This window comes from Sphaerodactylus townsendi, linkage group LG14 (genome assembly GCF_021028975.2).
Source record: "Sphaerodactylus townsendi isolate TG3544 linkage group LG14, MPM_Stown_v2.3, whole genome shotgun sequence".
Taxonomy (NCBI): Eukaryota; Metazoa; Chordata; class Lepidosauria; order Squamata; family Sphaerodactylidae; genus Sphaerodactylus; species Sphaerodactylus townsendi.
Genome location: NC_059438.1, coordinates 37,809,561 through 37,870,508, shown reverse-complemented (window position 1 = coordinate 37,870,508; position 60,948 = coordinate 37,809,561). Strand labels below are relative to the sequence as shown.

The 60,948-nt window shown below is 47.3% G+C and overlaps 1 protein-coding gene across 1 annotated transcript; it reads right to left on the bottom strand.

Annotated features, from left to right (window-relative positions):
• Nucleotides 1-3,198: 3,198 nt before the first annotated feature.
• Nucleotides 3,199-56,163, bottom strand: PFDN1 (prefoldin subunit 1). Its single transcript, XM_048515192.1, has 4 exons — nt 56,011-56,163; nt 50,204-50,370; nt 31,967-32,051; nt 3,199-3,446 (listed from the first exon to the last, which is right to left on the bottom strand). The coding sequence occupies exons 1-4, from the start codon at nt 56,041-56,043 to the stop codon at nt 3,363-3,365; spliced, it is 369 nt and encodes a 122-aa protein (XP_048371149.1). The 5' UTR covers nt 56,044-56,163; the 3' UTR covers nt 3,199-3,362.
• Nucleotides 56,164-60,948: the final 4,785 nt, after the last annotated feature.

The window sequence follows — 60,948 nt, the reverse complement described above, 5'->3', positions numbered from 1 at the left end:
GACATCAGCTAGGAAAGAAGAGGCTATTAGTGAATCTCGCTCTACCCCCTCCCTGAGACCCTGATCCTCTGGGGGAATACGTGCCAGCAGGTGTTGAAGCCAGACAATGGCTGCTCTAGCCACCGTGGCGGCCGGGGCCAGAATCTTGGCCGACATAGCAGTGCCCTCATGAACCCTGCGGAGCAGGTGGTCTGCCTTTTTCTCCAAGGGGTCCTTAATGGATCCCTCCCCATCCCTATACACCAGACCCCCCAAATGCAGAGCTGAAACTGGGCCATCAACTAATGGAGTCTTGGTGAGAGAGGAGAGATGGTCAGGAGTAAGATAGAGCTTCTTAAATACAGGAGGGAACCCTGTATTCGGCCCACTCAAACCCTGTCTGGCTAGAAGAGGGCCCAGCAACCGCCTCCCCTTTGGAGTCTTGCCTGCGCACCAGCGCTGAAGACGCTGGCGCTCCGCTGGGTCGAAGGCCGCCGTGCGAGGCTGCCGCCTCTGAGGGGTGACTCAAGGCTTTCGCCGTCGCTCGCGCCTCGGGCCCTGTCGTCTCCCGGCCCTCTGACTGGCTGCAGCGTCGATGTAATGGCCCAGCTGAGGAGGAGTGCCTCAGACTGCCATGGCTGCAGGCGTCGTCTCTCGACGGGGACCATGGGCCAAGCCGCCGGCTGCACTGAGTCCCCAGAGCTTCTTCCTCTCTCCCAGCCCTCCGGCTGTGCAAGGAGGAACTGCCCGTCCTTGCCGCCGCCCTGGTTCCCTCAGCAATGGAGCGCACGAAGCGCTCCCGCGGCGGGGGAAATGGCGCCGACACCATCTCCTTGCGCAGATGGCGGGAAAACTTCTGTCCTCTCTCCGGCTCGCCTCACACCTCAACACAATCACTTCACACCACACACACAACAGGGGTGAGAGGGAAGGGTAGGAGAGGGTAAATGCAGCACAAAGGATCAATTTCACACACAAACAAACAGATTTTCTCTGAAGAGCCTACAAAGATCCTGCTCTCCCTGATCAAGGCAGGAAGATACTGGAGCTTAACTGACGCAACAAGGCAGTTGGGAGTGGCCAACTGAAATTGTTCCTGCCTCCTTGAGAGAAGGTGATGAACACCCAAGCAAGACGGTCTCCCACCATCCAGTAGAACAAGGAGCCTTGAAGAGATCCGTGCACTCCCTTAGCTAGGCAGGAAAAATACTACCTAAGATGGAGTCTCACAGGAAGTTGTTAAAAAGAAAAAAGAACTAGATCCTGCCTCCCAGAAGTGGGTTAGGAAATAACCCAGCAAGATGGATTCCTCCTCCAGGAGAAACTCAGTGGCAACATATGGGAACCACGATGGACTTGAAATGGCCTGATCAATTGTAGCAGAGCCCGAGAATGAAGTTTGCCCCACTGAAGAGCTTCTGTGACTGCTTCCAGCTGTCACATTTGGCTTGCTGACATGAGAAGAATGGTCGATCTGCTGCTGACCACAGATGATACGTTCCTGAATTTCTGAGCCTTTTGTTCCATCACAAAACTTCTCACGGCCACCATGTCCAGCAACACTCCAAGGTGCTCCAGACACTGTCTGAATATCAATGAACTTTTCCCTGTTCACCAGGAACCTGGGCGACTCCAGATACTCCAAAGTTATGAGTGTTTTTGTCAGTGATGACTGGTACGAGGGAAACTAGGAGCAGGTGCACTCTGTGTTCCCTCAGATGGACCACCACGTTGACCAAAAGACCCTTGGTGCCATACAAAGACCAAATGGTAGGGCCCTGAACTGAAAATATTATTTGCCGACGCAAAACCAGAGGAATCTTATGTGGCCTGGGAAGATGGGAATGTGCAAGTATGTTTTGGTCAAATCCACTGAAGTAAAAAACTCTCCTGACTGCAGAGCCTCCACAATGGACCAGACTGGTTCCATGCACAACTGTCTCAGTTTGATTAATTGGTTTAAAAACTTGAGACCTAGAGTTGCTCTCCAATCTCAGTTCCTTTTTGGAACAGTGAAAAAGATCAAATAAACCCTTGTTCCAGAAAAGGTACCTGTTCTATGGAGTTGTTCTCTAAGAAGAAGAAGAGTTTGGATTTATATCCCCCCTTTCTCTCCTATAAGGAGATTCAAATTGGCTTTTACAAGCTCCTCTCCCTTCCTCTCCCCACAACAAACACCTTGTGAGATAGGTGGAGCTGAGAGAGTTCCAAAGAACTGTGACTAGCCCAAGGTCACCCAGCAGGAATGTAGGACTGCGGGAACACATCTGGTTCACCAGATAAGCCTCTGCCACTCAGGTGGAGGAGTGGGGAATCAAACCAGGTTCTCCAGATTAGAATATGTAGAAATATGTAGCAAGACCATAATGAACAATTATGACAAATATCTTCCACAAGGTGTCACCAAAGTGACAGTATCCTGTTAGCCTTTGACAATTTTGCAGCCTCCAGCAGCTCGCTGATCCAATGCTTTCTCACTGTGCCATATTCTGAGCTGCTCCTGCACTCCAAATTCTCCCCCCAGCATGAAAGGCATCCCCACATCATCCTTCGTCATATCAAAATCCAACATACTTTTAAAAATGTGTGTCTAACTTGCCCAATTCTTTCTGGTTAAACTTACACATACTAACACATTGTTAATGACTGCTTTTCTAAATATCTCTGATCTGCTGGAGAGAACCGTACACTCTCCGCTCCAAAAAAACAACGAAACCTTGAAGCAAAAATTCTACTGGTCCAAGCTCAACTTCTGATTGAGAGTAGCTTGAACCATTCTATAACTTTTTGTAGTGTACACAGCTTGTATCCACCATCATTATCCACGACAGAGGCTCTTTGCTTATTCTTGATGCTGCAAAGAAAAAGAAAAAAGAAAAATCTCCCCCCACCCGACTACAGTAATTTTTTCAACAGAAAACTCTGAACCCCTAATGAGAGGAGGAAGAACAGCTGCTTTTTATATCCCATTTTTTCTCTACCTTTAAGGAGTCTCAAAGCAGCTTAAAATCCTCTCCCCTTCCCTACAACAGACCCCTTGTGGGGGCCGAGAGAGTTCTGAGAGAACTGTGACTGGCCCAAGGGCACCCAGCAGGCTTCGTGTGGAGGAGCGGGAAATCAAACCTGGTTCTCCAGATAAGAGTCCGCCACTCTTGGCCACGCCGGCTCTCGTGGAACATGGAAGTTGGGGGCTCAAAAAAAGAACAACAGAGAACCAGACCCGTTAGGTAGAATTTACTGGTACATCAAATGACAAGGTGGACGGGCACTGGTCCACTGCATCACCGAAGTCTATCAGGTCCTTTGCACTGAAAGATCTGGCTTCCCGGCTCCTCTGCTTTTCTCTGCTCAGCCCAAAGGCAAGAAGGCAGTCTGGAGCCTCCCTAGTGAGCTCTTCGGGCCATCAGCATCTCCCGGATGTTGTCTTCAGCCTCTTTGACGCTCCGCTCCAGATACGATTTTCTCTGCTGAAAGACACCAAAGCACAACGATAAAGGAGTGTGAGGGCCAGTATCAAAAATTTGAGGGAACACTGCAGAAGAGGAATTGCTGAGACTCTCGAGGGGCCAGGGGGAGCTGTAACCTTACTGCAAGATGCATCTCAAAGAACAAGGCCATTAAGTTTTAAGCAAAACTTTTTACACCACTGAGTGAAATCAAATTCATACAAGCCTTTCCCCCAACACCGTTATCTCCTTTACAAGAGGGAGAACGGACCATTGGTACTCACCCTGAAGGGATCTTCTCTTGTAGGCAGGAGACCTTCTCGATGGGTGATTTCCACCCCCTCTCAGGGAGGCAGGGATAAAAAACGTCACTTCCTGTTCAGGCTCGGATTCCTTAATTCCCCAGAAAACTCCTGACTGAGCAGTGAAACAAGAATATATGCATACCCATAGTAAAGAACAGGAAGGAATAACATGAACATAAGCAACAGTGCAACAGGAAAACGGAGTTCCTCCGCAGAGCGGAGGGGAAACCTTAACAGTATTTGACTAGGCATTTAACTGGAGATCATTCCGAACGCTAGCGGCGCCATGGGAGGGACGAGAAAGTCTCCTGCCTACAAGAGAAGGTCCCTTCAGGGTGAGTACCAATGGTCCGTTCTCTTGGAGGCGGAGACCTTCTCGATGGGACCTCCCCAAGCAGTGTCCCCCAAACAAGGGTGGGCTGCCGCTAAGCATCTAGTATGTTCTTTCGAAAGCACCCTGCTAATCGGGCTAAGACAGTCTCGGCCGCTACTTCCTAGGGCTTAAGCTTTTTGTGGGAAGTGTCTGACAAAGCGAGGGACGGGCTGGCCCATACATGGCTGCTCTTGCAGATTTGTCTCGACAGATGCTTTGTTGCGGAATGCTGCATTTGTAGCCGCTAGCTTTCTGGGTAGAGTGGGCGGTGATTCCTCCAGGAACTGGTACGCTGGAGGGCTTTGTGTGCTTCCACGCATGCAGGACCTAATAGCCGAAAGCATCGGGTCACTGCGTGGACATCTGATGCCCTAAGTTAGGAGAAGTCACGCTTGATAAAGAGGGATTGTGTCTTCGTCTGATGTCTGCCGTTCGCCGAGGAATAAAGGCCTTTGAGAGACCTCCTGACGCCTAGGAGTGTGCCAGGTGCGCTTCTCGGGATGGTGGCTGGTTTGGGACAGAAGTTAGGGGAGGATCACCGTGTTGGAAGGTGAAAGGTAGATGCCGCTTTAGGCTTGAAGGTGGGGTCTGGTGATAGGACTACTCTGTCCTGATGGAAAACGCAGAGGTTGGGATTCACAGAAAGGGCCCCTCAGCCCGGTGACTCCCCACGGGCAGAAGTGATGGCCACGAGAAAAATAGTCTTCATGCGTAGCCATCGCAGGTGAATGTCCTGCACCGGCTCGAAGGGGGAGTTGCTGTTAGGGCTCGACAGGTGGACGGGTGTGGAGTCTCCATGAGGGAAAACCTGTGGGCTGGACAGTGAGGCTGTTGCTGTTGGACCCCTTTAAGAAACCGGAGAATATCGGGATGTTGAGATAGACTTTTCCTCGAAATGAAGGACAATAAATCGTGAGATAGTGCTGCGGCCTGGATCGCCGGAGAGTGTTAAGCTTCTCAGACCTTTGGAGAATCCCTCCTGTAGGAACTCCAGGATACTGGGTACGGAGGGCTTAGAGGGGTCTCGCTGTCGAGCTCTGGACCAAAGAGCGAAGCGATTTCCAAGTGGGAATTGTAAAGTCTGACCGTGGAAGGTCAGCCTGGAGGCCAGAATGGTATTGATGACTTCCGTAGAGTAGCCCTTACGCACTAGAGATCGCCGCTCAACCGCCAGGCGGTCAGGCAGAGCCAGCCAGGATCTGGGTGGCGAAGGGGTCCCTGCAGTAGGAGGTCTGGAAGCATGGGGAGGTGAAACGGAGGGGAGACTGCCATCTCCGTTATCGCGGAGAACCAGGGCCTCCTTGGCCAGAATGGGGCTTTTACTAGGGATGACTTTGCTGCTCTTCTTCGGCTCTGATGCGCTCTCAGGAGCTTTGGGGATCACTGGGGTTGGGGAAGGCGTAGGAGGAGGCCCCCGTGGCCAAGCGGAGCACAATGCTAGCCCACCTCTTTGGGCGAGGTGGTGGGCGAACCGGGAGAAGAAGTCCGGCAGCTATGTGTTCTCCGCCGTGGGCATGAAGAGGTCCACGCCGGGACCTCCCAGACGGGATGAGATCTGGCCGGAACGCTCTTCTGTTGAGAGGGACCACTCGGCCGGGGAGACAGTTTGCCGGGCTTAGCCAACTCCGCTAAGCTCACGCTTGAGTTTCCCTTTGATATGCTCCGCCTGTAGGCTCATGACATTCTTCTCTGCCCAGGTGAGGATTTTGCTGGCTTCCTTGTGTAGGGCAGGATGAGCGACCTCCCTGGGATGGTTCAGTGTAGGTCTCTGGCTGCCACGCTGTCGGGTTCCTGGATCAGTACCATGGAGTCCGGCCAGCTTGGGGCTGAAGTGCTGTAGGCCAGGAGGCGGATGGCCCTGCGAGTTCTCGGAGCAGATTGATTGGGAGAGGCTGGCGATGTCTCTCAGGCCATTGACCCCGCGCTAATTCCTCGCCTCAGGGTGGCCTCCCCAGCGCCCCTGGAGGGCTTTGGCGCCTGGTGGAAGATCTGTATGGAGCCGGTTTCTTAAGGAGTTCCTGCATAAATTTTTCCTTGAGAGAGGTGGGTTCTGGAAGTCCACCATCGCAGGTCTGTCTTGAGAGACAGAGGGATGCTGAGTGTTCTGTCTCTCTTCTGGAGAATGTCCCATTGGAAGGGGCGTAGGAAGAACTGCAGTGCCCTGGAGTGGAACCTGCCCCATTGGATCATGTCGAAGGTGGCTGTCATCACCCCTAGGAGTTTGGAGAGGAACAGTAGGGAAAGTTTCTTGGATCTGATAGCGGTGCCTACCATGCTGATGATCTTCTGAATTTTGTCTTCCGGGACGAGGAGCGAGCTCTGCCTCGTATCGATTCGGGCCCCGAGATGGATCAATTGTTGCGTGGGATGAAGGTGGCTCTTTTCCCCCCAAGCTGGACTGGTGGGGAACCTCAGTGGGCTCTTTGCAACACCTGCATGGTGAAGTCCAGGTCTTGTAGGGCTGCCGACTCGGATTTGGACCTTATCAGTAAGTCGTCTAGGTAGGGGTGGATGTGCACCCCTTGTCGGCGAAGCAGAGTTATGGGCCCTAGGAGAAGCTTTGAGAAGACTCTCGGGGCGGTGGCCAGCCCGAACGGCAAGGCCCTGAATTGGAAGAGCTGGTCCCCTAGATTGAACCTGAGGAAGCTGCGATGGGCGGGACGGATGGGCACATGTAGGTAGGCTTCTGTGAGGTCCAGGGAGGTGAGGAAGTCCCCTGGATGAAGGGCTTCCGTGATGGATCGCAGGGATTCCATCTTGAATTTCCCCTTAGCACTCCATGTGTAAACTTGTTTACTGTGCGGAGATTGAGTATGGCTCGCCAGTCCCCATTCTTTTTGGGAACTGTAAAGAAGTGTGAGTAATGTCCGGAGCCTCTCTGAAAGGTTGGTACTGGCTCTATGGCTTTTATGGTTAGGAGGTGCTTGACTGCAGTGAGAGTTCTGTTCGCCTTCTCCGGTCTGGAGCTGATTGGAGATGGAAGAAAGCAAGGTGGAGGTAGGCATCGAAACTCTATGGTGTAACCTAGAGACACCACCTCTTGTGACCAGGCTGCCGCATGTGGTCCCCTCTCCACTGGGCTCCGAAGCTGAGAAGGCGGGCCCCCACCGGGATATCGAGTGAGTCAGGATCTGGGTGTGGGGTCCGGTCTAGGCGTTTTGTCGAACTTGTTCTGTGTTCTGAAACTTCCTCTCCGACGAAAGGAGCCCCTATTCTGCCAGGAGGAATTACGGTTGTCTCTGGGTGGGCGCTGAAAGTATTTTTGCGGCCGATAGGTACTTCTGGGCCAAGATGGGTTCCCTCCTGGGCGAACTGACTTGGGCATGGTCTTCTTGTGGTCCTTGGATTCGACTAAGATGGCGTCGAGTTCAGAACCGAAGAGTCTACCACCTTGGAAGGGGTAGGATGCCACGATTGACTTGGATTGGTTATCGGCCTGCCAGGATCTGAGCCATGCGTTACGTCTGGCTACCACGTTGGCCGCCATGGAGCTTAGGGATCTTTAGAGGATCAGAGCATCCAGGGTGGCGTCTGCAATGAAGGAAGCAGCAATTCTTACTCTCTCTAGACCATCTCTAACTCCCCGAGCTTCAGGGGGAAGGAGTTCCATGATGCGGCCAAGCCATACTAGGATGGCCCTGGAGACGGTGGATGCCGGGGCAATGGCCTTCATGGACAACGCTAAGGATTCGTGTGAACGCCTGAGAGCCGCCTCTGACCTCTTATCCATAGGGTCTTTGAGGTTGCCCTCCCCATCCTTGGATACCAATCCTGAAGATTGAATAGCTGTAATGGGAGCATCTACTAGTGGGACCTTGAGGAGGTCCTCGACAAACTCCGGCACTGCATATAGCTTGCGTGCGTTGGAAAGGAGGTGCTTGTTAGAAGCTGGAGTCTCCCATTCCTTCTTGATTCTTTTAATAAAGTATTCTGGGAGGGGGAGGATGGACTTGGATGGCTCATCCTGGGGGACGAATTTTTTGCTGCCCTTGGGACAACCTTTAAAGGTGGGGGGGGGCGTCGGAGGTGGAAGGTTGATTGGTTTCCTTCTCATGGAGTTCCAGGGCAGCCACTGTTTTGGCAATCAGGAACTCCAAGTCCTCAGGATTAAAGCATTTAATGGACTGATCTGAGGGAGCCTCAATGGTTTCCCTTCACTGGTCCCAAAGCCCATGGACCCCTGGTCAGGTAAGTTTCAACTGGGGGGGGTCCGCCTTCTCAAGCTGGCTGAGGAGGATCGGGAGCGCCAAGGCACTGGGAACCTGGCAGGATAGCCCCCCCTAGTATGCCCATGGCCCAAGCTAGAGGGTTGGGCTGGGCCGGGTGCTGCTAGGGAGGGAGGTGGAGTACCAGTAGCCCTGGATCCCCTACTCCTGCAGGCAAGGACTCCCCTATATGTTCCTCAAGAGCCCTTTGAAAGGCTGAGGGAACTCGCTGGGAGGCCAGGTCTGCCCCTCTCTATTAGAGTCAGTGCGAAGCAATGCTATTGGGGAAACCCTCCCTCCCGACGGAATGCTCTTTGCCTGGGCGCGGAAGGGAATCTGGTGGCTGAGCGGGCGTCCGCGCTGCCGCTGTGGTGAGTCTCCGTCTGCTGAGGTCTGCTGGATCCACAAGAAGAGGCGTGGGAGGGCGCTTCCTCCGGGCCAAGGCCGGGCTGGCTTCGGCTGGCTGGCGCTTCGGAGGTGGGATTGCACGCAAGCAGGTTCTTCTTGCATGCGCCAGAAGATGGCTGCCGATTTCCCCTTTCTTGGAGGGCTCCGGCTAGGGTCGCTGTTACAATGCCAAGCGTTTCTCGCTAAGAGCGGGCGCACTGCGCCTGGTCACCTCAGCCTCGGCCTCCGAGTAGCTGTTACTGCCGCGAAAGAGGCGGCAGTGGGAGGGGGCATGGTTGCTGTCAGTGGTCTGGAGGGACCTTTTTGAAGCCCTGGTGGCTTCTGCCGCTCCTCCGTGGAAGTTCTCCCTAGGGGGAGAAAAGTCCTGATCCGCCATTTGGGCGGGAAGGAGGATTGGAAAAGGCGGGAAGGGGGGGGGGAGGAACGAGGGAATCAAAGGAGATCCCCAAGCCTCCCTTGAAGAGGGTAAGGATTGGATAGAGGGGAGACGCGAAGGGTCTCTCAGAAAAGGACAGGGAAGATAGAGAAAGAAAAAAAGGCTAAGCTAAGTTAAGGAGCCCCTAGGATCCGCTGCACTCCCTGTTCAGGCAGGAAATAGAACTGGGGAATTAAGGAATCCGAGCCTGAACAGGAAGTGACGTTTTTTATCCCTGCCTCCCTGAGAGGGGGTGGAAATCACCCATCGAGAAGGTCTCCGCCTCCAAGAGAACTGGAGGAAAAACAGTCTCCAAGGAAATTCTTTAAACCTCAGATATATCAATTCCAGAGGGGTGCTTGGGTTTATCATTTTTGTTACAATAGAATGAAAGCCCCGAGGACACCTTCAACACCCACAACATGTATTCCTTCTCCCGATGAGAACCTACTTCATCAGATACACGTAACGGTCACCTAAATAAGAAAGGCATGCACACACACACCCCAGGACAGACAGCCCAGGGAAAAAAGGACTGGCCAAAAGGGAAAGAGATAACAGTGGGTGTGTCACATCACACAGGGAGCAGAAACAGCACAGAAGATCCAATAAGCATGGGTGTGCACCTCGGCTGGCGAGCGGCCACTGGTGATGAATTATAGCCCAGCAACATCAATGCTGTAAACAAACACCTAATGAGAGCTGTGAGCTGGCCACTCCCAGCATTTGTTGAGACTCAGTTCCGCAAGGATCAAACACAGCATTAACCTCACTAGAATCTCCAAATCTTCCTTTGAAATGTCCCTGTCCAGACAATGGTGACTTTTAAGGTTTGCTGTGGAATGTGATAGAGGTCAGCGCTCTCTCTCTCTCTCTCTCTCTCTCTCTGTGTGTGTGTGTGTGAGAGAGAGAGTGTGTGTGCGTGTGTGCGCTCTCTCTCTCTCTCTCTCTCTCTCTGTGTGTGTACACACGTTTGTGTTTGGAGAAGTATCATGAAGTCACCACCAACTTATGGAAATCCCGCATGGGGTTTTCAAGGTAAGAGATGATTAGAGTTGGTACGATTGTCCTCCTCCACAAAGCAACCCTGGATTTCTGGGTGGTGCTAACCACAGCAGACCCTGCTTAGCTTCTGAGCTCTGGCAAGATCAGGCTACCCTGGACAACAGAGGCTGACTTGTTCTTTCATGTAGAGACTCACCCATTTAACCCCATCTAAACCCAAGAAAGGTGTTTTCATTGTGCTTTCGTCACACTGACAGGATCTGGGGTTGATTTTTTATTAAAATTGGTTATCATATGCCTTCAAACATACACCCGGACTCCAAAATCCCTCTTCATATGGGTAGACCTTAGACTTTTTGAAGAATGACAAGCCAAGATCAATGCGAGGGAATGGGGAATGGCTTACCAGACTGGCTTTCAGTAGATTTGGCTGCAGCAGCTGAACATGCCACACCTTAAAGAGCTGGCAGATTTCATCTCAAACAGACATCGTAAGTGTGCATTTCTCTGTGTTAATGACATTCTCACTCAATGAAAACCCTTCACACAAAAGCCTGGGCATCAGACCCCGTTACAATTCCCTGCAGCTCACAGGTCATCTGTGTTACAACATGCCCACAATCCCCAGGAATGACTGTTGACATCCAGCAACTTCAGAGGGAAGTCTCCACTTGGCACCTACCCAGGGGGACCCCTCTTCAGCCTCTGCTCTCAGGAATTGGCCAAGAAGAGCCACCACTTCCCACCAGCTGCAGAAGAAGTTTCCAGAGGCCTTCAACTTCCTCGGCCATCAGTTCCTGGCTGCTGCTGGGGAGGAGGGTCTCTGCCGGAAGCACAGAACAGGCGGATGGAGAGGGCAGACTCTGAGGACCCCAGTCAGAAGGGCACCAGGATCTGGATGGCCCAGGCTGGCCCAATCTCATTCGATCTCAGAAGCTAAGCAGGGTTGGGCCTGGTTAGTATTTGGATGGGAGACCACTGAGGAAGCCCAGGGTCGCTACACAGAGGCAAGCGACGGCGAATCACCTCTGTTAGTCTCTTTGCTTTGAAAACCCCATAAGGACCCCATAAGTTGGCCCAGCACTTTACACCACCAATCAGGCTGGCTTTGAAAACCACACCTATTTCACCCAACCACAGAAACCTCCTGGGGTTGTCATGCCCTTATATAAAGCAGTGGTACGACCGCACTTGGAGTACTGTGTCCAGTTCTGGTCGCCGCATCTCAAAAAGGATATTGAGGAGATAGAAAAAGTGCAGAGAAGGGCAACAAGGATGATTGAGGGACTGGAGCACCTTCCCTATGAGGAGAGGCTGCAGCGTTTGGGACTCTTTAGTTTGGAGAGGAGGCGGCTGAGGGGGGATATGATTGAAGTCTACAAAATTATGCATGGGGTAGAAAATGTTGACAGAGAGAAATTTTTCTCGCTTTCTCACAATACTAGAACCAGGGGGCATTCATTGAAAATGCTGGGAGGAAGAATTAGGATTAATAAAAGGAAACACTTCTTCACGCAACGTGTGATTGGTGTTTGGAATATGCTGCCACAGGAGGTGGTGATGGCCACTAACCTGGATAGCTTTAAAATGGGCTTGGACAGATTTATGGAGGAGAAATCGATTTATGGCTACCAATCTTGATCCTCTTTGATCTGAGACTGCAAATGCCTTAACAGACCCGGTGATCGGGAACAACAGCCGCAGAAGGCCATTGCGTTCACATCCTACATGTGAGCTCCCAAAGGCACCTGGTGGGCCACTGCGAGTAGCAGAGAGCTGGACTAGATGGACTTTGGTCTGATCCAGCTGGCTTGTTCTTATGTTCTTATGGGTTCCTTCTACGAGTTCCAGTGACAAACATCATGCTCGAGTATATAGAGGTGGTGCTGGTGGGGGGTAGCTTTAAGAAGAGTTCTCAGTTCTGAAAACGGTTCCGAGGCCACGGAAGAACAACTAGACACACTGCCGACTGCTGTAGAAAGGACACACACACACGTTCAAAAGTGAGCGCCCAGGAGGAGGAAAGGGCTGGCTGGGCAAATCAAATGAGGACATATTTGCCAAGCATTTCTGAATCTCCCTCCTCCCTTCCCTTTGTTTTATGCCCCTCCCTTCTTAGGAAACACAGGCAGGCAGGGAAGATGCCACCGCTACCTGGTATCTGTCTAGCACTTTCAGTGTCTTAAGCACTTCGTATATAGCATTCCAACAGCCTGAAATATTATTCCCACATTGCAGACAGGGGCAGAGGTAGGAGACCGAATGAGCTTGTTATGAGATCTGATCAGCCTCCTACATCACAGCTCATTCTCTTAGCCAGAGCTATATCTGGTATGGATACTGTGCTCAAAGCTTAGGAGTGAACATCAAGTGTGAGCAGAGGCAAAGATCTCACTTCTCCTGGTGTTGCCAAACACTGACTCAGGACACTTCCTGTCATTTCCTAACATACAGAAAGAGCGTTCAGCAGCTCTCTTCCTTAGATGCCAACCCTCTCCATCCAAAAGAGGCACACGTGGACGGGCAGATACCCCAAGAGGCACACGCGGACGGGCAGATACCCCAAAAGAGGCACACGTGGACGGGCAGATACCCCAAAAGAGGCACACGTGGACGGGCAGATACCCCAAAAGAGGCACACGTGGAAGGGCAGATACCCCAAAAGAGGCACACGTGGACTCTTTTTACAACGCCAGTTCCAAGTGCGGACCCCAAAAGATAGGCCATCTTCATGGAGCTGGAAACAGATTCTACCTTTATGCTATCCATCTCCCAACATAGGCTATAGAGAGGGCCAGTGCCATAGGGGGGAAACTTGTGCCCGGGGCAAAATGGTGCCCATGCCCCCCCCCCACGTGTGCCCCACAACACACCTTGCTTACCTTTAAAAGTTAAGAGAGCAGCCTGCTCTGGCCCATGGGGGCTGCTCTCTGCCCCCCCACACACACACCTTCACCCAGGACGTTTGTCCTCCCCCTGGTGCCCTGTGTTAGCTCGGCCTATGGAGAGAGCTTAGAAATAGTGTACAGAGACGTTCAGTGTATTGTCAAAGGCTTTCATGGCCACAATCTGGCTGCTGCGGTTTTTCTGCAGGAGATGTGCTGAATGTCCAGCAACTGATGGGACACAAAACGCAGCTTGCCTGGTTAGTTGTTCAGTGATTCTGCTACATTCTCTACCAGGGTCTGTCTGGCTTCCTGCTGAGTCAGCGCCACAAAACTTGCAGGCCAGGCCGTATAAGCATTTGAACAGGCATGTCTTTTGCCAGAAGACACGCAGACAACTCGCACTTCAGCTTGGGCAGGGAGAGGAATCACCCTCTCCCTCTGGGACCCACAGCATTGCACAAAGCCGCTCTGTGGTAAAACCTTTCACTTTTTGCAAAAAAAATAAAAATAAAATCCCTGGCAGCGGCAGCAGCATCAGCAATAACTCGCTGCGACTCAGACAAGCACCCAGAAGAAAGATGCCAGCATCAGTCACTCTGCAAGAATTCCACACCCACATGGAACAGCCATGAGTCAGAGCCCACGATGACCAACCTCCCCAAGCTAAGAATACCCCCTCCCTGCCTGGACCAAGCAAAAGGCCAGTTAGCTGACCTGGATTTTGGCAATGGTTTTGGACCTATTATTATTATTATTATTATTATTATTATTATTATTATTATTATTATTATTATTATTATTATTATTATTATTATACACATAACAACACAGCACAAGTGTCTGGAATTCATCTCTGAATATCGAGTCCTTCCCAAGGACCTAGGATATTAGAGGTATTTGCGTAGAATATGTGCAGTTCCTAGAAGTGCTGCTTTCTGCAGCATGTGGACTGATGTTCTGTCCAAGTTTAGGCTTTCCAGATGTTTTTCAAGATTTCTTGGGATTCCTCCTAGAGCACCGACTACTAGTGGGATTACTGTTGTTCTTTTTTGCCACAATCGTTCAACTTCACTCCTGTAGGTCCCTTGTATTTTGTGATCTTTTCCAGCTCTTTTGTCCCTCTACTCCCAGTTCTGTCAACTGGCACAGCAACATCTATGATCCAAACATGTTTTTTTCTCTACCACTGTTATGTCTGGGGTGTTGTGTGCCAGGTGTCTGTCTGTCTGTGGCCCCAAAGTCCCAGAGAGTATTTTTTTGCTTCTTCATTTTCTGTGGTCTCTCTCTGGCTTGTGCTCGTACCATTGTGGTCTTGCTACAGGGCAGGCGTCAGACTTTTGCAAAGGTTCCAGTGCACCATTGCTGCTAGCCTATTGTGACGTTCGAGATAGTCAGTTTGGGCTATTTTCTTACAACAGCAGATGATGTGCTCCACGGTTTCATCACCCTCTTTGCAGAGACGGCACTTTGGGTCATTGTAGGATATTATTATTATTATTATTATTATTATTATTATTATTATTATTATTATTATTATTATTATTATTATTATTATTAGAAGAAGAAGAAGAAGAAGAAGAAGAAGAAGAAGAGGAGGAGGAGGAGGAGGAGGAGGAGGAGGAGGAGGAGGAGGAGGAGGAGGAGGAGTTTGGATTTATATCTCCCCTTTCTCTCCTGCAGGAGACTCAAAGGGGCTTACAATCTCCTTGCCCTTCCCCCCTCACAACAAACACCCTGTGAGGTAGGTGGGGCTGAGAGAGCTCCATAGAGCTGTGACTAGCCCAAGGTCACCCAGCTGGCGTGTGTGGGAGTGCACAGGTTAATCTGAATTCCCCAGGCGGCAGAGCTGGGAATCAAACCCGGTTCCTCCAGATTAGATACACGAGCTCTTAACCTCCTACGCCACCGCTGCTCCTTATTAAGACCTTCTATCTCCTCTTAAGACCTTCTCTCCAAAGACTTCTGTTCTGCAAAGTGTTCTGCACACCTAACCAAATGGAATGAAGTTCCCGTCTGGATCTCTTGCTGAAGATTAGAGATTAAGCTACTTTTTTCTTCCTGGGCTTCTTATTTATTTAAATATCTCCACCCTGCTCCTCTCCCGACAGGGGTCAAAGTCACTTGCAATATTCTCCCCTGCAGAGGCTGCCAGACAAACCGACTAGCCAATTTCAGTCACTGGGTATCCAGCATGAGAAAAATGCTGCCGTCTCTGGATCCCGGAGGCCAGGTCAGCATCCCTGGAGCGACGGAGCGAAGTCACAAGGTCAGCTTCCCTGGCACAGGACTCCATTCCTGGACCTCTGGCACCACATACAGAAGCCTCGGCCTGGGAGATGCTGGCCTCTCACTCCCAGCATCCGATGCCTTCATCCACGAAGGCTTGGAAGCCTTCAGCATGATATAAACACCTCAAATAAAAAACGGTGATGTCAAGTGCCTTGTGACATCGCGACGAAAAAATGTCTGGCCCTGGCGATTCTATATTTCTCATTTTCGGCATTCCTCCGACACTGTGTGTGACCACTCTTCGGGAAAGCGATAACGTTTCCTGAGACACATTTGGGGACACTAATTTATCTGAAGAATGCTGTTCAACCCCCCCCCCCCCAATCCGCTGGGCACCCAAGCCACAAAAGGGAAGAAAATATCCTGCCGTAAGATGCCAGACAGGAGCAGTGTGAGGTTACGATGAAACTAACCGGGCTGTGCTGAAGCAGCCACCGCTATTAGAACGCTTAAAATTGCTCACATCGTTCGTTCGGGCTGCGAAGGAGACTTTGATAGATGCTTTGAGGTCAACAAAGTCAATTTTTTTAAAACTTATCCTGTGAAATGAATTTTCATTTATTAAAAAACGTGTTGGGCCTGGATCATTGCAGCTAAAGGATTGTCAGTGCAGGGAATGATAAGAGCATGAGAACGGCAGAACCACAGTTCAAACAGCTGGGGCTAATATGACTGCGTGCAAGAAAAGCCAGCAACTCTCTCAAGACACAGAAAATAAAACACACCACTCCTACAAAGCAAAAAAAAATCATTATTCCTGCAGCAGCAGCTTTTCATTCATTGTGCCAGTTCCTTTACTAACAAGATGACTGATGCTAGGATGTTGCAGTTGTTCCGAATGCCTCTCTATACAGGGGGATCTAGGACAGGGCTTTTTACCAGCATTGGATCCAAATGCAAGGATGAGGAATTCTGCTAGATCAGAGGTCTGCAACCTGCGGTTCTCCAGATGTTCAGGGGCAGATGGGAATTGTAGTCCATGAACATCTGGAGAGCTGCAGGCTGCAGATCCCTGATCTAGATTTCCTTTTGTTCTAGACTCTGGCCAAGTTGTCTGTGTTGTGAAGCATATAAATATGCAACTTAAGTTGGGCAGATATTATCAGGTTACTCCAATGGTGAAGATGCTGTTGGATGGCAGAAAAGGCAGCAACAACTATTCTAAAAGAATGCATGTTTGGCAAGTTTCACCAGAGCTCCTCAAAAGGGTATCTGCAGCAAGATTGAACCAGGAGAGGAGACAGGCAAGCTCTTTTATCCAAGCCCCATCAGCCTTCAATATAAAAGTGTATTTACAACCAAGGCAGCCATATCCTAAATCAAAACCAGGACTGATCCACAAGATGCACTCTCAAGAGTTCACCTCTCTTGATTTAACATGGCACAGTATTGCGCTCTGACATTTATCACTCTTCCCAAAATCTGTCCTCCTGTTATTCTTCCTCCTGTTGTGAAGCAATGCACCAGCAGAACATGACCAAAAAATGGTCCTGAGGGAAGGATCTCCAGAGGAAATGTACAGAACATACAACAGCTCTTAACCTGCTCCCCTCCTGGTGTGCATAAAGTGCAGTCAAATCACAGCGGATTTATGAGAACCCAGTAGGATTTTCAAGACAAGGAACGGACAGAGGTGGTTTGCCATTGCCTTCCTCTGCACAGTGTCCTTGGAATTCTTGGTGGTCTCCCATCCATGCATTAGCAGACCCTGTTTAGCTTCTGAGATTGAGACAGCTGACTCACTTGGGCCAGTCCCTGACCAGTACAAAATTTACAACACAGTTTTAACAAGCTAAACTTCAAATAATTTCCTCATAATAATATTCTGTCGTCAATAAAATAATCTCAATCACAACATAATTTGTTTCTAGTCGTTCCCCTTGTAAAGGTTTAACCAAGTTCTTCTGCACTTGATAGCCCACCCTGCCTATTTAGCCACTGTACATGACAGATCGTCATTCCTATCCAAAAGAATTGTCCTCAGTTTATTAGCTCTTTGGATGTCTATAAAATCTAACACTATGGGTAGTAACAATTCTTGGTGGATTTGATTGTACATGCCACAATCAAATATTACATGTTCAGACATCTCTATATTTCTGTCCTGATAAATACACACATGTCTTGTATTTTCCCTCTATCCATGCTAAGGGGAAAGCATTATATTGAATTAATGAAAATGCTCTCCTACATTCTGAATTACTTCTATTAAAGAGGCAAGGCTTCGGTGATAGCCTATTTAAAAGAGAGACTTCAATCAGCGGATTTTCAATTCTGTCTAGATCAGTGGTTCTCAACCTGTGGGTCGCGACCCCTTTGGGAGTTGAACGACCCTTTCAGCTTTTCATCAGTGTTCTCCATCTGTAAAATGGATAAATGTTAGGGTTGGGGGTCACCACAACATGAGGAACTGTATTAAAGGGTCGTGGCATTGGGAAGGTTGAGAACCACTGGTCTAGATCAGTGGTGGTGAACCTTTGGCACTCCAGATGTTATGGACTACAATTCCCATCAGCTCCTGCCAGCATGGCCAATTGGCATGGGCTGATGGGAATTGTAGTCCATGACATCTGGAGTGCCAAAGGTTCGCCACCACAGGTCTAGATCATGTTGTCTTTCTACCTCCTAAACCTTTGTTTTGTCCAACTCAGCCTGTTCATAACCCAGGGGGAGAACTAGGGGCTCATCCTTCTTACTATCTATTTATTATTCAGTTTAGACAGCAGATAATTGTTCCAAGTGCAGTACTTTACTTTCCTCCAGAGTGGTAAATGGCAGCAGCTCACACAGGAAAACGTAAATAGGGGGTGTCACAGGGGGTAAAGACTAAGTCTGCTTCTTGCACCCTGGTGACCCAAACCACTGAGAAGTAAACCCAGACCACCATCTGCACACTCCCATCCTGGGCTGGGTTCCTTAGAGCAGTGCATGGCAAGATCTTGGCACAGTGGTCTTAAGACAGAAGTCAAAGCGGAGCGCCTTTAACAACCGTGTCTCATTGCATCTCCAACTTGATCTAATACAGCCATATTCTGTGGGGCACTCCTTTGCAAAAGTATTTCACAATGTCAGGTTCAAGCTTCGGCCTGTATTCCTGGAGCAAAGTCCGCCCAGCATCACCAGTGTGTTCAAAATCAGCAGGCACTGCTTGTCCCAAGCCTGGGAAATTGGCCCTGGAGCCCAGCCAAGAGCCAGAAGTCAAGCAGGGCTCAGCAAGGCTTTCTGCCAGTCGACACTTCTGGGTGATGTAACAAAGGAAGGAAGCGAGTGGCAGAATTAGCACGGAGCTGGCAAGCAGAGCAAAAGGTGTGTAAAAGGAAGGGGGAGGACCACGCCGGAAGTGGCGAGACCACATCCACATACCTGAGCGCAAAGGCATGCTTAGCAAGTGTGACTCAGTGCTGTTTCCAAGAGGATGCCGGAAGGCTCTTCTCTCTTTGTTCAAGTGTGTCCAGCACTGGCTTAGAAATGGGTGTGTGTGTGTGTGTCTGTGTGTGTGTGCGCGCGCGCGCGCAGAATTTACAAGATGATCCCAGTTCCAAGCAGTAAACTGAAGGGGGATGGAGAGAGGAGAAACAGGCAGGAGGGCATGTGGCAAACATAGATGACAACACTCCTATGAGTAGAGATGACCTGCAAAGCTCCAAACAGAGCCAGTTTTAATCAGGACACCAGATCTCTCCCTTTGACACCAATACTGAAGAAGAGTGGGATTTATATCCCCCCTTTCTCTCCTGTAAGGCGACTCAAAGGGGCTTACAAACTCGTTTCCCTCCCCCCCCCCCCCACAACAAACACCCCGTGAGGTGGGTGGGGGCTGAGAGAGCGCCAAAGAACTGTGACTAGCCCAAGGTCACACAGCTGGCATATTCTGGAGTGCACAAGCTAATCTAGTTCACCAGATAAGCTTCCACAGCGAAAGGGGCAGAGCGGGGAATCAAACCCAGTTCTCCAGATTAGAGTGCCCCTGCTCTTAACCGCCACGCCACGCTGGTATACTTTTGTATTGTATTTGTATTGTAAAATATTGGCATACTTTAACAGGAAATAACATATTTGTAAGGCAGGAAGAGGATTTTTTTTAGTCCTATGCACGGCCGGCACTGCAACACTGCTAGTGTACTCTACAGAGGGCTGTCTGGGCCGCCTTTCTTCTGCAGGCTCCACGACTCAGCCAAAAACCAGCAGTGCTCTTTAGTCGGATGAATACTTGAATTTTAAACCTAATACCCCAAGGGGTGTATGCGCACACATATGCACACACCCTGATCGCACAAGGCTGTGGTGAACCAACCCATGTGCTTCACTCCCTCCAGACCACAACTCTTTGTTACAGAGGAGGCAAACCCACCTTGCATTGGACGTTCTTTTACCTAGTGGACGTTCTTTTACCTAGTCCAGTCATAGGGGAAGGATTGGGGGGGGGGGGCTCTCAACCTTTTCCTGCTCTCCCACCTGCTTTTACCTCTGCTTGGAAAGAGTACAGGTGGTACAATTTATCCACTGAGAGTAAAAACGGAGATATTAATTTTCATCCAGAAACAGGTGTAATCTTCTTAGGGTTTTTTTCGGGGGGGAGGGGGCTCTTGGAAAGAGGAGTTGCCAAAGACCAACAGCCACAATGTTTAACAATAAGTTATGTAATATACAACAAGTTATATCATTAATTAAAAATAAATGCAAGCATTACTTAGAACAAATGCAGTCTATACGTGTATTGCTAGAACCGTGGTGGCGAACCTATGGCACTCCAGATGTCCGTGGACTACAATTCCCATCAGCCCCTGCCGGCATGGCCAATTGACCATGCTGGCAGGGGCTGATGGGAATCGTAGTCCATGAACATCTGGAGTGCCATAGGTTCGCCACCACTGTGCTAGAATTATTCAACTCTGAATGGATTTCTTCGAATTTTTGCTCTCTTGATGAACTCATTTGCTATAACGTCAAGACTCATTTCCTGAAATATGTTTACATCCACGCAGAACGAGCCAAAGTTAACCCAGTGGCCCCAGCAGTCCAATAACTTTTGGATTTATACCCCACTTTTTTTCACCGTAATAACCTCAAAGGGGCTTCCAAACTGCTTCCATTCCTCTCCCCACTACAGACACCCAATGAGATAAGATAGGCGGGGCAGAGAGAGTTCTGAGAAAACTGAGACTAGCCCAAGGTCATCCAGGAGCCTTCAAGGGTAGGAGTGCGATCATTCTAAACAGTTAAGTGTAGGAGTGCGATCATTCTAAACAGATCATTCTAAACAGGGCCTGTAAGACCGAGTTATTCCACCGGGCCTTTGGGGATGCCAGCCGCAGACTGCCTGCCCCCTCTGCAGCCCCCACGACAGTTTTGCCATCTTCAGCATTGCCTGATTCCATCCATTTTGGGGAAATGCTGGCCCTCCTGGTCTTTGGGTTGGGCGCCATCTGTGCATGCATCTGTGCGTGTATTTTTATCTGTAATTTCTGGAATTGCTGCTATAATGTATTTTGATGAATTTTAATGTTTTATCGTTATATTGTATTTATGAGACCTTATATTGTATTTGTTTTATGTCTCATTGTACACTGCCCAGAGCCCTACGGGGGTTGGGCGGTCTATTAAGCCGAATTAATAATAATAATAATAATAACAACAACAACAACAACAACAACAACAACGGCCGCGGCGGCGGCGGCGGTTAATGAAAGAAGCCATCAACACAAATGAAAAACGAGGCCCATGGCCTGCTGCCCGGCAGCCAGACAAGGGTGGACTGGGACAGACCTTCCCTCAGGAGTCCCTCGAGTCTAAGGACCCTTGCTCGTGACCAAGGAGGCCCTTTCCCAGAAGCCCAGGCTGCCTGATCCCTGTGGCGTGATGACAGTGATCAAGAATACCTGTAAATGAACAACATGTGCCTGTCTTTTTAGCAGTGTCAGGGTTATGTGCTTGATATTATTATGTTTCGAGTTCTCCATCACATGCAAAAATAACATGGGCAAATGACACTCCACGTTCATCATCTTTAAGTGGCTCCTCCCAGGGGTGGACAGTTTAGGTCAGTGATGGCGAACCTTTTCGAGACCGAGCGCACAAACTGCAACCCAAAACCCACTTATTTATCGCAAAGTGCCAACCCGGCAATTTAACCTGAATGCTGAGGTTTTAGTATAGAAAAACGGTTGGCTCCAAGGCACGCATTACTCGGGAGTAAGCTTGGTGGTAGTCGGTGGCTTTGCTTTGAAGCAACTGTGCAATGCTTCCAACGGGTGAATCACGACCCTAGGAGGATTTACTCAGAAGCAAACCCCATTGCCAACAACCAAGCTTACTCCCAGGTAAAGGATCATGCTTTCGTTCTTCCCATGAAAATCAGTAGGGTTTAACAGCGCTTAACAGGGTTACCTACACTGCACCCCCAAAACTAGGTCTTAGATTTAATGCTAATGATCTCCCTGAAATAATTACACTATTACCACATGACAAACTCTGTGCACGCGTGCCCACAAAGAGGGCTCTGAGTGCCACCTCTGGCACCCGTGCCATAGGTTCACCACCACTGGTTTAGGTAAATAAATAGTAGAAGTGAGCTCTTCCCCACTTGTTTCACAAGAAAACAGTGTCGGGTTTTTGGGGAGACACAAAGATGAATAGCTCTAATGCTACTAACATTAACATTACTTGCATTTTAATGCTGCCCCTGAAGAGGTCATACTGGCACCTGACTAATGTGCGCGGGGAGAGTGTTCCATAAATGGAGTCCACCACTAAAGAGGCTCTCCTCCTGGTTACACCCTGCCTACTTACTGAAAAACAGGAACTGGGCAAGTTCGCATGAGGGACAGTGGTTCTTCCGACATCCTCTTTCCAAGACGTTCAGGCTTCACGCGTATGTCAGGAGCTTCAATTGCAGGAGAAAATGAACAGAAAGCTAGTACAGCCCTTTCCCCACTGGCAAAGTGGGAAAGGCCTATCACCTCCCAGTCAGTAGGCTAGTTTCTGCATTCTGGATCAACTGAACATTCTGAACCATCTCCAGGGGCAGCTCCTGACTTCACGTTATGGTAGTTTAAGCCTGAATGTTACACAACAGCATGGATACGTATGCCTTGGCTCTCTCTAGTGGGCTGCACTTGATGTACCCATCTTACAGCCACATCCAATGGCCAGGGGCCAAAAGGGCATTAAGGAGCGGCGTGGCCTTGCTCCAGCGCATTTGCCCTCCCCGGGGCACTTAGCTCAGCAGTGGTGGTAGATGCGCCGCCAGCTGCCCATCCCTCAGCTCCACACCACAAAACACAGAAGCCCAGGCTGCGGCAGTGCTGTGTTGGCATCCCAATCAGTCGCCGGCATGGAGGGGCCGGCCAGGGAGTTCTCAGGGGCGAAGCCGAAGTTAGTTGACTCCCTCCCAGAATTGAGGGCTGCGAACACAGCGCCCTGGCCCTCGGATTTACACCACCTTTTTGGTGGCATAAAACCTGTTAGTCCTATGGGGCTTTCCGGAGGCAAGAGGGTTTCAGAGCTGTTTCTTGCTGCCCCTGCTGCCAGAAAGTCCTCTTGCCGGTGGTGGGGCGCCACCGCATTGGCACCGTGTCCCTCCGCCTCCAGGTTCAGATGGGGCTGTAAGCTGCCAAAAGGTGCCTTGTGCCACGGACGCTACTTGAGCAATTCCAGAGATAGATCCTACGCCACTTGGGCTGTAAAACTGTTCTCCCTGAGTACAACCCTGAGCAGATGGGCGTCTGGCAGCAGAAGAAAAGGAGGTGGCTGGGAAGGATCTATGCATCACCAAACCCATGCTTTCTAAAACATGACTTGGGCCCAAAAGGAGGGAAGGCCACAGACAGAGGGAATAAGCAGATCTTCCACTCCCTGAGCTAGTCGAATCCATTAGTCATCACGGCGAAGAACAGATGGAAAATTGAAGACCTCAAGCTAATGTACAGCAGCAGCCCCCTCTGCATGAGAAGTTTCACCGAAACAATACGCTGTTCGAAAAACGAATGCTTGAGTTCAACCCATGAATATGGACTGCACAACAAAATTACCAGATTTCTTTTAAAAAAACTTGGGAAAAGCCACTTTAGATTATAAGACCTTTCCAATATATATATCAAGAGAAGAAAAGAAGAAGAGTTTGGATTTATATTCCCCCTTTCTCTCCTGCAGGAGACTCAAAGGGGCTTGCAATCTCCTTGCCCATCCCCCCCTCACAACAAACACCCTGTGAGGTAGGTGGGGCTGAGAGAGCTCCGAGAAGCTGTGACTAGCCCAAGGTCACCCAGCTGGCGTGTGTGGGAATGCACAGGCTAATCTGAATTCCCCAGATGAGCCTCCACAGCTCAGGCAGCAGAGCTGGGAATCAAACCCGGTTCCTCCAGATTAGATACATGAGCTCTTAACCTCCTACGCCACAGCATCGTGGCAATTCCTACCACAAGCTGTCAAGCCATGTGGAAAGGATCGACATCTCTGTATTCCTTTTCTGTTTAGAGGAGGTGAATACTGGTTGAAGATGGGCAGATACCAACTTGGGGCTTTGCCTGTCCAATATGTTGTGACAGAAGTTTGAGAATCAGGAAACGCACCAGCAGATTAAAACAAATCCCACTCCTCCACACTGCCAGCAGGCACTTTCTGTCCCTCTCTTAGGGCAACAACAAACGCATCAAACGGCAGCGAGGGAGAAGGCCCTCTCATGGCAGCCTCCCCATATTTGCTATTTTTAGCCTCCCCATCTGACAACGCCCAACAACTAAGCAGGCTGAGAATAGTCAAGAGGAGGGATTATCAAGTCGGACCAGGGAACACACATCACTCGAACCACTTCCTCCAGTAAGGAAGAGTGCGGGTTTTCCACATCCTTTTGAGCTTCACAAAGTTTGAGTGCTCTGAAATGCCACATTTAAAAAGGGAATGCAGCTAGTGCCATAATGGAAACAGATAACGCTTTCTGGAAACAAAGGGCTGTCACGTGACTTGTGCGTCACGTTCCCTGAAAAACAAGGGAAGAAAAACATTATTTTTTCCTCCCAGACACTGTTGAACTAACACAGGAGCTGCACGCAATCTATTACGATGCCCCTGAAATTATTTGGTCTCTTTCTTTCTCCCCTTTTCCTCTCTTACTCTTGTACGTTCACCTCTCGATATATCAAGGATATACAAAATTGTCATGCCCTTATATAAAGCCGTGGTGCAACCGCACTTGTAGTACTGTGTTCAGTTCTGGTCGCCACATCTCAAAAAGGATATCGAAGAGATAGAAAAAGTGCAGAGAAGGGCAACGAGGATGATTGAGGGATTGGAGCACCTTCCTTATGAGGGGAGGCTGCAGCGTTTTGGGCTCTTTAGTTTGGAGAGGAGACGTCTGAGGGGGGATATGATTGAAGTCTATAAAATTACGCATGGGGTAGAAAATGTTGACAGAGAGAAATTTTTCTCTCTTTCTCACCATACTAGAACCAGGGGGCATCCATTGAAAATGCTGGGGGGGGGAAGAATTAGGACTAATAAAAGGAAACACTTCTTCACGCAACGTGTGATTGGTGTTTGGAATATGCTGCCACAGGAGGTGGTGATGGCCACTAACCTGGATAGCTTTAAAAGGGCAGATTGATGGAGGAGAAGTCGATCTATGGCTACCAATCTTGATCCTCCTTGATCTGAGATTGCAAATGCCTTAACAGTCCAGGTGCTCGGGAGTAACAGCCGCAGAAGGCCATTGCTTTCACATCCTGCATGTGAGCTCCCAAAGGCACCTGGTGGGCCACTGTGAGTAGCAGAGAGCTGGACTAGATGGACTCTGGTCTGATCCAGCTGGCTTGTTCTTATGTTCTTATGGTTGGGAATACCGGCAACCAAAGATGATAGTGAGAGACCTATTTTCAGCAAGCAGGTGGTTCCCCTGACTACAAACAGTCCTGACAAGAGGCACAGCTCAGTGGCACAGTCTGTGCTTGGCATGTAGAAGGCATTCAGTTCGAACCCTGACATCTCCAACAGCGAAGGATGCCAGTTAGCAGGATATCAGCACGACAATACAGTACCCTGGGTTGGATGGACCAATGATCTGACCAGTGTAAGGGAGATTTATAGCTTTTTACTTTCCCAAACCCTGATCCTATTGCCTAGAAGTGTGTGTCACAAGCCCAGTAAGACCAATATCAGCAACAGGACTGCAAAATTTCCTAGTCTCTTGGGATTACACAAGGAGTTGCCGGATGGTCATGAAACAAAACCAGAGCAGCACAGCCCGGCAATTTGCACCCAGACACTTCTCACAGCTGCTACTGCTGCTGCCGCCCAAACTAGCCAAACACATCCGGGTTTTGGGCTACACCTCCAGGAAGTAACAACAGCCAGCTGTCCATGTGGTCAAAGGAAGCAGATGACTCAAAAAAATAAGCTCTAGAACGGGTCTGCAACCTGCGGCTCTCCAGATGTTCATGGACTGCAAATCCCATCAGCCAACTGGCCATGCTGGCAGGGGCTGATGGGATTGTAGTCCATGAACATCTGGAGAGCTGCAGGTTGCAGACCCCTGCTCTAGAAGAAGCAAAAGAAAGGTCAATCCTCCTCCCCAATCCTTTGACAGGCGTCCCTGGAAATGGGCAAAGCAGCAGAGGGTGCCCCTGGCAGAAGTCATCCGGTTTTGGCCAGCTCGGAGAATCCTGCCTGCACAACTAGAGACAAATATAAATCAATGTGTAAGAAGAAACATTCATCAAGTGAATGAAATAAATGCACTGTAAGAGGACACAAAGCAAAGACCTGCGGAAAGTGTTAGACAGCTCTGCTGCGAAGAGAATGAATACCACCCAAAAGTTAGGACAAATTCCTTCTGAAAGTATAAAGTGTTAATTCTAAGATAAAGATTTCGTGCAAACATAATGGCACTTTCTCAAGTTAGAACACAGCTCCCCACTCAAATAAGGCCTGCATGTACTATGAGATTTATGAACAACAGCCCAGCCTGAGAGGAGGAGGAGGGAGGGAGGGAGGAGGGAGGAAGGGAGGGAGGGAGGGAGGGAGGGAGGAAGGGGAGGGAGGGAGGAGAGAGGGAGGTGAGGAGTTTGGATTTATATCCCTCTTTCTCTCCTGCAGGAGACTCAAAGGGGCTTACAATCTCCTTGCCCTTCCCCCCCTCACAACAAACACCCTGTGAGGTAGGTGGGGCTGAGAGAGCTCCGAGAAGCTGTGACTAGCCCAAGGTCACCCAGCTGGCGTGTGTGGGAGTGTACAGGCTAATCTGAATTCCCCAGATAAGCCTCCACAGCTCAGGCGGCAGCTGGGAATCAAACCCGGTTCCTCCAGATAAGAGCTCTTAACCTCCTACGCCACTGCTGCTCCTACAGCATGCTGCCAGGTATGCAAGGAAACTGAGGCACAGGCCACAAGGAGCTCCGACTCTCAGGCCTCTGAGGGATGCAGGAGGTTCTGCTGTATGACCGACAGAAGAAAAGACCTCGGATTCTGTCACAGCATGTGACAGCAGCCTAGAATTCTGGACCAGTATAAATGAACTACTGTTTAATCCAGATAGGCCAAACTCTTCATGGCCAAAGGCACAGGATTCATCTTGTTCCAAATACAGCTGCGTTCTCCCCAAGGGATCAGACAAGCAGCTTTGGGGCATTATTTGATTCAGTCTCACAGGTGGACGTTCAGGATTATTGGTGGCATAAACAGCTTTAGTCAAGTTGAGGCTACCATCTCCTGTCACCATTCCTGGAAAAACATGACCCTGCTCTGTTCAGTGCACCAGGATTCTGGTCTGATCACGTCCACTGAACTAGTACAATACGCTTTATTGGGAATGGCCTTGAAAGACCACTCAGAAACCACAATGAATTCAGAATGCAATCGCAAGGATAGGAGGGCACACATTTTACCAGTCCTGAAAGAACTTATTTCTGGGCTAAATGGGCTTACATAGTGGCCCAAAGGGCAGCCCAGTCCCATTCAAATCTGCCTGTTAAGGTAGGCCTTTGAAAGTCCTGCTTGGCGTTCTTCCATCTTTGTGCAGGAGTTGGTTAGCTGAGACAGAAAGGGCATTCTCGTACGAGGCCACGTATCCAGCGTCTGGTGAAAGAGGTCTCTGGAACTAGGCAGCTCAGAGTTTCAATGCTTGCTCCTGGTGATCTTGTAGACTTCGTCATTGCTTTTGGTCAGCAAACATTTGCCACTGTTTAGAAGATATTTCTGCTATTTATATTGGCGGGAAACGATTAACACGGGGGGGAGGGTGAGGAGGGTCGACACAAGACTCACACAAACGAAGACTTCGACGATAGGATGGGTAACAATGAGGAAAAAAGGAACAAAAGGCTGACTTGGAGCTAGCTCCAAGACCTGCTCTTTCTAATGAGGCAGGAAGAATACTGGACCAAGATGGGTGACCAAGCCTTCTACAGGAAGTGACAACGAATTAAGTCCTGCCTCCCTGAGAATGAGTTGGGAATCACCCAATCAGGATGCCTGAGGTCGCCTCCAGGAGAAGCATGCACAGACCTTGGGCAATCATTAACCGCCCCGCAGCTAGGTGCATGGACCAGGACCCCACCTCCTCACTCAAGTATCAACTTAGCTACACTCGCAAAAGGGTCACAAGTAAGTCTCCCTCTCTCTCTGTCTGCCTCTCACCCTTGGGCAAATTTATGATAGGAGGCAGAAGATGGTACACTGCAGCAATGGAGTACTTGGAAGAGGATAAGTGTGAGGAGAAAAGAAGGAGGAGGAGGAGTAATTGTTGTAATCACAGAAAATAATAAGGCCAAGATCTTGTGGAATTTTGGAATCCAAACAGACAAAATGTTGGCACATAATACACTGGACATCACAATGATCAAGGACAAGAAAGCGACCATCGTCGACACAGTGATACGTGGTGACAACGGGGTCACTGAAAAAGAACATGAGAAGGTCACTAAATACCATGATTTGAAAATCAAGATTCAGCTATTATGGCACAAACCAGCTGAAGTCGTCCCAGTGATAATCAGCACCCTGAAAACCATTCCAAAAATACTTGGGCAGCACTCGAAACATCTTCAAATCGACAAAATCAACATTTGTCAGGTTCAGAAGACAGCCCTGCTGGGAACCACATGAATACTACACCAATACAACATAGGTGTCAAACTCGCACCCCTCCAGATGTTATGGACTACAGTTCCCATCATCCCCTGCCAGCATGATGCTGGCAGGGGATGATGGAAACTGTAGTCCATAACATCTGGAGGGCCACAAGTTTGACACCTGTGCATTACAATGTCCTGGGCCTCTGGGTAAGTCAACAACCAGCCAACAACCAGCTAAAGAACTGGCAGCTGTGACATTAAACCTAATAATACCAGGAAAATGAGAACAGCTAAAAAGTATGTGATTAGGCCAGTAGTAAAAGGGGTACCCAAGGATTCTAACTGATTGCAGCCCTGAACAACTCCCTGCAAAACCTGTTCTGTTTCTGGCAAAATTCACCTGTTTCAAAGGCCACCCCAGTGTGCCTCAGAGCAGAGACACTTTCCTGCCTAAAAGGCCATCAAGGTTGTATGTAAGTATAAGGAAGCTCCATCCACTCTGCTCAGGACAGCAAGCTCCCTGGAAGGGCAGGAAACCAAGTAGTGTTTCCTCCCAGACCAGGTGCTCAGAAGCAGCAGCAGCTTTCACATCCTGCATGTGAGCTCCCAAAGGCACCTGGTGGGCCACTGCGAGCAGCAGAGTGCTGGACTAGATGGACTCTGGTCTGATCCAGCAGGCTAGTTCTTATGTTCTTATGTTCTCCCACAAGCAGAAGTTCAGCACAAGTTGATGGAGCATATAATTACAACGAGCTGCTGCATTACAAAGAACGAGCCCTTGGAAATCGTTTTCTTTTCTTAGCTGGAGTTGAGGTTTGAACCTTGAAAGACATTTTTATTGCTGCAAAACTGCCTCGAGGGCTCACAATACCACCGAGGGCAAGCTACATACAAAATAAAAATAACCCTAAGGACAGCTTTGTGATCATTTTTCACATCTGACAGATACTTCTTGCATTTTGACTCCTGCTTAGCATCTCTGAAGAACGACCAGTGCTGACACAGCCGGCTCCAGCACACAGTATAAACAACTGACACTTTGAAGTGCCAGCCCCACGTCTGAAGCACGACTCGGCTGTGCCTTCTATGAACTTCCTATCGTGAAATATCAATTCGGACTCTATCTCCGTGCATTTACCCACCCCACCCCATACCCACACGCATGCACCCAGCTTAACAGAATGGCTGAAGAAATCCCTCAACAGTGAACAGCACGGGAAAGGGTGGTTTTTTTAAAGTAACTGTAAAGCCTGTGCAAGAAAAGAATGGAAACTGTCCAGAGGGCTATTTCAATGCCAACTGTCTGAGCAATGCAGGTACCGTGATCATCGCCACTCCGAACTGACAGCTGTTATTCTTAAACGCATTTTCAAAAGAGGAACAAATATAGCCGTCTGCCATTTTCCCTCAAAGACATCTGACCTACACTGGCCGCCAAGGCTGTCCTTAGCTGCCGAGTCAAAGAGACTCAGTCTCCATCTGATCGGACCTGACATTCAGCCCCAAACGTAATTAAAACATTAGCCTGCTTCATATCATTAGCACAGTTGTCCGTAAGCATATTTATCCCTCCCTTCCATTCAAAATAAATAGTTAAAAATAGACATTCAAAGACTAGGAAAGTGCTGGAGATCTTCAGTACGCATCCATATACAGACAGATAATGCCCATCACAGCAAGAACATATTTGCCAGGCCTACAGCTTTGTGAAAGATGTTAACCGTTGGGTGGCAGGGCTCCTTTGGCAGCTGCATGGAAAGGAAAAGGGTGGCACATTGACTCGTTGGCATCCCAGTACAACGTGGTGGGCACGCTAGCCCATGACAATGCTCACTGACAGACTACCATGGCCAGAAGACTGGGAAGGAACTGCCAGCTTGTCCCTTGGCTGCAAGAGGCTCGGAGTGTTCATGTAATACATTGCGCACTGCATAAATATCACAGATTTTATGGAAAAAACGGATGCAACTTAGAATGATTCTTCATGGCCTTTTGCATGTGACTAAGATGGAGCCCTGAACAAGCTACTCCGATATTACTTCCCTTGAAAGATTAATAGGCCTTCTGCCCTATCAGCTGATGCTGGGAGAGTCTTTGCAATACCTCAAAGCTACCATTTTGTTAAATTTTCTACCCAAATCTCATGTGAACACTTGCACAAAATGAAACAACCATCAACGTATGTCCGACCCCAAGAGGGGAATGTTAAGCTGCTTGCCTGCTGCTAAAACGCTGTCTGGAAGCTCAAGGCAACCACAGGCCATTTTGAATTAGGTTCGAGAAGGTGACAAAGTCACATCAAATTCTTCTGGCTAAGTGGCCTGCTAACAAGATCCTGGGGAGGATCCAACCATGTTAACAAAACTTGTGCCCTTAAGTGGTCTTTAGAAGAAAGGGATGACTTTTTTTGCCAGTTCCCCTTTTCCACAGCATACCTTCCGCTATGCAGCTTCTGAAGATCTGCTAACCCCCGGGACAAGCTTTCATGGGGCTCAAGGAATGGAGAAGAAGGGAAGAAGCAGTGAAATTATCACACCTTGCCTGGGGAGGGGAGGGGAAGATTTCAGGAGGGGAGCGATCTCAATAGAGCATAGTACCACCCTCCAAAGTAGCCATTTCCCCAGGGAAACTGATCAGTGTAGTCTGGAAATCAACTGTAATTACGGGAGATATTCAAACTTCACTTAGAGGTTGGCAGCTTCCAGACTCTACCATGACAATTTTGAGCTGGTACATCCTCCCTGTCTAACCTGTTTCAATGAGTTGTTTGGAGGTGTAGAAATAGCTCACATGGCACATTGACCTCTTTGCGGGATAGGTACAATCAAATCTAATAAATAAAAATTGTGTTTCGATTCCAGGCTCAGAACTATTAGCTGGGGAAATACCATCATGGAGAATTTCTACAGTCACTCAGAAAAGTTTCTCTTTTTTTCTTGCTAAAACACTTTCAATGTTAAGCCTCAGACAAGAAACATGCAATACAAAAAGTGCTTCCTTCCCGCTGGGAAAAAGAGAGAGAGAGGCATTTTCTTTGCCTTTCATAAAAAGGTTTACATACCATGCACTTCAAAGCAAACACTTTTTCACAACATCTGTGCAATGGCCACAAAAACCTGGAGGCAAACTAGATGCATGTCATACCCAAAACATACCCCGATTACCTCATTATACACTCTTTCAGAATATCATAGAACACTTCTCTGCTTTGCACTCATAGATCTGCTCTCATTACCAAGAGTATCCTAATTCAAATTTACACTGACAAGACTATGTTCGTCAACCAGAGACCAACTAGGGTTAGCCAAAGTGGAGGTCCGCCAGCTGAAATATGCCAAGACAGCAACTCAGTAAGTTTTTTTCTCTTTCCGGTGACCCTGAGTTTCACAAGAAATCTGAGCTGAGTCTACAGGTCAGGAAGTATACTGCTATTTGCAACACTGAAGACCTGCTGCCCATCCAAGAGTTCAGTGATTAAAACGGGCCTTGATTTCAAAATCTCTCAGTTCTGATAAAAGAGAGGATAAAAATACCCTCCCACACACACACACACACAAAAGTGTTATCTTCTTAAGATGCCTAAACTTACCTCCAATTCTTTAATTTTCTCTTCTGCAATTTTTTGCTTTTCTAAAAGCTGGCTGTGAATTACTTTTTTGGACTGAAGAATGAACCTACAAGTATAAGAGAAGATGGTTAAAACAAGAAAATATGCTCATTTACTAAGTAACCGAGCATTCGTTTCTGAAAATAAGCAATCAAAATCTGAACAAAGACAATGCTGGGTTCAGCACCAAGAGGTTATGGTCACTGCACAAGGTCGCCATGGAGGTGTTGCATTAAACGTGCACCTGAACTTCCTGTTTACATTACATTACAGCATCAGTAAAAGGGTTAGCCACTGTTAGGGCCAGGGAGTGGGGTACTGAAGCTTCTTCTGCACATTTCATCGAGCTGTTTGTCCAAATTCTGCTTGACGTTGATACCAGGTAAAAGTGTGTGTCGTGTGTAAGTGTCATGAAGTCGCTTCAGACTCAGGGCCACTCTATGAATCAATGTCCTCCACAACTTCCTCTCGAAGGCCACAGCTTCCTTCACAGAGTCATGTTGGGTCTTCCCCTTTATTGGAAGAGAGCTCTGTAACGAGGGTGCCACCACAGATAGGGTCCTTTGTCTAGTGTCAACCTACAGCAGTGCTGATAGCACAGACACCCAGAACAAAGTCTCCCCAACACGTGTAAAAATCAGTTATGTTCAAGATGCCATCCTAAGCAGGGTTACATCTTTCCAAGCCCACTGACTTCAAGAGATTTAGAAAGGTGTAACTCTGCTTAGGACCTGAGGCAGAGCAAAGGGGAACTACATGTGCATGCCCTGCGCCCCTGCCATGCCACCGTTTGCCCCTGGAATAATCCCTTCACGCCCCGGCTACACCCACACCCAGGGCGTCGTATCCCCTTTACCCCGTTGGCGCTACGCCACTGCTTAGGACACTCTTGGCACCCAGAGTCCTAAACTTGCACCGTGGCTACCAGAAATAATTTCTAATCTTGCTGTCAATACCTCAAAGCAGAGACAAAGATCAGAAAATGGTGTGTTCTTCACTGTGGTACACCTGCTTTTAACAATACCACCTCTTCTCTTCCCCAGTGCTTTAGCAGGCAAGTATGTTTATAGTCTAGAGGTAAGCAGTAGTCAAAGCGATATGGAAGGGGCAGTAAAAGGCAACACCTCACAGGCGCCTTAGATAGAACACAACTTTGGTATTATACCTGGAATTACAGTAACTTTAGTTACACCGGGGAGAGGGGGAGGCTGATCTACAGTTCTAACATATTACATTACTTAAGCAAACAGAAATAGCCACGCAGCTTCCAAATGGGGCTTTTTGCATTGCTAGACACTTAACTAGATGGTAGATTTATACCATTGTTCATACTTCAAGCCCTTAAAAATAAGGCAGAACTGCTCTAAAATAACCCTTTGGGATACCACAGCATTGGCAAAAGGAGGGCACTGCTTGCTTTTAAATGACATTATGCCATGATCTTTGTAAGGCAAAGTTTTAAAAGTCTAACTTGTACTTCATGTGCAATGCAAAATTATCTGAAAAATGCAAGAATAAACTTTCCTAATTAAAAGCTCTTATGCAACCTTGCAGTCTTCATCACGATGCCCTTTTAAAAACGTAAATTCTTGACACAGCTTCTTTTTAATGTCCTGTTCCACCACAAGGAGAGGAACAGCAGCATGGTATAGCCCAGTGATGGTGAACCTTTTTGAGACCGAGTGCCCAAACTGCAACCCAAACCCCACTTATTTATCGCAAAGTGCCAACCCGGCAATTTACCCTGAATGCTGAGGTTTTAGTTTAGGGAAAAAAAGGTTGGCTCCCTCTTCCTCTGCCCCACCCACTCTAGCAGGGGCCAGCCTGCTCTAGCCTCCAGCAAGTCCCGTGCACACCGCTCGGTGCCTCTCTAGCATCTCTGCCTCCTCTGCCCCCCCCCCCCTCGGGCAGCAGCCACCCGGAGCACAGGCACCAGGCCTGCCAGCCGAGTCCTCCCTGCTCACCGTGATGCACACACATTATGCTCAGTGGCCCAGGCCAGCCTAGATGTCTGTGTATGGTAGGTGATTTTCCACCCCCACATGACAAACTCTGTGTGCGCGTGCCCACAGAGAGGGCTCCGAGTGCCACCTCTGGCACCCGTGCCGTAGGTTCGCCATCACTGGTATAGCCCACTCTCGTCAGATCTCAGAATCTACGCAGGGTCAGTACTTGGAAGGGAGACCACCAAGAAAGACTCTGCAGAGGAAGGAAACGGCAAACCACCACCTCACACATACACACTCTACAACAAACACTCAAGGAAACACAAGAGCCTAGGATTACACCTTGATTTTTTTGTACCAGGGCAGAGGGAGGCGGAAGGGTTCTCATCTCCCAGCCACGGCTGAAATAAGCACGAGAGCTACCAGATCCTGGCCTCCCTTCGCCCAATTCCTTCCTATCTTCTCATGCAGGAATTCCATACCCATTCCCATGCTAATTTTAACCACATCTAAGCATTTATTAATTCCGACATGGACCATGTCGGTAAAATGAATCCCATCTTAACCAGCATTTGAAGCTGACTGAAAAATCAAGGGAAGAGGGAACTGGCTTAGCATGAAACACTGTTGATGACAAATGTAATCAACGTTAAGGTCAACAAGGAGAAAGGCCAACAAAGGGAAACAGTTCATGGAAAACGGGGAGGCCGTTTCACTTGCTACAAATGCAAAGGTTTAAATAGCCGGAGCTCTTATCAAAAAGTCTACAAATGAAGTTGTAAGGTTATTATTGATAGCGGCACAGCTTAAGTGCAAAATTACCCAGTTTATAAATAAGTTTTGCTGACTCACTTATTACAGGAAGCAACCCTCCCTCCAGGCTCCTCTGGAATGCCAATCTACGTTCCTCACATGTTTGTTTAATTTTTAAATATTAATTACAATCCCCAAATAGAAAAGAAAGAAACAATAAAAACCTTTATAACCAATGGTGGCAAGGACATAACCAATGGTAGCAAGGATTTTTCTCTCTTTCTCACAATACTAGAACCAGGGGGCATACATTGAAAATGCTGGGGGGAAGAATTAGGACTAATAAAAAGAAACACTTCTTCAAGCAACGTGTGATTGGTGTTTGGAAGATGCTGCCACAGGAGATGGTCATGGCCACTAACCTGGATAGCTTTAAAAGGGGCTTGGGCAGATTGATGGAGAAGAAGTCGATTTATGGCTACCAATCTTGATCCTCTTTGATCTGAGATTGCAAATGCCTTAACAGTCCAGGTGCTCGGGAGCAACAGCCACAGAAGGCCATTGCTTTCACATCCTGCATGTGAGCTCCCAAAGGCACCTGGTGGGCCACTGCGAGTAGCAGAGAGCTGGACTAGATGGACTCTGGTCTGATCCAACTGGCTTGTTCTTATGGATAGACAAGCAACTATAAAATGTTCCCATATACAAAAATGTGTGCAATTGTCATCTATATGCTGATAAGCTTACAACATACAAGGTCACTTCTGTGCATCTACTTTCAGCAGACCAGGGCTGGATGCTTCTCCACAGTCCCTAAGCAGAGAGGACCCCGTTTCAGGTGCTTCTGAACACATCCACTGAACCAGGAAGCATTGGGACCTCCCTTTTCTAGACATCTCAGAATTCAATGCATGCTCCACTGAGTATGCTCAAGAGAATCCGCTGCTGTTGGGATGACTGGAAAAGGAGAGACTTGCTGCCTTTCCAGGCTTTATGGATCAGTCTAGAAAGGGTTTAGAAGTACATATCCCAAGCCTGGAGGAATACCAGGGTCAGGGGAGGAAGGTATCAGGAAGCCTCCAAGACATTCCACACTTTCAGTTTTTGAAAGGATAGAAACAAGATGGGGCACTAGAATGAATGGAAAGAAATGAGGAACAATTAAGTATGATTCCAAATCCGGGAGAAACGGAGAACACCATTAACATTACTTAGGTTCAATGGGAAAGTGTTCCCATTCAACAACCGATTCAAAAGGAGCCCACCAGGTTATTTACAGAGAAGTGTCATCATTCAAGCCTAGTTCTTAAACAACTGCTTTGGGTTCAGTTGGTTTCTGGGGCCTTGCTCCATTTCAGGGGGCATTTGGGGAAAACGGGCTGGGGTTCACATTAACTGGGCTGGTTATCCCTGGTCTCCTGCTTTCCTCTCGTTTGAGTTCACCCGTCCCGCTGATCCATTTTAATCACACAGTGCTTCGCAGTATCAATTGGGTTTTACTGCGAGGATTTGCTGATGCTTTGAAGTGTCATTGTGGATCCTGAGAAACCAAAAAGAGGGATAAAAATATTTTGCATACATAAATGCTCAACTAAACTGTAAGCCTGGAAGGGTCTGTTTTATTTTTAACTTTTGCACAGTGCCTAGAGGTTTTATATAAATAAATAAAAACGAGCAGCATGAAAATGAGGGAAGATGGAAAATGATAATGAGCCCAACAGAGTGTTGCAGCATCCAAGACGAAGAGACAGAAAGACTATCATGAGCTATCATGAGAGGGGACTCTCCCCTTTAGCTGGACGGCTTTTTCTATGACGAGGGTCTTCAAAGGGTTATGGTACACCTGTCCAAGCACGGTACACCTTTCATGTCAGTATTTACAGGAGAAAACACTCAATTTTATTTACTATTTGGAAACCTTTTTTAAAACCGGGGGGGAGGGGGACATTTCAGGCAGGACTGGGCAACAGCACCCGCTTTCTCAGAAATTAACAGCAAACCCCCAAACATAATTATACCCTTCTAAATACACTGAAACCTGCTGTCCCTTATTTAAACCATTTCTACACCACCTCCCAATTCCTATGACAACTCACTGTGAGATCAAATATAAATATGAAACCACTCTGTAACAATCCCATGAAAAATAAATATAAATAACTTATACTAAAGAAATACTAACAGGAGCCATTAAAATGAAATGTAGAAGTCCCCCAAAAACATTAATTAACCATAAAATGTTTATTATTATTGCCAAATGCCCAAGACAACAAAATGCCTTTGTCTGACACGTGAAACTTATGAGTACTAGTGGAAGGGAATTCTGAAAGCACAACTACAGGAAAGGTCCTGTCTCTTGTGGTCAGTACACTTTTAAACAATATGAGCATTCTGAAGAAGATCTCAAGTAAAGATGCTCATGAGAGCCAGCACAGTGTAGAGCAGTGGTTCTCAACCTTCCTAATGCCGCGACCCTTTAATACAACTACTCATGTTGTGGTGAGCCCCAATCAAAACATTATTTGTGTCTCGGTTCCTAAGACCAGAGGTGGGATCCAACCAGTTCTCACCACTTCTCTAGAAGTGGTTACTAATTTTTTCTGAGTGCCGAGAAGGGGATACTAAAGCAACCTCCCTGCCCAATAGGGACTGGAGGGGCATGTGTGCGGCGCCGCCACTGTTTGAATCCCACCACCATCGGAACCTGTTATTAAAATTTTTGGATTCCACCACTGCCTAAGACCATCGGAAATATGGGTTTTCCGATGGCCTTAGGCGACCCCTGTGAAAGGGTCGTTCAGCCCCCAAAGGGGTCGCGACCCACAGGTTGAGAACCGCTAGTGTAGAGGTTAGAATGTTAGAACAGGATCTGGGAGACCTGGATTTTACCACCACCACCCCCATCCCACGGGAGCTTGCTTGGGGCAGCCACACATTGTCAGCCTAGCCTACCTCACAGAGTTGTTCTGAAGATACAATGGTGGACAGGAAAACAATTTAAGCTGCTTTTGGAAACCACTGAAGAGAAAGGTGCAGCTCAAATGAAGTAAATAGGTCCATGTAAGTCCATATAGGAAAAGGCGAGCCCTCAAATATTGTGGCTCCGGGCCATCCAAGGCATTAAAGAGCACCCTGAATTGTGCATAAACCTGCATACAGCAAAGTTCTTGTAAAATAGCATGGTCTGCTCCCATGATATTCTACCAATTGGCAGTCTTGTGGCAGCATTCCATGCCAACCGGTATCCAAACAGTTGTTTTAATGCATGAAATATACTCTCTTCCTCCTGCTGCCTGCGTCACATATCCCTTTCCTTCCTCAGAAGCATATTAAGCTTTCTTCTTCCAGGCTTTCCCATCCTGTTTTTTATGTATTCCTTCATTTGAAACCATTTAGAAACAAAAAAAAATATGTTCATGAGCAATTTCCATCTGCTGTTGGGTTCCTCTCTTTAGCATATTTTGCCACAAAATGACATTCTGGTTTTAATATACTCACCTCCTCGGTCCTTGCATGCTTTCCTGTTTTTTCTTTCCATACACTATATCAACTTAAGAACGTACTTTCAACACTGGTAGAAGGAGCTGGGAGAGGCTATGTTGAAAGACTAGCAAGAAGGGCTCAGATGAATGAGTGGAGCAGGGCTTAGGAGAGGTTCTCCTTAGACTGCACAGCATCCATTATATACTAAGGAGAGGTGAGGGGTCCCTTTGCTACTCTCTCTTGGATGTTAACAGTATCGGTTCATTGTTGTCCATTTATCATCCACTAAGACTAAACTGACAGCCATAAGAACATAAGAACAAGCCAACTGGATCAGACCAGAGCCCATCTAGTCCAGCTCTCTGCTACTCGCAGTGGCCCACCAGGTGCCTTTGGGAGCTCACCTGCAGGAGGTGAAAGCAATGGCCTTCTGTGGCTGTTGCTCCCGAGCACCTGGTCTGCTAAGGCATTTGCAATCTCAGATCAAAGAGGATCAAGATGGGTAGCCATAAATCGACTTCTCCTCCATAAATCTGTCCAAGCCCCTTTTAAAGCTATCCAGGTTAGTGGCCATCACCAGTGTGGTATAGCATCAGAGATAGATCTGGAGAACTAGGTTTGATTCCCTGCTTGTCCACATCAAGCCTTCTGGGTGACCTTGGGCCAACCACAGTTCTCTCAGAACTCTCAGTCCACCTGGAAGCATACAATGGCAAACCATCTCCCAACATCTCTTGACTTGAAAACCTTATGGGGTCACCACAAGTCAGCTGCACCTTGACGGCATGTTCTACCACCAATAGGGCTGGAATAAAACTGGCTAAGTTTTTAGACTGCAGGTGTTAAACTGCTTAACACACGCATCATATTTTGACCCCATCATGACAAAAGACAGCCAGAAAAAGCTGAAGGCAGTAAGAAAAGAAGAAGACCTAGTATGAGATGAACTGGCTCAATAAAGGACGCCACACTTCCAGTTTGCAAGACCTCCGCAAGTCTGACAATAATAGGATGTTTTGTTGCTCATTAATTGGGTCACCATCAGTTGGAAACAACTTGACAGGATGTAACACACGCACAGGAACCTCAAGAGTCTGGTTTTCTATTGTGCCTGTTCACATACGGATCACCTGATTATAACCCATGTTTTGCGCATATGTGCAGTGCAGCCTTCAGGCTTTGCGATCCCTTTTTCTACTCGTGTGCAATCGCATATTCATTCTTACTATCTGTGCATGCACAATAAGTGTAAGAAGCCTCTGGCTGACCAGAGGAAGTCCGGAAGGGAGGATCAGGCAGTGCCTGAAATGAGGCTGGCCCAACCCTGTAGGAGGAAAGGCCTTGCCCAGTCCCAGGCACCATGCACCATGCACCGGGCCCAGGCTCACGAGTCTCAGGAGCAAGCCAAGGGCGACCAGGGGCCCCTCAAGAGTAAAGGGAAAGAAAGGCTGGAAGGGGAGGGAACTCCTAAAGGCTCTGAAGGAAGAACCAGGGAATTGGGCCAAAGGAGGAGCCTCGATTGAGGAAGGGGTATAAAGGGAGTGATGGCTTGGATAGCCAGGGAGGATTTTCCCACATAGTCTAAGCCCACTGCAGGGCCCAACTATTAAGGCAGTGATGGCGAACCTATGGCACGGGTGCCAGAGGTGGCACTCGGAGCCCTATCTGTGGGCACCTGCACACAGAGTTCATCATGTGGGGGGTGGAAAATCACACACACACACACCCCATACACACACACATCCAGGCTGGCCTGGGCCACTGAGCATGACGTGAGCACTGCGGTGAGCAGGGAGGACTCGACTGGCGGGCCAGGTGCCTGTGCTCCAGGTGGCTGCTGCCCAGGGGGGCAGGGGAGGGTGCAGAGGAGGCAGAGATGCTAGAAAGGCACAGAGCAGTGCGCGCAGGATTTGCTGGAGGCTAGAGCAGGCTGGCCCCTGCTCAAGTGGGTGGGGCGGAGGAAGAGGGAGCCAACCCTCTAAACTAAACTGAACTAAAACTAGTTTTCTAAACTAAAACCTCAGTATTCAGGTTAAATTGCAGGGTTGGCACTTTGCGATAAATAAGTGGGGTTTGGGTTGCAGTTTGGGCACTCAGTCTCGAAAAGGTTGGCCATCACTGTATTAAGGGAAGTGGCTCAGGATCTTAACAGTCCCCAAGATCCCTGTCTGAGGCTAAATGAGGGGTGCCTCAGCCCCCAGGGCGTGGGGTGGTGAGCAGAGCGGGGACTCCGGCACTTCTGCAGCCAGAAGAAGGGCCATGTGATTTCTTTGCCTCTTCATATAATTAGCGAAGGCAGAACAAAGCAAAACAGACAAATATGTGTAACTTTGCTTCCTTCACGTAATTTATACAAGTCACAAAATTTAGCACGAGACGTGCATAACCTTTTCACAGAACCCAAGATCTAAAACATACCCAACAAAATTAACACTCAACAAGCTTTAAAAGGCACGGAAATGGTTTTCCATAGGGAACAGATGCTCATTTCCTAGTTGAAATCTTGTTCCTGTTAGCTATGCTGGCCGCAGTAGGAAGAGGGTCTGCTCCGACGTCTCGTTCGTCGTCGCCTCTTCACGTGCTCCCAGATTAATCCAAAAGGCCAGGCCTAAGTGACAGCCAGGCACAAGAACGCCCTGTCCCTCCTGAAGAACTTCCAAAACATGAAGCCAGTTCAGAGAGCTGGCTAGCACAGACCGATTTGTTCCAAGCCAAGACAGCTATTCATTGTTCAGGCATCCTTCTTGAGTCTCCTGTTCTCTCTAGAGGAGTACAGAAGGCGTGCAACTTTCCTAGGTAACGGATCGGAGGGCAGACCAGAAGCAAGCATTCCTGCAACGTGTGGTCTGTGAGAAATACAGGAGCGAAAGTTAACATGGAGTTTTCATGGATTTTAAATGTCAGTCTTGTTTGACAAAAGGAGGAATTCAGGTTGATTTCAGACATTAGAAACTTGGATAAAATACTGCTATCCATGGAAGCTGCAACGGGGACAGTGGCTCAGTGGTACGGTATCTACCCCGGCATCTCCAGTTCAAAGGATACGGTAGCACGTGATGCGAAAGACGTTGCCTGAGACCCTGAAGAGATGCTCCCACACTTACCTCGATGGACCAGTGGTCTGATCCCATATAAGGCAACTTCCTGTGCATCAACAACTCGAGGCAGTAAGAGACTCAAGTTGTACATCTTCTCCTCAGATAGAAAGAAGAATCTAATCTAAAACTAAGTAGATTTCAACCTTGGGTTGCTTAGGTGAGGGCATCCCAAGATTGGTCTCGAGCTGGGTAGTAACTGGGTAGTAACTGGGTAGTAAACTGGGTAGTAAACACCTTGATCTTTCATGTCTGCAAAGCATGTCGCATTATTCGTTTGCATATCAGTAAACTCGCCCAGTTGCTCAACAACATTATCTTGAATCATTCATGAAATCATTTACTAGGAAATCAACCACGAAATTCCTCATATTTAGCCAATCTGGGCCCCGTTCTATGCAATAACCATGAAGAAAAGGAACTGAAGAAAGCAAGGAACATGGAAACAAGATACAAGGCTACACACACACAACCATATTATGTGTATTCAGAATCTGCACTGCTGCATTTCTGCAGATGATTGGAGAAGTCTATATAAGGACATACGGAGAGCAGTGATGAATCAGACCAGTGGCCCATCTAGTCCAGCATCATGTCTCACCCAGTGGACAACCAGTTGCCTTGGAGGGTCAACAAACAGGGCACAAAGACCAAAACCATTCCCTGATGTTTTTTCCTAACTGTCATCCAGAGGTTTGCTACTTCTGACCCGGGGGTGTGTGTGGTGTGGGGGGGATGTATTCACCATGACTAGCATCTACTGATGGGCGTATCCTCCTTCAATCTGTCTAACCCCCTTTCAAAGCTGTCTATCCTCATGGCCTTCGCTTTGTCAACGGGCAGTGAATTTCACAATTTAATTACTTGCTGAATAAAGATGTGTTTCCTTCTCTCCGTCCTGAATCTATTGCCTATCAACTTCATTGGGGATCCCCAAGTTTAATAGTTGGGAAGAGAGAGAAAAAGTTCTCTCTTTACAACATACATCACTATATAAACCTCCATCATGTACCCCTTTAGTTGTTTCTTTTCTAAAGACGGCGGACCTACTGGAGGTTCCTGGCCCTTCTATGATGCGGCTGGCCTCTACCTGGGCCAGGGCCTTTACGGCCCTGGCCCCTGCCTGGTGGAACGCTCTTCCTTCAGCTGTCCGGGCCCTGCGGGACCTTGGTGAGTTCCGCAGGGCCTGTAAGACTGAGCTGTTCCACCGGGCCTTTGATGAGGCTGGCCGCGGATCGGCTGCCCCCTCGTAACGCCCAACACATTCACCATCTTTGGCAGCGCCTGCTGCTTCCATCTTTCGGCGCTGCCAGCCCCTCCCGGCCTTTTAGATCAGGTGCCTCCAATCCAATCATGCATTGTATTGTTGTACTGAAGTTCTTTGCTGCTTTGATTTTCATTTAATTTATTATTGGTTTTAGATGGTTATGTATTCTATTAATTGAATTTAACTGTATGTGGTTGTTTGGGGTTGTTGTGAGCCACCTAGAGTCCTTTGGGGATGAGGAAGCCTATACAATCGAAAAAATGAATGAATGAATGAATGAATGAATGAATGAATGAATGAATGAATGAATGAATGAATGAATGAATGAATGAATGAATGAATGAATGAATGAATGAATGAATGAATGAATGAATGAATGAATGAAGAAACTGTTGTGTATTTTGCACCATAGCCTTGGAGGGGAAATAGAGTTTAATAAGGTTTCCAACTGTTTTGTATGTGCAGTTCTGAGGATGCATGCTTTCAGAGCCCTCCTAACATCTAACGTGTTAACATTTAATACACATTCTGTCAGGTGTCTGAGCTCAGGACAAAAAAAAGGCAGATAGAGCTCCTTCTGTTTGTGACATCTGGAATTTACTTTTGGACAGAAGAATGGGTTAGGGTTAAGGACTATCTTGTTCCTATGGATGACACAAAGGAAGGAACCTACAGATAGAGCCCTGAGCTCAGAAATTCTCCTGGCTGAAGTGATGGCCACCAGGAAAATAGTTTTCAGTCTTAGGTATTTCAGCGAGATCTCCCTGATGGGCTTGAAAGTGGTTTGGTGAGGGCTATCAGCACCGTATTCCGTTTCCAGGTAGGAAATCTATGGCAGACTGGTTTATCCTTCAGAGCTGCGCCTCTCCGGAAGCATGAGGAGTGAGTGCTTTAAGGTTAACCAACTATCGATTGTAGAGATTGAAGCTAATTGTCTTAATGGGGTCGAAGCTCTCAAAATGAACTGAATGCCATCCTGTAAGAAAGATAACATATCAACCATCGTGATTGTGATGGGGTCTACAGACTTCCGGCAGCACCATCTAACAAATACTTTCCAGGTGATATTATGGATCCTGTTAGTCAATTGTTTTCTGGATCCCAGGATTGTATTGCTGGTTCGTCGCTAATAACTTGTATGATACTGTATCTAGCACAATACCTAGGTGCGTGAAGGTTAGAGAAGGAGTCAAAGAGCTTTTGGAGATGTTGACCAAAAATCCATGTTCCTCTAGGCGACTAATGGTCATTCCATGTACTCAGAAGCCAACTGGAGAAAAGGAGCGCAGATGACCAGGTCGTCCAAGTAGGGATGGATATGAATCCCCTTCTGTCTGAGGGCAACCAAGCTGCTGATCATCAATTTGGAGAAGACCCTCGGTGTCATGCAGAGCTCAAATGGAAGATCCCTGATTTGGAAATGGTTTCCCATTATGTAGAATCTGAGAAACCTTCTGTGGCCTGGAAACATAGGACATGGAAGTGCGCTTCAGTGGGGTCTATGGAGGTCAGGAACTCCTTGGGTAGAAGGGACTCCAACACAGACCTCAGTGTTTCCATTCTGAAGTGACGAAGACATACAAACCAGTTCAGGAATTTTGGGAGTAAAGTGGCCCGACAGTCCTTGTTGGGTTTGAGAATGGTGAGAATAGTGAGTAAATTCCCTGACCTTGCTCCTGAACAGGGACTGGTCCGATTGCTTGGATGGTGTGAAGATGGTTGACTGACTGAATTGTTCTCCGGATCTTTGGTCTATTCTCGGAGAGGGGAAAAATCAGGAGGCGATCCAGTGGGATGGAGTAGAATTCTATTACATAGCCCTTGGAAACGGTGTCTAGAGCCCAAGAATCTGTGTTGGGCTGGCGCCAGACTTGACTGAAGAAAGCCAGTCTTCCTCCCACCAGGGCCTGCTGGGAGTGATGCCTTATTTTTTGTCACCAACTGACCATTCTCCCTTGGAGAAGAACTTCTTGTTGAAGAATCCTTTCTTGTAATGCTGGCTTGTTGGTTGTTCCAGGAATTCTTTGGGGATTCTTGATGGAAGAGGGGGAGGATGTGTTGCAAGCAAAAGGAACGGCCACTAGAAGGATGTCTGTGGTTGTAATGCAGGGTTTAGGGCATCACCTTGTTCATGTCTTTTGTATCTACTAGGATGCCACTGAAAGCCTCCCCAAAGAGCTTGTCCCCTTGGAAGGGAAAGGCTATAGCAATGGACTTAGAATAGAAGTCTGCCTGCCATGTCCTGAGCCACAGGAGGGGCCTAAAGACGGTCACTGATGCCATGGCCCTGGCTGCAAAGGTAATGGCATCCAAAGTATCATCTGCTGCAAAGGATGTTGCTTTCAGGACATAATTCTGACTCCAGCAACATTTGGAGGTTTTCCTCGTTCACACTATGGCCGTCCTTGAGACTATGGATGTTGTGGCTGAGGCCTTGATGGCCACAGCATCCTCCAGGAGAGTTGATCTGCCCTCCAGGCAGGACTGTCTCTGATGCTTCCTTCTCCATCTTCAGAGACCAAATCTGAGGATTATATTGCTGCAATCAGGGCATCTAAAGGAGTGTGTAGGTATCGGTTAGTGTAGGCAGGTAAGGAATACAGTTTTTAAAGAACCCTGGGACCTGTCTGTTGGTTGTAGGTTTAGCTCATTCATCCTTCAGCTGTCTCTCAAAGAATTTAGGAAATGGGAAGACTTCACCAGTGCTTGTTGAGTGGGGAAAAATTTTCTTGCCCTAGTATGAGTGGATAGGGTATCAGATTTCTCCTTTTCCTCCCCGCTCCCTAAAGTTTCCTTCTTGTCCAATGCAGCTAGGGATTTGTTAAGCAAGTAAGAGTAGTCCTCAGGCTTGAAAATCTAAGGCATAGGTGTCAAACTCACGGCCCTCCAGATGTTATGGACTACAGTTCCCATCATCCCCTGCCAGCATGATGCTGGCAGGGGATGGTGGGAACTGTAGTCCATAACATCTGGAGGGGCGCGAGTTTGACACCTGTGATCTAAGGGATTGATCTGTAACCTGCATTTTCTCCTCAACTTGCTCCTCCTTGGAATCTTCGCCACTATCCAAAGAATTATCATAGGTCCTGAGGGGGATGACCCTGCCCCTTTTTCTGATGGTTTCTGTTGGCCAAGAAGCCTTGTCCCATTTGTGGGTGTCTGAGGGGGCTGCAATCAAGAACTGAAGAATGGCATGAGGGAAGATGGGACGTATGGGGATTCTGCAACAGTACACACTATTCTCAGATAGCAAGGCAAGCACATCCTCCCTCATAGAGGCTCTACCATGCTTGCCCCCGTACCGAGCTCAATAGGGTTACTGGCTTCAGTGGAGCTGATTCCCGCAGTGACATGCTGGTTTCTCATGTGGAAATGAAACCACCCCCTGTTTGCAAGTGCTTCCTGGGAGGCTGAGGAGGCCAGTGGAGGCAAAGGAGCTTGGACAGGAACACCAAAAATGGCAGCCACCGTTTTGCTGGGTTTGGGCTTTTCCACGGTTTTGCTGGGGCAAGATGGCACCAACGATTCCAGAGCCGTCAAGGCTGAGGTAGGCCGCAATTGGGTCACACCCACCCAGTCCGAAAACAGCTCCTCAGAAAGAGGAATCAGGGCTCTGGTCTCTCTTCTGGGAAGAAAGCTGTCAGAGCACTTTTCCTGTATCTTAAAGGAACCACATCCTATTTGATCTACAGGCATTCACTCACGCTGCCGAGGCACAAATAAATGCTGGGTACACACTGTTCTCTCTTAACAGAAGGAAGAAAGAGGTTTATGAAGAGAAAAGGAAGTATCCAAGTTGAGTAAGGTGAAACAGAATAGAATTAGAAAAGGACAGGCGACTGCACTGCTGCTTCTCCCTCTGAGGCAGAAAAGAAACTGGGTTGGAGGGGGTGACTGCCACAGGAAACAGGAAGTTGAAAATTTGATCCTGCCTCCCTTTCAATGTGATGGGAGTCACCCAGAAGATGTCCTCCAGTTCAGGGGAGAACTTTCCATTCCCAAAAAGGCATGGTTTGATAAAATTAGTAGCAAAATGCTAGTCAGCCAGAGCCAGTCAAATTGGACAGTTTGAAAACTTTAATTTTTACCAGGTGATTACATTGAAGAAGGATATTCAGCATACATCATACAAGCTAACTAACAGAATGAAACAGAACATGAGTCAAGAAGTTCTGAATCTGAGTAATCTCATAAGCACTTCTGTTGGCACTCATAGTGAAAGTGGAGGCACCTTCAGCCAAAGTTAAACTTTACGTTAGTTGCTTAGTGACCAATGGGGAAGGCCATGCACATCTTGTTGGGTGTGCTAAAATTAGCATGTTAACGGTTTTCAGGGCCTTGATTGGTTTTCTTAAAATGTAAACAAGATAATGGAAGTCTAAATACTATTGGGTTGCATGCCTTCAACTATTTAGAAGTCTGCCAATAAAAATAATTTCCAAATACAAATTTGACTATAACATAATCAAGAAAAGGAGTTCCACTATACAGATTCTTTCAACTACTGATTCAGGCTTTAAGGCCTACATTAAAATAATAAGAGTGGAATTTAACCGTGCTGTGTGTCTGCAATGGAGCAAAGTCCCGGCCTTTTGAAACTGAGATAAGGGACCAGTTCAGGCGTTGGAAGTGAAACATGGGGTCAGGCTTGATGCCCTAGGTCACCAGAACTGTGGGGCCACATTCCAATTAATTAAGCTGATTAAATTATTGCTGTGTCATTGTGCGAAAGGCAGAGTTTATGGCTGCAGAATAAATCCTACTTTGTTATCTGTCTCTGACCCTTTAGGTTACCTGGTGTCAGATCCCGGGTCCGAAAATAAGAGAAACTGTAGATTTGATCTATAGTCTTTATTTGGCACCTGAAGGTAAGCATCAGCAAAGACAATTCTGAATATTATTTGGTGGTGTTTTGTCTTCATGTGGTTTCACTCTAAATCCAGTCCTAGGCCCTCAGGCTACATCCCATCAGCTTAACTGTTTTGTGAAACTCATTCTGCATGTGGTCTACCTAGATGGGGTGACTTTCTTAATTGTAATCTCAGGAATGTTGGAAGCTTGCCTTTTTTCTTCTGGCGGCTTTGACAAACAAAGGGGCTGGTCACAGTTATCTGTGGATTCAGATCTTAGGGTTTTTAAGAGTTTTGTTCTGATCCTCTACTAAAATAGATGCTTTTGGATTAGGACATCTTCACAAACATTTAATCCACACTAAATTTGTTTTACTGGATTTTTTTTCCTAATCTAATATTTATTTCAGTTACATTAGTTGTGGCTAGCTTGACTAACAGTGCCATCCTAAGCACGAAGAAGAAGAAGAAGAAGAAGAAGAAGAAGAAGAAGAAGAAGAAGAAGAAGAAGAAGAAGAAGAAGAAGAAGAAGAAGAAGAAGAAGAAGAAGAAGAAGAAGAAGAAGAAGAAGCAGCAGCAGCAGCAGCAGCAGCAGCAGGAGGAGGAGGAGGAGGAGTTTGGATTTATATCCCCCCCTTTCTCTCCTGCAGGAGACTCAAAGGGGCTGAAAATCTCCTTGCCCTTCCCCCCTCACAACAAACACCCTGTGAGGTGGGTGGGGCTGAGAGAGCTCCGAGAAGCTGTGACTAGCCCAAGGTCACCCAGCTGGCGTGTGTGGGAGTGCACAGGCTAATCTGAATTCCCCAAATAAGCCTCCACAGCTCAGGCAGAAGAGCGGGGAATCAAACCCAGTTCCTCCAGATCAGATACACACGCTCTTAACGTCCTACGCCACTGCTGTCTTCCTAACCAACTTCTTGCTCCTGGTGCTCTCTGCCACTTTTACCCTTCAGAGACTCTGGGCCTCTTTTTCACCATAAAGTTTATTCTTCCCAAACCCAAGCCTTTTTTAACGACAGAATAACATGTACAACATGTACACATTAATGCAATATCTAAATAACACGCTTGTTCATAACACATGCAACATATAGAATTTTCAGGCCATGAATAACTTCTCAGTCCAAGGAAGCTTGACAGGACGCATGCTATTCTCCCTCCCCGGCTATTTTGAGCTTCATAGAAGGAAAGCCAGCGACACACAGTAGGAGACCATGAACTGGTGCATACTGTAAGCAACCGGTATCTGTTGCTCAGAAGATAGTTAGACTCCTGGCATCTTGCCAGTACATTTTAATTCTATTAGTTCATATTCTTTTGAAAGGCTCATTATGTAGCCCGATACACTCTCCTTCCCTCACACACACACACACACACCGTCTAGTTTTGCTGCTTAAGCTATTTGTGAACTGACATCAACATATTACTTTCAGAACTATGATGAAAGTTTAAAATGCATAATTCCCCGTCTGAATAGCTGAGAATGTTTCCCTTTACACCATTTAAGCACGCAGATCATTAATAGAACTTGTTGGGAGTTTAGGAAATAATTATAATTCACCCGGTGTAAAGCTCAGAGCAATTTTGGTCTGCAGAGGTCAACACTGAAATGAAAACTTCCTGGTCTGAACTGTTTGGTTATCTAGGGAGCTGATCTATGCTCTGTCACAGAGCAGGAATACAGACCACATGACCTGGTACTAGAATTCCCGTCGTGGCACAAGAGGACAAGCTGTGTGTTGCTCAGTCACCGGGGCCCAGCTTCACTGCCCAAACCACCACAGAATTGCTACACCAGCAGCTCACTTTGCCATAAGGGGATTTGTGATATAGAGTCTTGATGCTGTTGAAATACACCAAACCGCTATCATCGTCAGCAAAATTATCTTAACAGAAACTCAGAAAATCATATATTATAACCAGGTTTGCATTATAACCAAAACAGCACACCAACTGTTACTGTGATGACTCCTACTCTCTTCAACAGCCTTCCAGAGGGAGTCCCATGTGCTCCTTTCACTTCTAACATGTAGGAGAGCCTGTAAAGCTGTACTACTCTGGAGGGCTTTTGGTTAGAAGATGACGGTAACGGTATTGTGAAGATGATGCTCTTTTGTGTACATTTGTCACCTGCTTATATGGTTTTATTTTGATTATTCTTAAACGATCTGGTAAGCTGCTTCAACTTTATTTGGAGAAGTGGAACACACACACGCACACAGGAACCCCAAATTATTGCTCAGTGTACTCAAAATCATTATTTGAACTACTATGAGTTTATGAAATACAAATCAATCTGCAGACAAGCATTCAAATCCTGCTTTGCCTTGACAAATAACGGCTTTGTGGATTTCATTCCTTCATCCACCTACCACCCCATGCAGAGAAGCATATAAAGTCCTAGCCTGCACTGCAGGGAACAAGCTAGGATATTCAAGTTCATACATCACATAACACCAATCTCAAATCATGGCTCCATATTCTTGTTTGATGTACCCCTAAACAGTTACACATAGTGGAGGAGCTTACACCAACCATCGTTGTTTTCATTCACGCAACCTGAGCTAATTACTCGCTGCCAAGTCACTCTAAATGGGTATCAGTTAGGCACAGCCTATAGCCGTGGTGGCGAACCTTTGGCACTCCAGATGTTATGGACTACAATTCCCAATTTGCCATGCTGGCAGGGGCTGATGGGAATTGTAGTCCATAACATCTGGAGTGCCAAAGGTTCGCCACCAATGGCCTATAGAATGTCAGACATCATGGAAACACTATCTACATTCAATTTTGCAAAAAGCTCATGACCACAAATATTTACTTACATTCTTCCTACACCTTCATACATGCGTGTCTCGTCAGCCAAGGTCATGATCTCCGTGTCTGTAAGATGTGCATGCTTTTTCGTCCTGTTCAGTTGATCTATCTGTAGATCTGCAAGTTTCACCTTTTGCTGAGTATCAATGACCTTAGCTTGAAGTTCAGTAAATGCCTGTTACAGAAGAAAAAGTACAAATGCAGCTACAGTTAAAGTTATCAGCAACCAATTTAACCCTGGCTAACCACTATACTCATGCAGTTCTCAACATTTCTATTCATTTGTTGTATGCATTTTCAGTCTATGTTGAAGCATCTCCTTATGTACCTTCCCAGACCATTTCTAAAGACCTCAGCAGAAATGGGAGAGGCTTTAGAAAATTTAAAATTCTGCTCTATTTATATTTTCATAGATTATCCTATACCCTTGAATAGGATTAGTATACCCTATCTAGAATGGGCTGGCTATCAGCCACTTCGAGAGCTAGAGGTTTTACTCAGCATTCACGGTGCTCAGTGCAACCTGGTCCTCATCCTAGTGAGATTACTTTTCCAGTGGTGGAAGGAAGATGCCAGAACACTCCTTGGCTCCGAGAAATGAAATGTAACATCATTCTAAGCTAGGAGGGGATTTCCCCTGCAAAGGAGTAGACGATTCACAAAAACTACTCTATTATTCATTTGCTAGGTCTGAGGTTTATTTCAAGCCAATGACCTTCACAGTGGAAATACCACAGCTGTAATCGGTACAAAACACCTATGGCAGCTCAAGATTAGTACATACTAGTGGGAGCTCATAATCCTTTGCAGTGAGAGACTATAGATACTTACTGCCAATAAATGGTCTTGAAGGTGTAGAACCAAAAAAAAATGTAGGGCAAATTCATTTGGAATCTGACAGAACGTGGTCCAGTCAAATAGCTCCAGGTATTTTTTTTTAATCAAAGTACAAGCTCTATCAAAGCCTAGCTCAGACAAGCCAGATAGAAAACCCTAATCCTGCTACTTCAGAACCCAGAAATTGGCACCATGGACTTACAAAGGGATCAGATTGTGCCCAAAGCAAAAAAAAAAAAAAAAAAGCGGGGGGGGTGAAAAAAGTATAAGAACTGTCTGAACTTTTAAGACAGGAAACCACGCAGAGTTGGCAGGCTGTTTCAGGCCAGCTTTGCGATGCAGGACTAAAGAAGTCACACATCTGGGAGAATGTCAGACATCATACAATGAATGAGAAAAGATTAGCACCAGATCAAGCTCAAGGTTTTGGTATTAACCTTTAATGCCCTAAGTGTTCTTTAAAGGTTGTACCTGCGGGACCATCTTGCTCAATCCCCCAGAAGGCATTTCACTCGATGCAAAGTAATCTGCTGGTGGTTCCTGGCCCCCAAAAATATCTGGATCTGGTCCCAGCTGAATGGAATACTCTGACAACTGAGACTCAAGCCCTGCAGGATTTAGTCCAATTCCACAGAACTTATAAGACATAGATGTTCCACCAGGCCCATAGCTGAGGCAGCAATGGTGACATCATGGGCCACCTCTCCACCTTTCCCTATCTCCTTGACATATTTTTCTTTAGTATTTTATTATTATGTTTATTTATTTTTGGAATAAATATGTTTATTTATGTTTATTTATTTTTGGAATGTATATCCTGCCCTACATAAAGGTCTAAAGGGTATCTTACAACATTAAAAACAGTGTCATATAAAACAATCATTAAAAACCATAGTATTCCCATCCACATACCCTCCACCACCCCCTCTAAAGGGGGCATCAAGGGGATCAAAGGCAAACGGCCTGGGTGAACAGGAAGGTCTTCACCAGATGCCCCCTCTTTTATTTATGATATAAAAACAATTTGGATTTGTATAGTGATAGTTTGGTTGTTACTTTTATAAACTTTGGCACCATTCCCCCTTATATTATTTGACTAGCCCAATCTTGGGCACAGGCCAAAACATTTTCTTTCAAACCAGGTTGTTTTGGCTCCACAGATGAAGGGACAGAGTCCCCAAGCCCAACCATACAATTCCTTACAAAGTTACTCCTAAGTACTTTCAAGTCAATTGACTAAAATTGGAGTAACTCTGCAAAAAAATTGTATAGTACATCTTTGTTACAACTGCATTGGAGTTTCTTCATTTAGTTGGCTGGGTTGGACTTGATGCTGTACTATCTTCTGCCTCCTGGCTTAACCAACCAATGTTACAATATGCTGTAATAATAGGCAATGGGAGATATTCAAATCGATGGGATCCTATTGATATACAAATGGAGGTGTATTTTTGTATCGTAAACCACCCCCGGTCCTTCTCTGGAGGGGAAAAGGTGGGATATAAAATAAAGTCCAATGAAATAAATAACTAAATTAAATGAAGCTAGAATTTCAGCCAATGATCTGGAAGACTCAGGTTCAAACCCCCAGTGATTAATTCAAAGGCTGTATTGAGAGAAAGAACAATTGTTTGCGTAAGCAGCTATCATCTAAGGCAGAGGTCGGGAACCTTTTCCCCTCAAAGAGCCATTTGGCTCACCACCAAATTTGGCTCACCACCAAAGAGCCATTTGGCTCACCACCCCCCTCGCTCGCCCCCCCTCCAGCTCCCCATGCCCGACTAAGCTGCTTCAGCCCTCCCTCCCTCCCCGCCGCCCATCTCACCCACCCCCCAGCGGACTAGAGATGTGCCCAGCCCTGCTTCCTGCAGAGGCGGTGGCACCCGGCAGCTCCAGCCTGCCCGGCCGCCGGAAACCCGCCCAGCAAGCAGGCCGGAGGCGGGCAGGAAGTCAAAGCTAGCGGCCTGTGGCTTCTGCCCGGCTCTGCGGGCCTGAGATGTGCCCGCCCCTGCTTCCTGCAGAGGCCCGAGGCGAGAAGAGGCCAGCGGCCTCCCGCTCATGGAGCCATCAGAACAGCTGTGAGAACGCAGCATGCTGGCCTCTCAGCGAGCCGCGGGTTCCCGACCCCTGATCTAAGGCATCTCATGTATCCCCTCCCTAGTTTTAGTGCTCCTCAAAAGCAGGGCTGATCCTCTCTGGTCAAACAGCTATCCTGACTCACTCAGTGATGTTTGCTCAGCTAGCTAAACTTTCTCCAGACCACTGCCCTCCATTCAATTAGCAGTGAAAGTTTGTTCTACATGACAACAATTGCTAGGGAGGAAGCTAACCACCACTGATTGATGGACAGGCAAGCTGCGAGTACAGGGTTTTGACCTTTAAATGCTTGAGCAAACATACCAATTCTCAAGAAGTTCCTGTTTGACACACACACATTTATTCATTAAACTTGTAGGCTGCTTGCCTTCCTTACAAGTGGGCTCAGGGCAGCTTACAACAATCAAGTCGTAACACTTAAAGCCTAATATCCATATAGAACAGTATCCCAATGCCTTAATTAATAACAGGTCAACTTGAGTGGGTATAATTAAGAAACGCATAAGATAACAACAGATGAAACACTTAATAAACATTACCAATGTTTGCAGGAAAAGGTGGAAGCAGCAATGAAAAATCCAATGAGCACACTGGTATCAATGTTGCTGTTTTACACCCTCTTGAATATTTGAGATCAACATAAAGAATCGGGCAGGTTTGTGACTCTGGGTTTTCCAACCTCTCCCCACCCCCAAAGGAACCCAATTTTGCTCAGTCGGAATAACACAACAGTGTAACCAAGCAGATTCAATTCTGTTCCTAAGCTCCATCAAGGGCTTTTGTAATGGGAGAGAAACCACACAGCCTTAATCTCCTTTGTCAAGAATTTAGAGCTACCCAACATTATTCCAGTAAATTCAGTCAATTGTTAAAAAGTAAAGGTAGTATGCATAGCTATATATTTTCTTATCCAAATCTCCTGGTGCTGTAGTAGAGGACCTAAATCGCTGCCTGTCTGCTGTGGTTTAATGGCTAAGAGTGAATAAACTGAAAATAAATCCTTGAAAGACAGAGGCAATGCTAGTTAGAAAAGCAGAGATCTTGAAGGACATTATACTTCCCATTTTTTATGAGATTGTTGACCCTTACTGACTTAGTTAATAGCCTTGGGGTTATACTGGGCCCAGCATTATTACCAGAAAAACAAATTAACATAGCTGCAAAAAGACCTTCTTCCAACTCAGTCTAGCACAGGGGTAGGGAACCTGCGGCTCTCCAGATGTTCAGGAACTACAATTCCCATCAGCCTCTGTCATACGGTAATTGGCCCATGCTGGTAGGGGCTAATGGAAGTGTAGTTCAGGCTCTGGAAAAGCGCAGATTCCTGGTCTAGCACCTGATACCTGATACAACCAAACTGGCCACCTGGATCCACACCATGGTAAGATCAAGACCAGACTACTGTAATGGACTCCACACAGATCTCCCCTCAAATTTCATCCAGAAACCCCAGCTGCTACAGACTGCTGCAAATTAGTCATGACTGGGAACCAGACTGAGCATGCACATTACTACCGTCCTGCAGTCACTTAAGTGGTTGCCCATCAGTTACCAGGCTCAATTTAAGGTACATACAGAGGCCTCCATGAGCATGGTCTCTAAAGCACACGCAGACCAATGCATTTTCAAACCACTTTCGCAACTGTTTGCAAGTAGATTTTGCTATTCTGCACAGCTTCAAAGAGCACTGAAAGCAGTTTGAAAGAGCATTATTCTGCATGTGCGGAATGAGCCTAATAACTGTGGAACAACCTCTTCCTCTAGGCTTTGCCAATGACAGCTTTGTTCATCTGAGCAAGGCCTTCCATAGGTGCCCCCCTGCAAATGGGCATAATCGGTAGCCGGCCATCACAAGAATGATTTTCGCTAGACAGTGGAGGACCCAATAAAAAAGAATGGCTGATAAAAGTTTACAATACTCTGCAAGTGGTAAAATTAAGCACGTTGCAACATTTTGGGAGCGTAAAGCATGAAGTAGAAGGTTGGCAACCTTAAATATGACATCAAAATTTAGTATTAGGGTAATACATAAAATAGCGTGTTTTATTAGGAATGAATGAACGTCAGCTGATTTTCAAGTCGGGTGTTATTTTGGACAATTATAATTCATGTAGTGATATTGCAATGGATAGCATATGATTTTCAAAAATAAATATTGGTGGAAAGGGGGGATTTTAAGTCTACCAGTCCCTGCAAGCTTTTCGCTAATTAAAAAAAACAAACAAACAAACAAGATTCCTTCCTAATCCTTGCAGAGGCATGTGGAGAAGTGAATGCATCTCCCCGGTCTTCACTGATCCTCCAAGTTCCGACTCACACAATTTGGCCAGAGTGCCTGATCCCTTTACATTGCAAGTATGTTTTCTTCCAGAACCGCTGGTAGGCACCGCTTTTGCAAGATGCAGGACACGCAGGAGTGGAGGAAATGTTGACAGACGGGCGGAAAGGGAAATTTTCTACAGGATTTTTGTTTGCACTCTGCATCATTTTACCACACGACGGCTGTTTTTAGGCTAGTCAGTCACTCCCCCGGGGGTGCGCGGGCGGTTAAGGCCAAGGGGGTGCTGGCGAGCCAGTTCACGCCCCCTCGGTCTGGAGCGGCTTCCGACACTCTGGACTTGTTTAATCATTAAGGCGAAGAGCCTTTCTTTCCCACGTATGAAGGAAGCGCATCTATGTTTCCGAGGCGGGTTCGTTTCACGGGCGCTCTTCCGACGCCACCGCCAAAGGAGCGAGATGGGGGACACGCTGCCGGAATGCGGAAAGCGACTCCGTCAGAAGCCCCGGCCCCCCTTCCCCCCGAGGAGTCCCCATACAAGCGGTAAACTTCCCGCAGGCGACACACTCGGTCCAGCCCTCCCCTCTTTTCCCATCTCGGTACCTTTTTCAGCTCAAGATCTACGGGCGCCGCCATTTTGCCTGCTCGAAGAGCCACTGCGCAGGCGCAACCAGTAACGGTTGTAACGGATTGTTTTCGTGTGAGGCTCCGCCCCCTTCTTGTGGTTCTGTAACTTCGGATCGCGCGTGCGTAAGGAAGAAGCAGCGTCTGTCACCCCTTCTCAGGGCTGCGTCTATGGGGCCAATGGATCTCCTCTTCAGAGCTGCAGAAAACGGGCCTCCTCCTAAGAGCTGCCGTCCACAATAGTATGAGGTTTCGTTCATCTGTGTTATCTGAGTAAGGGCTTGCAAGGCTACCTAAACACATAATCATATCTTTGTATTAACCAAGAAACCAAAGGAAATTTTAAAAGGAAGTTAGGTATGTTGAAAGATCGGCATGGAACTACATTAGCTGAGCAGGACAAAATTTTAAAAGGAATGGGAATTTTAAAAGGAATGGGAGTGGCAGTGGTGTAATGGTTAAGAGCAGGTGTACTCTAATCGGGAGGAACCGGGTTTGATTCCCCGCTCTGCCACTTGAGCTGTGGAGGCTTATCTGGGGAATTCAGATTAGCCTGTACACTCCCACACACGCCAGCTGGGTGACCTTGGGCTAGTCACAGCTTCTCGGAGCTCTCTCAGCCCCACCCACCTCACAGGGTGTTTGTTGTGAGGGGGGAAGGGCAAGGAGATTGTCAGCCCCTTTTTAGTCTCCTACAGGAGAGAAAGGGGGGATATAAATCCAAACTCTTATTCTTCTCTACACTGAAACACTGAAAAATACACTGAAAAATTAAAGCAATGCAAAACTGGACAGATACCTGTGGGATATCAGTTGACATATCCCAAGTTGAAGAAACCAGAGGATATCAAAATCTTAACAAAAATATGCCAACAAATATGGAAAATAAAACCAATGGTCGACAGTCTGGGAACACTCGATACATTCCAGTTCTGGAAATAGAGATGTCAAAGGTCGTAGTAACTGTCAGACCATCTCATGCATAAAAGTGATGCTCGAAATCTTACAACAAAGATTTGGTACCATATATGAAATGAGAAATGCCTGATGTTCAAGCCGGATTCAGAACAAGAAGAGGCGCTAAAGATCACACTGCACATTTATGTTGGTTACTGGAACATTCAAGAGACTTTCAGAAGAAAATTGTGTTTCATAGATTACTGCAAAGGCTTTGACTATGTGGTCATGAAGATCCATGGTCGGTTATGAAAGAAAAGGTGTGCCACAACATCTGATTGTTGATGTGCAACCCATACCCTGGACATCAGGTTGCTGTTGGAACAGAATATGGAGAAACAGAATGGTTTCCTGTTAACAGCGGGGTCAGACAAGGATGTATTTTTATCTCCTTGTCTCTTCAACCTACATGCAAAATATTTAAAAAGATGGATTACATTTAGATGAAGGTGGCATGAAAATTGGAGGAAGGCACATTCACAGTTTGAAATACGCAGATGATACAACATTACTGGCAGAAAATAGCGATGACTTGCAACAACTACTGACGGAGGTCAAAGCAGAAAGTGCCAAAATAGAGTTACAATTGAATTTCAAGAAGGCAAAAGTAATTACTGGGGAACTACACAGGTTTAAAGTTGATGATGAAGAAACTGAAGGTGTTGAAGATTTTCTATTCCTTGGCTCCATCATCACCAAAAGGAAGTCTGCAGCCAAGACATCAGAAGGAGATTAAGACAGGGAAGGGTAACCACTAAGGAGCTAGAAAAGAGACTTAAGAACATAAGAACAAGCCAGCTGGATCAGACCAGAGTCCATCTAGTCCGGCTCTCTGCTACTCGCAGTGGCCCACCAGGTGCCTTTGGGAGCTCACATGCAGGATGTGAAAGCAATGGCCTTCTGCAGCTGTTGCTCCCGAGCACCTGGTCTGTTAAGGCATTTGCAGAGGTGGGATCCAGCAGGTTCTCACCAGTTCCCGAGAGGGGGTTACTAATTATTTGTGTGTGCCGAGAGGGCGTTACTAATTGAGTCTGCTTTTCCATTAGAAATTCCATTAGGTCCAAAAATCATAAAGTCCTGTTGCTTCCTATGTGGCTGGTTAGCGAAGGTAGAAAACGGGATAATTCTCCCTGTTGGGCTATTTTTAAAACATGTTTTAGCAATATGGTAAAGTTCCTTGTTTAAGGAAAGTCTCCTTTTTTTTGATTTCTAGAAACAAAATTAAGTATTTGAAAGTATTAAGTATTTGACAGGCAGTCAATTAGAGGAGCAGTAGTTGCTTCTGTTGGCAGTAGACGATAGGACTTGCTATAATGTGTTTAAATTATGGACAGAAAGATACCAGCTGGAAATTAGGAACAGTAAGAGTTTTTTACAGTAACAGAGAAATTATTAATGCCCCTGAATGCCCGGCCACACCCCGTCGTGCCCCGCCCAGCCCCATTGGCACTACGCCACTGTTTGAATCCCACCACCATGGGAACCTGTTACTAAAATTTTTGGATCCCACCACTGGGCATTTGCAATCTCAGATCAAAGAGGATCAAGATTGGTAGCCATAAATTGACTTCTCCTCCATCAATCTGTCCAAGCCCCTTTTAAAGCTATCCAGGTTAGTGGCCATCACCACCTCCTGTGGCAGCATATTCCAAACACCAATCACACGTTGCGTGAAGAAGTGTTTCCTTTTATTAGTCCTAATTCTTCCCCAGCATTTTCAATGAATGCCCCTGGTTCTAGTATTGTGAGAAGAGAAAAATTTCTCTCTGTCAACATTTTCTACCCCATGCATAATTTTATAGACTTCAATCATATCCCCCCTCAGACGTCTCCTCTCCAAACTAAAGAGTCCCAAACACTGCAGCCTCTCCTCATAGGGAAGGTACTCCAGTCCCTCAATCATCCTTGTTGCCCTTCTCTGCACTTTTCTATCTCCTCAATATCCTTTTGAGATGACCGATACTCAGAACTGGACACAGTACTCCAAGTGCGGTCGCACCACTGCTTTATATAAGTGCATGACAATCCTTGCAGTTTTATTATCAATTCCTTTTCTAATTATCCCCAGCATAGAGTTTGCCTTTTTCACAGCTGCCATGCATTGAGTTGACATTCCCATGGAACTATCAACTAAGACGCCCAAATCCCTTTCCTGGTCTGTGACTGATAGCACTGACCCTTGTAGCGTGTATGTGAAGTTTGGATTTTTTGCCCCTATGTGCATCACTTTACATTTAGCTACATTGAACTGCATTTGCCATTTCTTAGCCCACTCACCTAATTTATCAAGGTCCGCTTGGAGCTCTTCGCAATCCTTTGTGGTTCTCACCACCCTACATAATTGGGTATCATCTGCAAACTTGGCCACCATGCTCCCCACCCCTACTTCCAGGTCATTTATGAATAGGTTAAAGAGCACTGGTCCCAACTTGGGTGTAAGGATGTGTCGCTGGGGACTAAGATCAAAATAATTAATGCCATAGTATTCCCCATTACTATATATGGGTGTGAAAGTTGAACAATGAAGAAAGATGGCAGGAAAAAAAGTTGATTAATTTGAAATGTGGTGTCGGATGAGAGTTTTTACAGATGCCATGGACTGCCAAAAAGCCAAATAGGTGGACTCTAGATCAAATCAAACCTGAAGTCTCCCTACAAGCAGTGGTGTATCTGCCTAGGGACATGGGGTAACCCATGTCCTTGGGCGCAACTAAGCTGGTCACATGGGGGTGCAAAATCAAACACCCCCCCATGTGACCAGATGCCTTCAGGGAAGACAATGAGGCAGCAGGAAGTCCTGTTGCCTGTCATGTTTGGGCTCCCTCCGCTCTGAGTAAATTACCCAGCGGTCAGCGTAGAAGAGCAGGCGAGGCGGAGATAACATCTAGTGGAGATCGCCAGCAGCGGGAGACCCGGAGGTCGATGTTCCTTGAGAGTCTCCCGTCTGCGGTTCCTGGCACCTTTTATTGTTACTCTATCCGAGTGTAGGAGTGGAGGACTGGGGAGTTCGGAGAAAGCGAGGTCGAGGAGATCATCAGGTGATGCATGATCTCATCTGGCTACGTCTTGAGGAGAAGCGTGTAGCGTCTGGAGCCTAATCCTCACCTGGGGGCAAGACCATTGTCCCTGCGCCCGGTGATTGAGCCAGACAGTTCCACGACCGTGATGACTCATGGGGAGATGAGGTGGGAGTGCGATCACGACCCGGCAAGGCCGCAGGTCCGTTGATTAAGCGTCCCAACGTTCTACTACGGCACTGCTGGAGTGGCGGTGCACTACCACATCTCCTCCTTTTTTACATTTTAAGAAAGCGGGGGGAGGCCGAAGCTAAGGGGCGATTTAAAGGGGCTTGTCTCCTCGCCGTTTGGTCCAAGTTGGCCAAGCTGCTTGTGCAACATTAGAACTTGGTTGCGGGTAAAGGAAATGCGAGGGGTTTCTTACACGCGTTACAGACAATATTAGACCCGCAGGGAGCGAAAGAAGCTCCGATAACAAGGCACACAATTAAACCAATGCAGAGCTGTACAATAGCACTCAACCATCCTCCCGGCAGCCAGCTCCAGAGGGCTGACCACCAATGGGAGCAAAACATCATACTTCAGATTAGATACCACTTCTTGCAGCTCACGCACTTTCATGTGGATCCACTGGGAATTCTCAGAAAGATTAAAACAACACATATTATGTACATTCTCCCAACCTTGGTGATGTAACAACAACAAATAATCAATAGCTGCACGATTGTCTAGGGTCGCTGATCTAAAAAAAGTTCCCTGCTGCTCGGAGGCCAGGGCATCCAGGCGGTGGAGAGTAGAGTTGATGGACCTAGAAGGGCACAGGCCAGCCGCCAATAGTCTTAGCATTGTAGGAGGCGAGTCGGGGACTCTCCCACTAGGGAGGGTTGCGAGGGAGGCGAACTCCGCCCGGAGAGAGGCGACGTGCGCTCCGACAGGAGGGAGT

Coding starts and splice junctions, on each gene's coding strand:
- PFDN1 (XM_048515192.1), bottom strand. CDS start 56,043: ATGGCGGCGCCCGTAGATCTTGAGCTGAAAAAG. Junction 50,371..56,010: donor TAGATCTTGAGCTGAAAAAG/GTACCGAGATGG, acceptor CTTCTGTAACAG/GCATTTACTGAACTTCAAGC. Junction 3,447..31,966: donor AGAAAATTAAAGAATTGGAG/GTAAGTTTAGGC, acceptor GGTGTCTTTCAG/CAGAGAAAATCGTATCTGGA.